General features: G+C 38.3%; 2 protein-coding genes across 3 annotated transcripts; one reads left to right on the top strand and one right to left on the bottom strand.

Moving 5' to 3' along the window:
- Positions 1-12,972: 12,972 nt before the first annotated feature.
- UBLCP1 (ubiquitin like domain containing CTD phosphatase 1) lies at positions 12,973-32,227 on the bottom strand. Of its 2 annotated transcripts, XM_077895683.1 has the most exons (11): positions 31,944-32,224; positions 28,551-28,748; positions 27,676-27,767; positions 27,186-27,271; positions 26,987-27,102; positions 25,623-25,721; positions 23,040-23,077; positions 22,441-22,539; positions 19,430-19,546; positions 15,428-15,555; positions 12,973-14,083 (listed from the first exon to the last, which is right to left on the bottom strand). In XM_077895683.1, exons 2-11 carry the CDS (start codon positions 28,702-28,704, stop codon positions 14,056-14,058), a joined length of 957 nt encoding a protein of 318 aa, XP_077751809.1. In that variant the 5' UTR covers positions 28,705-28,748; positions 31,944-32,224; the 3' UTR covers positions 12,973-14,055. The 2 variants fall into 2 exon arrangements, with proteins under 2 accessions (XP_077751809.1, XP_077751810.1); XM_077895684.1 differs by lacking the exon at positions 22,441-22,539 and having other exon boundaries at positions 31,944-32,227.
- Positions 28,998-53,100, top strand: LOC144311728 (uncharacterized). Its single transcript, XM_077894287.1, has 5 exons — positions 28,998-29,048; positions 31,431-32,056; positions 32,978-33,077; positions 38,555-38,715; positions 52,656-53,100. Exons 1-5 carry the CDS (start codon positions 28,998-29,000, stop codon positions 52,786-52,788), a joined length of 1,071 nt encoding a protein of 356 aa, XP_077750413.1. The 3' UTR covers positions 52,789-53,100.
- Positions 53,101-68,304: the final 15,204 nt, after the last annotated feature.

Here is a 68,304-nt window from a genome sequence, read left to right on the forward strand (position 1 = left end):
TTCTCAGCACTTAAAAACAAAATTGCTTTTCTTCAAACAGAGAAATCCTGACTCTTGTCTTTTATGAAAACCATGTAGCACTAACGGTAGGGCCTGCAGCTTCTCTTTCTCCTGGCCACCAAGAGTGCTCCTAACCAAGCGGGCACTCATTCCACAACTGCATAGAGACCCTGCTGTGCACCAGCCTCTTGTCTAAGTGCTGGGGCCAACTGCCAGGAGCAAAACAGCTCCCCACCCCCCCCGCCGCCCCCGCCGCCCCCGCCCCAAAGCCCTGACCTATGGAGCTTCCAGAGTCATAGAGGCAGATACACTGCAAACAAAATAACAAATCCCAGAAGCGGGTAGCTTCACAAAGAAACATGAAACAACCAAGAGAGGAGGAGAATAAGGGGACAGGGAAGCTCTATTCATGAAGATAGTGCAGATGGGAGGACCCCTCGAAGAAGAGCTTGGAGGTAAAACCTGATGGAGAACCGAAAGACCTGAGAGAGGAGCCCTAGAGCTGGCATAAGGGGTGGGGCTGGAGCCTGGGCAGAGAACATTCCAGGAAAAGGATCAGCAAGGGCCGAGTTCTATTTCAGGGGCAATGATTGGGCCATATTTGCTAGTGGGAGGGGTTGTTGTGTGTCCTGCTCCAATCTAGTGCACTTTTGCTATGCATACATAGCCTTGTTCGCTAAGTTGTACACTTTTAGTCTTCCAATTCACTTACCCCCTCCCTATTTAATTTTTTTAACATGTAGTTTTGAGTATCTTTTATCATCTGGACATATGGAAGAGTATGATACATATGATAGATATAGATAGATAAACATACATATACAAAGAGAGTCCAATTCCTTTTTTTTTTTTTATGATTGACAGTCGATGGCCTTTGAAGCCTCACCCCTCGTTCTTACCTCCTGCCCTACACCCACATTTGGGCAAGCTCATAAGAAAGCCTGGGTGCTCCTTCCTTTGGTATAGTATCAGAACCAAATTTTGAGTAAAGGTTCACAACACTACACACACACACACACACACACACACACACAACCTGCACTGTTCAGTACTGGCACCAGTCATATGTTGCTCAGTAGCACTTGAAATGTGGTGAGGTGTACGATCTGTGTAAAATACACACTGGGCTTCAAAGATACTATGAAGGAATGTCAAATATCCCAATAATAATTTTTATGTTGATTATATGTTGAAATGATATTTTGTGTATATTAAGTTAAAGCATTCTTAAAATTCATTTCACTTGTTTCTTTTAAACTTTTTATTTTTAGTTTTTTAAAAGATTTTACTCCTTTATTCATGAGAGACACAGCGAGAGAGGCATAGACACAGGTAGAAGGAGAAGCAGGCTCCCCACATGGAGCCCGGTGTGGGATTTGATCTGCAGACCCCAGGGTCACACCCTGAGCCAAAGGCAGATACTCAACTGCTAAGCCACCCAGGCATCCCTCTCTTAAACTTTTTAAATGTGGGTACTAGAAATTTCTAAACTACATGTATAGTTCATATTTGTGGTTCCTTTTCTCTTCCTGTTGGAAAGCACTTATATACCAAGGTATTAACAATGGGTATATCCTAAGGTTTTTAAAAAATATCCTTCTTTCATCTTCTCTGTGTTTTTTGAAAATGTATTTAAAAGTAAAAAGCTACTTCCATGCAGTCATTGTCAGTGGAGATTAGGGGAGCTATTTCAGGGCTCAGAGGAGGAGAGATTGCCCTGCTCAAGAATTCCAGACAGTGAAAATATTGTCCAATCTAAAACTGAGGTCCATCCCCTGTCTGCACATGCTCTGTGACGGACAAGCAGCCTCCCGTAAGCTTTGGAGGAAATGACTTTCTAATGGTGCTGGTAGAGCTTGCGAATGCATTGATGTGCCCAGGCCTTCAAGCCCTGGGTCCTTAGATATAGGACCTGCTAAATCTGCTGTGCTGTCATCTGAAACAAGGTGTGGCTGGCTCCATTTTTTTATATGCATCCCTGGGGTGGCCATTTGCACTTGACCCAATCCATGGTGTATACAAGCTTTTAGTGTTTAGATTCTTCTTATTCACAAAGCAAGAAGACCAAGCTCAGAATGGTGATCCAGGCACAGACTAGCCTGCTTTCCTCTGTAATGTTTTGGAACAGACTGTATATACTTAATCATGCAAAAATGCTATTGTTTTGAAGAGGTCAGAATTCAGAATATGCTTGGCTGGTCCAGCAACTAAGATTTTTATTGCCACTGACTCTCAACCCAGCCGTTTGCACATAGGTAGCCAGCTCTTCCTACCAGAAGAAGAATGGATAGCAAGAGAAGAAGGAGCAGAAGGAAAATAACCAAATGGATTTAACTGGATCGTCACACAAAAACTGCCAATGTCGTATCACTTTTCAGAAAAATTCACTGTCTGCTTTCAAATGATTTTGCAATTTGTCTCTTCTTTACATAAATGAATTTAGAAAATTCAATCTGAGTAATTTCAATTCTGTAAGTTTTAAAACTTCACTGGGTAAGAGAAATACTGAGTACTGAATCTCAAAAGGCAAGTGTATACAAATAAGCAATTTGTGAGTTTACATTTGGCCCTAGATCCAAAAAAGGGAAGAATTCCACTTTGAAATAATAACAAAGTTACTCAAATATATACAAACAAATTCTCATTTTTGGCTTCACTCTTTTAACTCTGAAAAGAAGACTGAAGCCATCATTAGCTACTAGAATTCGAATGCCAACTTTTTTTCTAATAGCTATAATGAGTATAATTCACATATTACACAATTAACCATTTTTTTCACAATTAACCATTTAAAGTACACAACTCAATGGCTTTTAGTGTATTCACCAAGCTGTGCACCCATTACCACAATTTACTTTAGAATATTTTCAATACTCCAAAAAGAAACCCAGCACTCCTTAGCCATCAGGCTTCAATCCCAGCATCCCAAAACTCTCCAGCAGCCCTAGGCAACCACTATCTACTTTCTGTACATTTCATATACATAGAATTACACAATATGCAGTCCTTTAGGACTTCCTTCTTAGCATAATGTTTTTGAGGTTCAAACCTGTGATAACATATATCAGGACTTCATTCCTTTTATTGCTGAACAATATTCCATTGCATCGATATGCCATATTTTATTTATCCATTCATTGGTTGATGGACATTTGGGTTGTTTCCAGTTTTCAGCTATTATGAATAATGCTGCTATGAATATTCATGTACCTAAGAATAATTTTAAACTAAAGTAGTTCTTGCTTTAAGGCATAAATGCATCCAAGGAAAGTGGGTATAAAGCAAACTTTGCTTATCAGAGCTTGCCAATCATAAATCAACTTTCCCAGGGAAACATCTCACAGCCTGATTTGGAAACATCAAGAAAGCCCCTCCTGGGCAGCCTCAGTGGCTCAGGGGTTTAGTGCCGCCTTCAGCCCAGGGCGTGATCTGGAGACCTGGGTTCGAGTCCCACGTCGGGCTCCCTGCATGGAGCCTGCTTCTCCCTCTGCCTGTGTCTCTGCCTCTCTCTCTGTGTCTCTCATGAATAAATAATTCTTTAAGAAAAAAAAAAGTCCTTCCTAAAATTGTTTAGTCCTTTAACAGATTCAAACACACACCTGTTTATTGCATGCTTACTAAGTGCAACATGCTGTTTGTGCTGAATAGTTTTGAAATGTTAAACAATCTTTTTCTTTGTATTTCTTTGCACCCCCTGTCCCCCTTCCCAGTCATTGTCTCAGGGAATGGATAATTCAGAAGAGAAGCGAAGCAAAGCGAAGGAAGTGAAGAGGAGGAGAGGGGAGGGGAAGGGAGGAGAGAGAGGAGGGGAGAGAGGAAAGGGGGAGGAGAGGAGAAAAGAAAGGAACAAAGTAATTGGCTTTTGGCTTTTGAATCTCAAAGCCAGCTAATAAATTTGGGAACACAGATGTTGAGTCATATCAAAGCTTCCTGTCTCTCTGCACTCTAACTATGTTAAGTTCTTCCAAAATTGAAGAAAAAGGAGCATAGGAGGAAAAATGAGTCCAGGAGTGGACTATGAAAGAACTCCATGAAGGTGTGTGAGGTCAGAAAACACAGTGAAAGCATGCCTCTCTTCTCAGGTGGGGCCATGAGAGGCACCAAGATCTCAGAGAAGATGGGGCTGTAGGGTCTGCCTGGGGAGAGAACCTAGAGAGCTTCACAGTCTTCTATTGGCTCAGCTTCACCTTCTGAGAAGGCAAGAGTGACCTGCTGCTGCTGAGAGAGGCTCTGAGGTAAGCACAGGGTTTTAGTGCTACTGAGTGTCTCAAGGCTGAGGGAAGCACAGGGATTCTGTACATTTAGCACAAGTACAGACACGAGGTGCATCCTTCAGACCTGACTTGGAATGAAGGATGATGTAGCAGAAACCTATGTGGACCAGTGATTAGGTCCAGTGTCTCAATCTCCTGCCCCCAGTGTCGTGGCACACAGTAAGACCACAGCGCTAAGACTCAACACTGGGGAAGGATGGAGAACTTCAAATTGACCAGCTTATGTTTACATTTCTACCACTCAGAAGAATAGGGGCTCCTAAGAGAAATTTAAGAAAAGTATATTTCTGAGTTAGTGGTCTAAGATTTGTACTTCTGGGCTTTTTTTTTTTTTTTTTTTTTTTTTTTTAAGAGTACTACTTCAATGACACCAGGAACATAGCTCTAACATTGTTAAAGTTCTTATTCCCTGGATCACAAGATTTTACCTCTTTTCTAGAGGTGACCTACCTGTTCTCCATGTCCCCCAGAACTTTGCTACTTTCCTGTCCTTAGATCTGACCTCACCCATCCTCCTCATTATATCAGTTTCCCCTTATAATTTACATCCCATACTTGGAGTTATTTAATCCCTATAATCTTTAATGGACTGTAAGTTCCATGAGGGAAGGGACCATATATCTGTCTTACCCACCCAGCACTTAACATAATGTTTGATACACAATAGATGGTCAAGTAACTTTTTCCTACAGAACACACAAGCACACACAGCAGCCAAGAGAAAATTTTTTATTGCAGGATTGCTGGTAATAATACTAAATGATTCAAACTAAATGACCATCAATGGGGAAAGAGTTAAGTGAAATTAGAGTAGGATGAGCACTGGCTGTTATATATATAGAATACTATATGTTGGCAAATTGAATTTAAATAAAATACTAAAAAAAATTTAGAGTAACTAGTATACCTCTGTAAAATGGAATAATGTACCTAAGCAAAAACAATCAGAGAAAGAAAATAAATCTTAGAATTTATTTCACAATCAAGTTAGATATTATTCCTGAATTATGTCCTGCCTTAGATAACCATTGCCTTTGCCTTTCTCTCTGTATCACATAGATAACTGGTTTTGATGCCACCCTTTGAAAGACTCAAGTTCAAAACTGGAAATTCTCTATACTCTAAGAAGTTCTTACAAGGGCCAAGATTTAGGAAGACTGAAAGTAATTATCAGGATATTCATTGGTTATTACCAACAATTATGACACCATCATCACTGACATTTATTGAATGCTCACTATTTGCCAGGCACCATGCAAACTTCCTAAGTGTCATTCACTTTAAATCTAATCACCTTGTGAAGTATTTTGATACCATCTCTACAGATTAAGGTCAGGAGTTGTGGCAAAGAAACCATTAAATAACCCTCAACGATTCTACCTCCTGGTGTTCACACCTTTGTGCAATCCCCTCCCCTAGGTGGGGGGGGATCTGTCACTTGATTCTAACAGAATATGGCAAATGTGACAGGATGTCACTCCCAGGATTTTTTTTTTTTCAAGATTTTAGTTATTTATTTATAGAGATGCAGAGACACAGGCAGAGGGAGAAGCAGGCTCCATGCAGGGAGCCCAACATGGGACTCGATCCAGACTCGATCCAGGGTCTCCAGGATCACGCCCTGGGCTGCAGGCGGCGCTAAACCGCCGCGCCACCGGGGCTGCCCGACTTCCAGGGTTACTTCATATTATATAAGGCAATTCTGTTCTGGCAGATTGGAGTCAGACTCTCCTTGAGGGTTTGATGAGGTAAGTAGCCCTATTGGAGAAGCTCGTGTGGGAAAGAATTAAGGGAAACCTCTAGAACCTGCGGGCAGCTAACAGCCACTAAAAAGTAGGGGGATTTCAGTCATACATCCAGCCACACAGCCCCAAGGAAATGAATTCTGCCAACAACCGTAATGAGCAGATTCTTGGGAAGCACATTCTTCCCCCGGCGAGCTTCCACATGCAGCCTATGAGACTCTGAACAGAGGATCCAACTAAGCTGTGCTCAGACTCCTAACCATGGGAACTGATGAGATAATAAATGCATGCTGTTTTAAGCCACTAAGCTTGTGGTAATTTGTTATGCAGCAACAGAAAACAAATACAGGAAGGTTAAGTTTTTAATCATAGATCCTCCAGAAGTTGTGGGACTGGCTGTCCAATCCAGACCCGTTGACTCCCAAGCCCATGTTTATGGGGGCCATACACTGCCCTGTCGCCAAGTGGTGCCTTCAAGGTTGTGTGAGATCCCAACTGGCACTTCAAAACATGACTTAGCGGAGTTCCTCTAATCACTCAAACCACAGGATCATCCCTGACCTGGATCCCCTATGGGATCGAACTATCTTTTCAAGTACGCTGAAGCTGCCTGATGCAGTAACAATAATGTGGGTCCACCCACTTGGGCCCTATTCGAGAAGCAGCAGAGCTCAGTGGTCCTGGAAGGGCCTTCCTTGGCATGTGGGCTCCCATGCACATTCACTGCTCTGCACAGTGGGGCGGGATGCATGGACGCTTGGTTAGTTACTCAGTGAACCGGATGGCAGCTGGCAAACTGCAGCACTTTGCTTTCAATGATTTGCTGTTTGGTGGCATCAGTATAATACATACCAGTCTCCTATTAATCAGAAAGGACAATCATCTAGTCTTGAGCTCCCAGAATTCCCTGAGAATATCAATGTATGAGAAATAATTACAGCATTAGATATGGTGCTCTGCACTTCTATTACTGTCTAGTGAAGGCATTTGTAAACCACATGAATCCATTTAGTACACTAAAGGCAAAATGTTATCTAAGAGACAGATGAAAATACGTCTCGTATATCATGGAGACATACAAGAGTGGTCCACCCATCCAACGTCATCATACCGGTAACCAAAGCTTACAAATTTCTTCTTTAAAATAAGCTTTCAAAAAAATAAAATAAAATAAAATAAGCTTTCATGAAAATATTTTCCTTATTTCACTATACCCTCCTATTAAGGTGGATGGAAAAAAATCAATACAGGGATTGATTCTTTTGCAGGGATACAAAAAGAAAAGGGAAATAAATACGTGTATTATATTCTATCAGAGTCTTGTTATAGTTGGAAGCATTTAAAGAAGCAAAGGTAAAAATAATGACATTAAATACATGAATATTTTATGGCTTTATTTACACATTTGTTAGCTTAACTCTTATTTGTTACAGATCTACCAGATTCAGAAGCTTACTATGTACCTGGAAAGAATACAAAAGTAATAGAAATATGAGCTCTGCTTCCAGAGGCTTTCAATTATATGGATCTAAAAATAATCACACAAGCTAATTCAAGCAGAGAGCCACTGAGACATGTCTAGCAATTCTTATACAAATATTTCATCAGTACACATGGAGGATGAGAAAAGCCTGGAAGGAAGTGCATCACTATGTTAACTGGGTTACCCTTAGATGGTGAGATTATATGTAATTTTTAAAAATTATTTGTATTCCTCAAATAAATAAAAATAGTCTTTAAAAATTAAAACGAGGGGGCGCCTGGGTGCCTCAGGGGTTGAGCACCTGCCTTTGGCTCAGGTCATGATTCCAGGGTCCTGGGGTGGAGCCCTGCACTGGGCTCCCTGCTCAGCGGGGAGTCTGCTTCTCCCTCTTCCTGTCTGCCACTCTGCCTACTTGTGCTGTCAAATAAAATCTTTAAAAAAAAAAAAAAATGAGAACAAAAGTTCTTTTAAACTATTAGGTCTGGGATCCCTGGGTGGCGCAGCGGTTTGGCGCCTGCCTTTGGCCCAGGGCGGGAGCCTGGAGACCCAGGATCGAATCCCACGTCGGGCTCCCGGTGCACGGAGCCTGCTTCTCCCTCTGCCTATGTCTCTGCCTCTCTCTCTCTCTCTGTGTGACTATCATAAAAAAATAAATAAAAAATAAACGATTAGGTCTAACGTTGACTAAACAGATGCACCAGATCCACCAAAACAGTGATGTACACTCATTCTTCTTTGAGCAAAGAGCCATATAGGGAGAAATGAAGAATATTCATAGTCCCATATTCTATCTTTAAAAAAAGATTTTGTTTATTCATGAGAGACATAGATAGAGAGGCAGAGACATAGGCAGTGGGAGAAGCAGGTTTCCCACAGGAATCCCAATTGGGGACTCAAACCCAGGACCCCAGGATCATGACCTGAGCTGAAGGCAGATGCTCAGGCACTGAGTCACCCAAGTGACCTTCTACTTATGTCTTCTTATAACTGAGTAATATCAACAATAGGGCTTAAGTGTTCCTTCATTATTTCCCCTCAGTAGAAGCTCAGGCTTAGTTTATTATTTTATGCTCTGACTAAAATTTCAAAAATTTTATAGCAGTGTATGCTCTGAAAGATCTGGTTGTAACACAGCACCTTTGAACCAGTTTGCATGGCAGGTTGTAACACAGCACCTTTGAACCAGTTTGCTGGAAGAAGGGTTTCCTGGGATTGAGGGTTGAGAAAATACATGGCAGCAGAATTCAGCCACAGATTTACGGCACACACTATAGCCTCATCAGATATTGGGGAGGAAGTGGTTATATTGAGCAGAAATGCAAAGTACTCTGTAAATGACTTTCTCTGCTGACCATGTATGAAACAGCTAGAAGATGTTCTATACTCCCTGCAACACTCTCCAGAGAAATGGAAAAGGTCTTTGATCTTGCTGCCTGACTGCTCCCCTCTGCACCACAGGCCATGCATGTTCATGCTGGACACTTCACCAGAGGTCTAGCCTCTGGACAAGGGGGTTGGCTGAAATCTCAGAGGGCTTTTTCACAGTTGTAGGTGGAATAAGAAGGTTCTTTATATGTTGACTTCTGATATGTTGAGTTCTCCATTCTTCAAATTAAATACCTTAGCAAGTGGCAAAGCCCAGAGGGATGAGTTTGTCAGGCATGGTCCTACACAGCTGCATGCTCCATAGGGCAGGGATCATGTCTGTCTTATTCACCACTGGAGACTTAGCACCTCAAACAGTACCTAGCACATTATGGGGGCTCAACAAGCAGTTAGGAAGTGATGCAATGAAGGAGTGAAGGAATGCAAACTTTCCTTTGGTCACTGGAAACCTCTCACCTGAATAACTGTAACCCACTAGCTGATCTTGTCCTTTCTACTTTTGACCCGCTATAATCCCTTCTCCACACAAGAGCTGGAATTATCCTTTTTAAAACAAGGTTCTGGGGCATGTGGGTGGCTCAGTGGTTGGGCATCTGCCTTCGGCTAAGGGCATGATCCCGGGATCAAGACCCACATCGGGCTCCCTGCAAGGAGCCTGCTTTTCCCTCTTCCTATGTCTTTGTGTCTGTCTCTCAAGAATGAATAGATAAAAAAAAATCTTAAAAACAAAAATAAGGTTCTAAAATTAGATCATGGTCACAGCGGCACAACTCTGTAAATACACTAAAAATCACTGAATTACACACTTCAAATGGGCCAATTTGAGAGTCTGTAAATTTGATCTCAATAAGGCTACTAAAAAATTGTTGTTCCCCTACTTAAAATCCTCCACTGGTTCCCCCCGTTTCACTTAGAATTCACCAGGTTACTTACTGTGACCTGCAAAATCCTATCCCATGAGCTTTGCCTACCTCTCCATCCCCCACTCCCACCAGCCACCACTTACCTCCCACCAGTCCCTGAATCTGCCTATCTTGCTTCTGCCTTAAGGTCTTGCACGTGCTCCTAGCTCTGCCCACACTACTCTTCTCCATATTCTGAGTGATGCCTCTTAGCATTCAGGTCTTCCCACTCCAGCCCACGCTATTGCCAATCACCTTCAATTCCACTTTCTATCATACTACGTTTTTGTCTTTTTTTTAAAAGATTTTATTTATTTATTCATGAGAGACACTGAGAGAGAGGCAGTCATAGGAAAAGGGAGAAGCAGACTCCTCGCAGGGAGCCTGCTGTGGGACTCAATTCCAGGACCCCAGGACCACGACTTGAGCTGAAGGCAGACGCTCAACCGCTGAGCGACCCAGGCGTCCCCATACTGTTTTTATAGCACTTCTCACTCTTTGCAAATTATCCTATTTTACTGTTTCCTTTACTCAAACACAAATTCTGTGAGGGAAGAGAATCTTCTTGTGTTTACCTCTCTGGCGCCGGAGACACATAGTAGGTACTAACAAATGTGCGTTAATGTTGACTGCGTGGTTCCTGCACAGTTCATTCTGCCAAGCCTGTCAGGAAAAAACTAGTATCTACCTTAGTATGGCTTTATAAGAAAAACAAATGTTTAAAAAAAATTATTGCTATTGCTTTGGAGTAATTTTTTATTTTTTACATGCATGGCAAAGTTAGCTAGCTTCTATCCAGGACCAGCTGCATCCAAAATTAAAATTAAACGTGTTAATATACTGCTATACAAGATGTAATTATAATGCCCCTAAAGTTTTAAACACATCTACTTTGGGGGATTAGGAGTGGGGCTGGCAGGTCTTCTAGTCCAGACGATTACTAGAAGCAGTTGGACACTTACACAAACACGTAGACCATAGGAAGTCATCCTTATTCTACTTTCCTTGTTTAGAACTCTTAGGAAGTCATGGTTAACATTTGTAAAATATATACTTAATTACAAAAGGTTTTCCTCTTAATACTACATTCTTGGTAATTATAATTTCAAGAATGATCTAGCTCAGGGACATCTGGGTGGCTCAGTGGTTGAGCCTGCCTTGGGCTCAGGTCATGATCCCAGGGTCCAGGAATCGAGTCCCATGTTGGGAGGACTGCTTCTCCCTCTGCCTGTGTCTCTGCCTCTCTCATGAGTAAATAAATAAAATCTTTAAAAACAAAATCTGTATGTTCCTAAAAAGTCATCAGCTTGGCCTTTAGTGTCACAAATTACACACATATACAATGTTACTCATTTGTTGTAGCCATACTGACCTATGGAAATATCACTAATATTTAAACAATCTGTTTTTGATATTTTGTTTCCGATATTTTTAATGATTGTGTTTCCACTGTTAATAAATAGTTTTATAAACAATAGGTTGAACTTTTAAAGCTTTTCAGAAGGAAATCTGGTTTTAATAAGTAACACTTCATATAAGGAAATATCTTTATACCAGCATTTAAGAAGTGCTTGCTTACTTCCAGAGAGTTTTAAACCATTATCAGTGTCAGAGATTTTGTAAGATTTTACATTCTACAGAGAAACTCATTGGCATTAGGTGATTGATAGCCTTTCTTAAACCCACAGGATGCCTGATATTTCTGTTCTAGTTCTTATCATGCATTAATTTCTCATAAGTCTTTGGTAAATCTGTCAAATTAATCTTCAAGGATTTCTCCTTAAGCTCTAAATACTTAGTATTCCCATCAAGAATGACAGAGCTTCTCCAAAGCAATTCCAAAAACTAGTATATCCTTACATAAATATCTAAGTGTTTAATCTCTAGAGACACCTCTTGGGCTGCTATTCCAGTTAATAAGAATAAATTTTGATGTAGAAATACTTTAGGGGAAAGTGTAACAATTTCTTCCTCAACCAGTTTATTCACTATTCACGTTTTATTACTATCCTTGACAACCAACTGTCATTAAAAAACCAAGCAATAACCAAAATAATTTGTGTTTTCCTTTTGTGTGTATGTATCCTTCTTTCCCAGCCCCTCTCTCCCTGCACAGCTCCAACTACTCCACAAAACTGACAATCTTTACTTTCTGCGAATAAAGAATGTTTCAGTTGCTCACCGTTAATGATCCGTTTATCTATTCTTTGCCTTTAAAACTGAGTAACCTCTACAGGTATCATTCGTCCAATAACCGATTGTCATAAAGGACCCAAGGGGTTAGAGATCTCAAGGTGCCCTCTGAATCAAAGGTTTAATGATGGTCTGCAGTTTTTAGATTAAATATACTAAGAACCAATTGCTTAAAAGTTTGGAACACAGATATGACAGAACTAACTTGCTGTTTCATCAGCAAGGATATGTATCTCAATTAAGTCATCTCCTGGTTCTGTTGTGTGAACCACATACATAGAGATAGATAAGAGTGATCTAAATCATCAAATGCATTAGACAAAGTGAAACTCTAATACGCTATTACAAGCTGACACATGTGATCTCAGTAAGCTGCCAGTGACAATGTTCTCCCAGAATTGCTAAATGTTGCATACCAGCTAATAAACTTTGGTTTGGGCACCACCTAATGGCAGAAAATGTTTTTTTAAAAATCCTACTTTGCTTTCTGAAGCTTGCTCACTTTTATATTTTATATTGATTTAGAAAATGTTCTGCTCCTTATTGAACAGTTCTAAGTGTTCCATGCCTATCTTGGAATGATAAACTACTTTTTACAATGGGAAAATGCCCCAGTGAAATGAATATTCCAAAAAATTCTACTTCATCCTTACATATTTAAATTTAGCCTCTTAATTTAGAAACATGTTTTTAATTGAATCATTTTAGTTACTTAACGGTTCTCAAACTCTTCTGCACTGTGTAACTTTATAATAACCTGTCACAAAGAAAAATGGCTTATCTTCCTGAAAATGTGGTACTTATTAGAACTAAGTAATTTAATATATCTGAGTAGCTGCTAAAAACAATCCTGAATGAATAGTGATATACACACTTTTAAACCATGTACATTAGTTTTTTTCAAGAAGTCCTTGCCTCAGCCTAATGTTTATTTTACTTTATGATTCAACAAAGAGGCAAAATACTTGCGACAGGAGAAAGCAAACCAATGTTTTAAGAAAAAGTATTTATTATTTACACCACTGAAATAGTCCCGTAAGAACAATATACACCATGTTTATTTGAAAGGATCAGATTCCTTTCAAATACAATAACTGTATAAAGCAATACTGTCAACACAAAACAGTGGTCACATTACATATCTGCAGGCGTAAGCATTGCAAAACTTTTTTTTTTTATTCTTATGGCTAAATATTTTCACTGAAACACAGTGTTTGCACTTAGACAAGAGATAGCTGGAACAGAACAAAAACTTTTTGTTCATGCTTTTTAGGGCTGAACCAGTGATGTGTCCCACTTAAAATGTAATGCCTTTAATTGCTTTTATGACAATGGTTTTAGGCAGAAGTGCTTCTACTTAGCCACCAAAAAGAAATAACTTTTGTTCCTTAGTTTTTATTGTTCATATTCAGTCTTATGTTTTCTATTTCTCATACTATGAGACACACTTGTATCACAGCTGACGTTTTCCAGTTTTACTCAAAGAACATGGACCCACATATAGACCAAACTGAGACAGCAGAAAAATTTAGAGATGTAAATAGTGCACAGTAAGAAGAGAAACTGTGTCTATGACAAAGGAATAAAAAAAAATCTTGGTGATTTTAAGCATACCAAACTAGGTTCCTTATTCAAAAACTTCTTTTTGCGGGGTTTAAATGGGAAAAAGCAGTAGTTTCAAGATGGGTTTGGTCTTAGATTTAGTCAGACAATAACAGAATGAGACAAAAACACAAGATATAACTTGTTTCTAAAGCCACAAAATGACATTGCTGAGTATACATTTTTGTCCACTTTTGTGTGTTATATAGGGGGAAAAAACTCAGTACTCAATGCTGGAGAAAATATTTTTCAAGAGTAACAGTATTCATATAGGGGGAAAAAGGATTTTTTTTTAGCATATTGCTATGATCTTCAAAAAATATAAAATTAAATTTACAAAAAACTGGAAGACCAAGTATAAGCAGTCTGATATTCACTGCAGTGTCCAGCACTATCATAATGATTTCTAGCATAAAAGCAAGAAGTTCGTGATCTCAAGTATCCTCAGTAACTGCCAATATAACTTGTAACTACTGTCCTTGCTTCTTTGACAGATACCTGAAAGAAACAGAATAAAGATGTCTAAGCTATTTCATGATAAACTCACAATAACAATCTAATTCTCCTCCCAAAGGAAGCAGTTCATTCAAAACTTCTCCAGATGAGTAATAATTTTAATAGTTGTGAATACCTGATTGTTTAATGTACCAACCATTGTTTTAAGTATAGATATTAATTCACTCAGTCCTCACAACAGCTCTATGAAGAGCTTTCTTTTAGAACTTATTTTACAGGCATGAAGAGGTTAATTTTCCTATTTTTCTTGAGTAAAGACTGGAAACAAACTAAAGGACTCTGATCAAGAGTGTAAAAATACAAATAATTTACTAAGTAAACAATTTTTGCTTCAGGTTATTTTATAGGAATCTATCATTAAATTCAAATTTTTACATTTCTATTTCTTACATTTACAAATTACTATACTCAGTTGTATGGCGGTGGGGAAAGAGCTCTTAAAATCAGAAGATCTGGACACATTTTAATGGTGCAAAACTTGCTTGCTTTGTGGCATTTATTATCTCTATGCCTTGTTACATTATCTATAATTTGGAGATGAGGATAAAAATGCCTGCCTTTCCTTCCTAATAGGATTATGAGAATCATCTAATAAGAAGCTATATGTCAGAATGATCTAAAAAGCCAAACTGTCATTATTACATCAATAGTTTCTTTTGTTGCTGTATTAATGCAAGCAGATCTTTAAAGATCGAATTCCAAAAAATTAATTGCAGTACACTATAATCCCATCCACTTCCCCAGGGGTTTTCCCTGCTTCAGAATCTTAATGTTCATATGCAGTCTGTATGTAGATGTGTGCATATGTCTGCACTTTGAATAAAGACTAAAAACATACATCAAGATGGTAAAGGTGGTTCCCTTTGGAAAGGAAAATCCTTAAGTAATTGTTTCTCTATTGGATTACAGTTTTCTAATTTTTCTGCTATACAGAGGGGCTACTTGTAGAGTGATTTTTAACAGGAAATTTTTAGTGTATTTTACTTTATCCTGACCTTATTTTATAGTATGAAAAAACAGGGACTATCTTCCTATATGATTTATAAAAGAGTGAGCCACCCAGTATCACAAAATAATTTGTAAGCGGCATCACAAATATGTACCAGTCTCAAATCTTCTCTCCTACAAGTATTAAAGATCTCGAGAGATGCAGGTTTATGAACAACATAGAGGTTAAGATTAAAGGGAAAAATACTTAGGGGGGGGGGTGTCACTGCATTAGAAAATCGTTTTAGAATTTACCCATCTTAAATAAAAGTTCAGAATTATGTGTATACCAGGGTCACCAATGTTTTCATTCATTATGAATAAGCAATTAGCACTTACCTTTCCCAATATTTGTGATTTAGGTCCAAAAAGTCATCTAATTTTGCTATCTCCTTGAGGTACTGAGTTAGTTTTAAAAGTTCTTTGTCTTTATCTCGATTTAGGTGAGCTTTCATAAAAGGCCTTATCTGTTAGAAAATAAACATTCAACATTTCACATTGCAATAAGGAAACTAGCACAAATCTATACTGTCCTCTCAATCAAATTCAGTTAATGAGATTAAAATGTCACTTAGGGGGCAGCCCCGGTGGCGCAGCGGTTTGGCGCCGCCTGCAGCCTGGGGTGTGATCCCGGAGACCCAGGATCGAGTCCCACATCGGGCCCCCTGCATGGAGCCTGCGTCTCCCTCTCCCTCTGCCTGTGTCTCTGCCTCTCTCTCTGTGTCTATGAATAAATAAACAAAATCTTAAAAAAAATAAAAAATAAAAAATAAAATGTCAGGGATGTCAGTACTAAAAATGACTCTTGGACTATCTCAGTGTTATAAACTGGCAGTCAATGTATAACATTTACAGTGCGAGGTTAAGAGCTCTTCCACCTCATTTACCTTACGTTATCTTTTCAGTCTCAAACTAAGAACACAAGCCTTCTTACAGCACTTGAGCCCTACATGGCTTCTCTACTAGAGAAACTACTAGACTTTTTCCTCTTTGGTCAATCCTTAAATAACTTAATTCATGTCACTCAATTTGTAAAAAGCTAACCCAAATATAAGCTTGATCTAACAGGAGAGAGAGATAAATTTTAACAATGATGATTTTCATTTCAGTATTTTTATATAAAATTTTATATACCTAAGATATTATACATTTATATAACATGTACCCTCATTTTATCACAAGCATTTTTATCATTAAAGTCTCCATAAGGGATCCCTGGGTGGCGCAGCGGTTTGGCGCCTGCCTTTGGCCCAGGGCGCGATCCTGGAGACCCGGGATCAAATCCCACGTCGGGCTTCCGGTGCATGGAGCCTGCTTCTCTCTCTGCCTGTGTCTCTGCCCGCCCCCCTCTCTCTCTGTGACTATCATGAATAAATAAAATCTTTAAAAAAAAAAAAAAGTCTCCATAAGAATATTTTTTAATTATACAAGTTTCTCCATAAAAAGAAGTCATATTTTCCATATTTTTAAGGTTGTTATATTTTATGATGAAAAGCATTCATTTCAAAAGCATAAGAGTAAAAAAAAAAAAAAAAAAAAAAAAAAAGGCATAAGAGTCAGGATGGTAGAGAGGATAGAGAATTGTAATTAGTAAGGGATATTAATATCTTGACTTGGGTGGTAATTACATGTGCTATTTTTATAACAATTCATTAAATTAGAAGTTAAATTATAAATTTTATGTACTTTTCTATATGTCACAGTTCCAATAGACTTTTGCTTTTTTTCAGATATCAGCTCAAAAATCTTTATAAAACTCAAGACAACCTTCCAAAATTTTTTCATTAATTTTAGATGAAATGGTATGTCTGGGATTTGCTTCAAAGTATTACAGAGAGGGAAGTAGGTAGGGTACAGAGCAAGCATAATCATCTATGAATTAATAAGTTGTTTAAACTGAATAATGCATACATAGGAGTTTGTTACATAATTCTATGTAGTTCTATTTACATTTGGCTTTTTTCATTTTATAAAAAAATGTTTCTTAAAAATCATCCTTCTAAAACACACATGTAAGGACTAGATAAATTGTACTTAATAAAGTACTAATATATCCTTATTACAATTTAGAGAAAATGCAAACTGCTTATTAGTTATTAATTTTACATGGCAACACTGAAAAAAAGATGACATTAAATTCTGTCACTGGTTGAGAACAAAGAAGTCCATATTCTATCTATCAAGAACAGGAAAGATTTAAAATATGTCTTATACACTTTCTTCTCTGTTATCAGAAAAAAACACACCATAAGCCTGAAATGCATAGAAGAAAATTTTTCCATGTATTCTACTCGCATCAGAACAGGTGCCAGGGACCTCCACAGCTATTGGTCAGCTGAGCTCCCACAACCTGCACGGCACCGGAGTGAGTCTGTGCAGAAGCAAGTACTTGCAGGAGTTCCTGCTTCCAGACAGGTAGAGTGGGCAGTGCTGCTTCACAGCAGCAGCAATGAATGTGGGAGATCAAGATTCTCTTGAGGAATCAGACCTTGCTTAAGCCCTGGGGCTGAAAGTTAAGAGGCATGATATTGTGACATAGTGAAATGAGTTTCTAACTAATCTTGGGCAATACTGTAATGTTTCAAAATCAAATAAAAATTATAAAGACAACATGTTAACTTTTAAACTATTAATATATATAAAGTAAAATGTGATTCCTAGTTGCCCAAGGCCCTTGGCCATAAGCACTATTAAACAGCAAAACTAAAATACTCCTATGACTCTGAATTTAAAACTTAAACTAGTTAAGTGGGAAAAAAAAAAGTCTATTTATTCATCTTACTTCACTTGTTCCAGCATAATCACTTCTTATTGTACCATTCTTCAAAAATGATCTCACTAGCAGAGAAAACGACTATATAGGACCACTAAAGTCTCATATCAAAGAAACATTCTCAGAAACTTAAGATGGTCTGAATTATCTGCATTCTCATATCATTTCCTTGTATAAACAAAAAGGAAGTTTTCAGAGTATCTATTTACCCATGACCAAAACTCAAAATTCAGTCGTGTATTCATAATTCACAAGGTCTTCTATATTCTATGTCAAAGCTTAAGATCGGCAAGCTTATATTATTATAGGTTTACTGTTTTAAAAATAAGCAGTCATCTTTAAGATCTCTGAAATCTTTTTTGAGACTTCCTTCAAGAACATTATGAAACTATGACAACAAAACACAGTAGGAATATTTCTCAATTTCAAACCTGCTTGTATGTCAATATGGGTAAATCATTAATAACTATCTTCTTGAAAGAGGTTTCAAAAGGAGACATGTGAGAGATTAGTGGAATGTTTAAAAATACCTCTCTTGAATTAAAACTTGGGGGGGGGGGACTGTAGATACATATTTTTAGAAATTCCTTCAGTGATTCTACGGAATGACTAGTTAAAAAAAAAAAAATCCTGCTCTAAAGTAACATGAAGAACTAGAAATTTATACCATCTCTGCACCAGAGAGAAGTAGGACCCAAATATGGGCTGGGAAAATAAAAGTTTCTTCTAAACACACACAAAACCAGTTATTGTATTTTTTTTTTTTAAAGTTAAAGCTCTCTTCAAAAATCATTCCATGAATATTACCATTTCACCTCCTTTCCTGAAGAAGTATTAACCACTAATTTCATAAAGAATTTAGTGTAGAGAAACTGAATCTTTTCTCAAAAGTTTTCCTGTACCTTGCACCTGGTAAACACACAAGAAAAACACTTCTTCCAAAGCTACCAGGATTAGATGTTACTATCATGCCTACACATGATTGCATATGACTCAATGATAAGATCCATCGCTGGCCTAGGAATCAAGCCACCAAGATTTTAACTCAAATTCTGTCATTAATCAGTTGCATACATGATTTTGGGCAAGTTACAAATTTTCTTAACCTCAGATTGTTTATATAAAGAAGGCAGACAAGATGACTGAGATTCTTAGCTCTGGCATTTTATAACTTTAAGATCTTCAACTGCCCTGTGTGAATTTTCAAAACCCTTAGTTTCAGTTTTAAAAGGAAAAAAACAAATCCTTACTGCCAGCTTTCCAACTAACCAGAACATCAGAAATCCCAACATTTGTATCCCTAATAAAATGTCTGTTGCTTCAACTCACTAAGTCCATGTTGTTCCACAGAGCTAACTAAAAAGAAAACACCTGAATGAGTTGGCAAACCAAGAAGATATCAATGTGGGAGAGAGAATGTTCAACTGTGTATGAATTTTTCTAAACATGTTAGCTTTCTTGCCTGTGACCATATACAAAACTTCAGAAAATTTATGAAATTCAACAGTGCTAAGGTTCTACCACAAATTACAGATTACATAAACATAGCAAGTAAAATTATATCTTACCTTTAGTCCATTCTGTGGGTTCATTAGAAAATTTCTTCCTATGTCATCAAACATTATAGTGTTTTTTTTGCTGTAAAACTCTGAAAACTTTCCCCATATAACACCAAGAGGCTTTACCTTAGAATAAAAATTTAGATTTAATTGAAATTTTATCAGTAATTGTTCATCCTTCCTTAAAAGCAGAGATACCTCAAAAATGCCCAAAATACATCACAGCACTGCTGCAGGACAGTGACAGCTGGCTGTGTGAACAGACCATAGCTGAGATGCAACACACTTTAAAGCACAATGGATCTCACAATATTAACTTCTGAAAGGTCTGCTCATGTCTACCTAACTAAACCTACTATAAGACTTTCCATAATTTTAAAATGAAAATTTGGGGTCAAAGGAGGAGTAATTATTTAAAATGTAAGAATTTACAATAATTATTTGTTTGCTAAGCAGTCACTGACTTCCTGGGCTAAAACATGACCCTCAGAGGTTAACTGTCACATGGGGTCTGTTTTCAAAACCAGAAAACCATAATAACAATGTACCCAGTTCTATTAATACAGAATTTAAGTATTTTTGTAGAGAAAAACGAAAAACTGATTCTGTCTTGATTGGCACAGGTGCACAATTTCTAGGGCAACTAACTGGTTAACTTCAAAAGCACTATAATTTGTAAATTCTTAACTTTTCTTTCTGAGTTGTTAAAATGAGCCTTCAAAAAGATAACTCTTTACATATTCGTATCTGTTGGTACTTGCATAAAGTCTCCAAAAGACCACATGAGAATAGTAGGAAGAGAAGACTAAGTGCCTAAAGGGCCAGGAGGAGGAATACTTTTCATTATATACTTTATTTTTATTTTTGAATCATGTGTTTATTTTACAATTCAGAAACATTTTTTAGATAAGTTAATTTTTAGAAGTACTTTTTGCTGAAGACAGGAGTCTCGTTTATGGTAATATGCGATTACATGATAAAAATAATTATAGGAGATTAAAAGGTAGTAAATGATAATAAAGGTTGTCATTTGAAAATGTTTTATTCTCTTTCTAGAACTTATTTTAATAGAGAGAAAGCCTTTTTTTCTTAATCTCCTAGCTACTACAAAGAATGTTATTGAAATTATTTTATTATTTTAAATATTTTAATTTTATTTGCCTTAGTTATTAACTGTTTACTTTTGAAACAAATTCCCCAAATACTTCAAGACAAGTATAGAACTGATACAATAAGCCAGATTTTTAATTTTCTTAGCTAACAAAAGCCTCAAGAAATAGGACAAGAGCTTCAGTTTATGACACCCAGGGTTAGAAATCCTATATCCTCTTAAATAGTGCTGTCATTTTCTAATTATCTCAAGTGCCATCTGTTCCATAAAACATAGACTACTTTGTTCTCAAAGAATTAATACTGCTGATAGGGAAAAAAAAATGAACACACAGGAGAATTTTAAATTACCTATAATCCAGCCATTACCAACGATATATTTACTATTTACCTCGGCTTTTTTTTTTTTTTTTAAGACTTTATTTAGAGAGAAAGTGCACACGTGGGGAGACAAGGAGACAACCCCAAGTAAACTCCACACTAAGCTCGCCCCTATGCAGGGCTCAAGCCCAGGACCCTGAGACTATGACCTAAACCAAAACCAAGTCAGATGCTTAACCGACTGAGCCATCCAGACACCCCACCTCCTGTCTTTTTTTGTAAACATCAACAACTTTAGAGTTCACAGATCCTTTGTTAAGGGGAAACCTGAACCAAATAAGGGATAAAATTTCTTTCTAATGGTCTACAAATACTGCTAAATACTTCCTTAACTTTAATGATGTATCATGAAAAATTTTTAAATCACTAATATTCTGTTACATCAAATGATGGATGAACAAAAGTTTTTATATCCAATTCCCTACTATTGAATATTTACTTTTTTTTACTTGAAGTATAATTATAGTGTTTTATTACTTTCAAGTGTACAACACAGTGATTCAACAATTCTATACGCTACTCAGTGCTCACCACGATGAAGTATAGGCACCATTGGTCACCATACAACGTTATCACGTTACTGACTATATATTCCTTAGGCTGTATTTTTATTTCCATTACTTATTTCATAACTGGAAGTTTGTCTTTCTTAATCCCCTTTATCTATTTCATCCATCCCCTCACTTACCTCCTCTCTGGCAACCACCAGATTTTTATTTCTCAAATTTTTCATTATTATAAACACAACTATGTTTAACACTTCCCAAACTTTTTTTTACTGTTTAGATTTTATAAATGTACTACTTTAGTAGGTAATGTCTTTCCCTTGATGTATGAAGTATTACCTTTATTGAATACATCTCTATGCACTTAAAGGATTCTGTTTTTGATTTTGATGATTTCAACAGTCCCCCCTATGCTTTCCTAGTTTGCTAAGTTTTCCCCAATTAATCTTAGTTCATGTCCTTTCAAAAGGTATAGGCCATGTCTCCTCATCTCCAACAGTGACTATCACAACACATTCTAGTAGGAGTGCAATAAAAGGACTGGTTACTTGATGAGTAAACAAAGTAAAGAATCCTAATCTTTTTAGCTAAACCCTTTTCTTTGATGGTTCTTGTTGCTCTTCTCCAGCGCTACATGTACATCACACTGAAGTACATGCATCATGGTATCTGCTTTTACTTATCAGTTTTATATAAGGCAGGGCGAATATGCTTTGGCTTGCTTCTAGTATCTTCCTTGCTGATATTCGGTATTTTTCCTCACCTACTCTTTTTTGAGCAACAGTGTGCTGCCATCATCATGGGACAATTATCCATGACTTTTCTTGACAGTCTTGCTCAAGAACTATCATTAAAATTCCAATTTATTAAGCTTATATACATCTTCCTATGTCAAACTCAACTGATACTTCACTATCCAGTCAAACGTCCTTCTCAACTTTCTGTACTTTATTCCATCAACATAAATACAAAAAGTATCAGAAAATAAACAAGTCTTCAAACAGAAATGAAATGATTTCTTACGTCTATTAATCCTCTCCTTGGAGTGTGCACTGTTATCATAGCAGCACTGTCCAACATGAAGGTAATCTTATAATTTGCATTTGTGCTCACTCCTAGCTCCTATAAATAGATATTCATGTGGTTAAAATACAATAATATGAAAAATTCCAGGCTTTCTGAATATTCCAGCTACAATTTTCCACAATTTCCCAACTTTCTACTCTAGTGGCTACCACACCTTGCTCAACAACTACCATGTTTTTTAGTCTCCTTTTGTTAAGCCAACAAATGGTAGTCCAAAGAAAATAAACTAGAAACAGATTATATCCCTTCTTCAATACAGGTATTACACACCAAAGCAAAAGAAGGGGGAAGAAAGCATTATTGTAAAATGAGGGGAAAAAGGAGGGGGAGCTCTACTGCACTTTTTCTTGAAAAAGACTTAATTACTCAATACAATCCACCACTAAACAGACTTTAAACACATCTCTACTCCTGATAAACACATTTGTTTACCTACTAAATGCCCTCCATTGAGAATGAAATTAATTCAACTTGGAACTTCCATAAAGACAAATGGCAATTTCAAAACATTCTTAAATGGATTTTCTAACACTTACTTTCATTTTAGCTTCAATCCACTTCATATTTGTTGCAGCTAAAATATGAAGAATGATAATATGATACAAACGAAAAGCTTCAACTTCATTTACAAAATTTTTCTTCTGTATAAATAAGTTTTCTAAGCAAGATTAAAAGTTCGAATTAATCACAAATAATAATTCCTAACATATTTATGATAATTTTAAGTATTTATAAAAATAAACTTTAACAAAAATTTTTTAAAGATTTATTTATTCACAAGAGACAAAGAGAGAGAGAGGCAGAGACACAGGCAGAGGGAGAAGCAGGCTCCACGCAGGGACTCCAGGATCACCCCCTGGGCTGAAGGCGGTGCTAAACCGCTGAGCCACCCGGGCTGCCCGATAAACTTATCTTTAGTGTATCAATACGGAATAGAAATTTAACAACTTTTATCTAAAAGATACAGGTAACCGATGTTCAAAAGAATTTTGAATCTAGGAAATTTATAAATCAAGACCAAAACTCCTGTTTAAAAACAGCCCTGACACTATTCTCTATCAATCCAAACTTAAATATAGGGCACCTGGATCTCCAATTTATCTCCATGTTCCCACTGCCATACAATGCACTGGCATATATGTCAATATAAGTAGATTAATGTTACATGCCAAAAGATGATGTTAGAGATCACTAGGGCCAATGAAAATCAGCATTTTGCCTGGCTCAGGAAATTTAGCGCTCATTGAGCCTAGGAGCTTTTAACAATGAGTCTGAGACAACTGAATTCATAAATTCTGTCATGTATTTGCTCATTGTCAGACATCAACCAGTTTTGAAATCACTGATATTAAAATTCAGTCCTCAAAAAATAAATAAATAAATAAATAAATAAATAAATAAATAAATAAATAAATAAATAAAATAAAATAAAATAAAATAAAATTCAGTCCTCAATTTTATATGCCCTTCTGGTCCCAAGTTATTGGACTAAAACTACATTGCTATTACCAAGTAAAATGTTTAAAAAGGGAAAAGGAGTTTAATTGTTAAAGCATGTATATGCGTGTTTATGTATTTTTTAAAGGCAAAAGAGGTATCTGAGTTCTCAAAATAAAAATCTTTAGCACACATACACAAAAACTGAATCACCTAATGCACAAAACTGATCAGTTAATAAAATTTTAGAGACTGATATATCTATAATGACAACAATCATGAAAAAGGGAAAAATTTCTTAAATTCAGTATCTATTTTGGGTCTACAATCCCCAGATGAAAAACAAAAAAATATTCATAGCTAATAAAAGGGTTTCCAATTAAGTAATTATGTCAGACATGGTACTAGTTGCTATACTAATATTTTTATTCTCATAGCTACTCTATAAAGTAGGTTTATTTATCTTCATTTCTCAGATGAGGAACTTAAGGCTCAGAAAGATTAACTGACCTGCCCGGTGTCACAAAGTAAGGACAAAGTTGGATTTTAAAAATTTCACTTATTTAGAACAAAGTAAAGGGCCCCTTTCAACATACTACCATAAAATATCATACTTTACAAAAATAAGTTATTTTAAACATATGACTGTAAAAAAAAAATCTCTAAATTTCTAAAGCTACGTTAATAACATTTAGAGGGAAAAAAATAACATTTAGAGGAAAAACTTTTTTCTCAAATGTCATCTCAGGTGTCAGTTGCTAAACAAAAATTTGTTCCCAGGAAGCTTTCCTCCTTGTATCTCATAAACCAGAAAACTGTATTTAACTCTATATTTAATCTTAATGGCTGTAAACTCATATTAATACTGAACAATGGAGATACTCTAACTAAAAGGAAAAGTACAAAGGAAATTTAAAGACTGAAGTACCAACTATGTAGTCACTCATCAAAAATGCAGCATTTTTAACCGATAAGATTTCATTTAATTCACAGTCAGCTCTTTTCTGCCTATGGCTTGCCAAGAAGCCACTTTAAATGTTTGTAGTGAGGTCAGATATAAATTAATACACTGTTTCCCTTCTCAATAAAGTCTTGCCACAAAAAAATGTCTATTGAACTAAAAAGTGTGCTCAGTAATGTAGTAAATTTACTTTGTGGAGCAAACTCATGATCTTATCACAGACCTGTAAGTTCCTGGAATGGTCCACAGACCACAATTTGAGTAATACTGCTTTAGTCCATTTAATTTTCCTTAAGTAAATTCATATTCCTTTATTTCTGAAGAACAACATCACTGTGATTTTTTTTATACGTCTTTCTCCAAGTGTTTTGAAACTAGAGTGATAAAGAAAGGAGAAAGCAACAATATCCTGAAGCATCAAAGATTCTATAGTAAAGATCAGAAAGAAAAGTTCCTAATCATGGTAGGGTCTTATGAAAAATAAGATCATTTTTATTCTGACACCATAATCTACATTCTTTCTGTATTTGACTACTTCAGTGGTATTGCTAAATATACATATAAGTTTATACTGTAATGCAAGAATGTCAAACATGTTTCATCAGAAATTTGCTTAAAAAAATGAAAAATGTATCATATTTAACTACAGGCCATTTTATGTCATATTTTATAAAATAGCAACATTATTCCCATGGAAATCTAAACAAAAAATATAGCTTACACCAAATAACAATGTCATAATCCTCATATGCAGATGTTAGGAATTCGTGAAGATATGGCCGCATTAATTCTACTCCAGTCTCTGCACAAGACCTATGGTCTAAAAGAAAATCAGTTATAGATGTTTACTAGTTTCTTACCATGGACAAGTACCTGACATCAGTGCAAATTATGAAATGTAATACAAACATTCAAATGTAAACTACTTGAGACTGAATTACACTGGCTGAAAACAAGTGTCTTTCAAAGCACGCAATTTAATATCTTTGTGATCCAGTTTTAATGAATATATTTTGGTTAATTTGTGAGGAGCAATGTCCAGAATTCAGGCTCATATAGTAACTGTAAATTTAGTTTTCAAGTAGTCTTTAAAATACAGACGTTATTTTGTGACATGAAAAACAAACTAGAGGCACCTATACTCACTTTTAGCCACTCACCTTCCAGACATAATCACATTTTACTAAAATGACAGGCCCAACTAACTTAATAATCAAATTTTTAAATAAGTATACATTAATTTATGATCTGTACTTAAAGTTTAGGGTTAGAAGTAAATAAATTCATGCTAATATCAAGAGTTAACTAATCACTTATTAGCAATATTACAGTATGAGATTAACATCTTTCCTTTTTGCTATTATGAGAAACTTTAAATTTAAAAATCTGCCCTCAATATAATTAAATGGAAAACCAGGAAAAAAAAAAAAAAAAAAAAAAGAAAACCAGGAATATCAAAAATGATTTTTTAAATTTCTTTTTTAATTTTTATTTATTTATGATAGAGAGAGAGAGAGGGGGGGGGGGGCAGAGACATAGGGAGAGGGAGAAGCAGGCTCCATGCACCGGGAGCCTGATGTGGGATTCGATCCCGGGTCTCCAGGGTCACGCCCTGGGCCAAAGGCAGGCGCCAAACCGCTGCGCCACCCAGGGATCCCCTCAAAAATGATTTTTAAATAATCCTCAAAAAATTTAAATGTTAATCAATAGAGAATGACTTAAATTAAGATACATCCACAAACTAGAGTAGCGATAACCAAAAACTGTATTTAATTCACAAAGAATAATATTAAATGACTGAAATATTCAAAATATCATTAAGCAAAAGTAGAAAGGATATACATACAAACACACTCTGGAAGATACACATCAAAATATAAGAATAATTATTTTGGGGGTTTGGAATTACAGATAATTTTAGTATTTTCTACAATAAATGATATACTTTTTATAATAAGAAGAAAAACTTTAAAAAAAAAAGAAGAAGAAAAACTTTTAAATATTTCATATTGGAAGAAAAAAATAAAAGGAAAAAAAGAGTTGTTATGGGTAACCGAAGGTAAAGTGCAATTTTAGCTGACTTACCAAATAATGTATAATCAACATCTAGTACCAAAAGCTTTTTCCCTTCCCTGGGAGGATTCAAAATTTCCACTTTATACTCTTTCACTCTACGAGAAATTTTCAGTAGGTTTTCTTCCCTAATGGAAAAATAAAATAAGGTGAAACATTCACTTTTTTCACACACTACAACCCATTTCCTTTGATAGTATAAAGTACTTACCTATTTTCTACTTCAACTACTTCATCTTCAATATCAAAGTCGTTGACAACATCATCATTGTCAGGAGGTGGACCTAAGACATCTTCCTATTAAGATGAAAAAGAGTTCTGTTTTACCAGATTATCTTTAACATAACAAATACATGCATAACATAAAAAGCAAATAAAAGATACAGTCCAAGATCAAGAATCTTTCAAGCACACACTGTGAGGAAATTTCCACATTTTATAATTCATAACATACATTCACTGAGTAGATTTACCGTGTTAAGTTTGACCATTTGCACGACTACTATGCTTATGCTAACTATATACTAAAAGTTCCCTAGTATTTGTTTTCTGCTGAGTTAATACCACATATACTGTGAAGCTTTTATTTTTCACGGACTGCAAAACTGACAATTTTACCACAATTAAAACCATGATACAACAGTGTAATATAAATCATAATACCTTCAAAGGGACAAATGGTAACAAAAGTAAACATTTACCAAGCTCTCCTCACGAGTTCCCATCATCATGATTTTAGTATTTGGTTTCAGTTTGAGAGCTCCAAGCTTAACATCATTTTCTGCAGGTTTGCCTACAATACAAGCAAATGACTGTTTTCTCACTAAAGTTCAGGTGCTGATTTCACTATCCCATTATACAAAACCCTAATATTAAAAGGTTTGGTACAGATTCCACAGCAGTTTTTTTCTTAAATTAACAAACTTTCACTGCTGAATTAGCAATGTCTAACACACTAACAAGTAGCAACTAATAAATTTGTTTTTTTCCCCAACTCCATCTCAGAGGAACATCTTTATTCAACTAGCTAAAGAAAATAAATTATTTTAGTTTGTTGTTCAAGATGAAGATGTTTTCCAGAAAGTCTTGAACACTGAGCACCTAAGACAAAACTCGAGATTTTTTGCTACCCAAAATTCACTCTTCAATGATATGCCAAACACAAACACCAGGAAAGTTCCTTTCGAACTGGATATAAACACTGCTTATAATTTTTAAATCATCATTTTAAAACATTACTTTTGAAGCAGAAAAGATAACTTAGGGAGAGTATAAGAACCCAGCTGTAATGAAAAAGCTGTGCTAGAACACAGATGTCAGAAACTACACTGTTTTACCTGAGACTTCTGCACCACAGGTTTAACAAGCAAACACCAACTGTCAGAGGAATCAAAAGTAATCTTAATAGCGGTGGTATTTTCAAGAAATTTTTAATATTATTTTTATCATACAGCAATTTTAGGGATATCCCTAACAAAGAAATCTAAAGGAGAAAGAGTTATTAAAGAGAAAAAAATAACATATGAAAATTCATAAGTGTTTCGATGCAAAAAGTTTAAAGTGAGGAGAGAATTACCTTTAACTTTGAGTCCAAGTAACTTTTGGCGTTCTGGTAGCACTCCTGTAAGAGTCTTAAGAAACTGTTTGAGATCTAGCACGGTATCATCTTCTGAAAGTGTGGTCACTGAATATTCCTGTCCACCCCATTTTACAATGATAGGAAGAGCCATCCTTGAAACATACGATCAAGCAGCTTTCACTCAGAAAAAGATACCTAAAAAGAAAGGGATATACCAGTAAATAAGTTAAAACAGATACATCAAAGACGCAGCTAAATTTGTAACTAAGTTTTAGAAGCAATGCAGTTTGAGTCCTACTTTACAACTGGATGGTGGAGAAACAAGATTTTCTCCTTACAGAATCTGTGTTACCAGAACACCAAAAGTTATTAGGCCTCAAAGTTAAAATTCCCCTACCCTCCCAATTTTTGGCTTAAAGTTACTACTTCCTAATATACTCTGCAATGATCAGCTACCTATCCCTCCCTCTCTGTTTGACCAGGTTTATGTTACAGGTAAGTTCCTCCATCATGGACCATTCATAGTAACACTTGAGAAGTGGCACAGTGAGTTGTTAAAAGTGCAAACCCTAGAGCCATAGTACCTGGGTTTAGATCCCAGCTCTCTCACTTATTGGCTATTTTACTTTGGGAAGTTACCAGACTCCTAGTGCCTAAGTTTCCTTCTCTGTAAACTAAGGATGAGAATATTTCTACTTTGGGGTTCTTATGAGGCTTAAATTAGCTAATATTTGTAAGTCATATAGACCTGGCACATAGTAAGCACTACAAAAATAAGCATTATCTAAATAAATTTTCTTAAAAATCTGAGCTGACAGTCAGCCCCGGTGGCTCAGCGGTTTGGCGCCGCCTTCAGTGTGTGATCCTGGAGTCCTGGGATTGAGTCCCACATCGGGCTTCCTGCACAGAGCCTGCTTTTCCCTCTGCCCGTGTGTCTGCCTGTCTCTCTCTCTCTCTCTCTCTCTCTGTGTGTCTCTCTCATTAATAAATAAATAAAATCTTAAAAAAAAAAATCTGAGCTGATGTGTTCCAGGCACTGTGCTAAATAAAAAGCATCGCCATTATTTGTTTAGTATTTAATAAATTGGAAAGTTTTTATGCAATGTCATTTAACAGGGTTGATAAGAATCATCCCTCTTTTGCAATTAAAAAAATGGGACTTCAGAGAGGCTAAGTAATCTGCTAATGGGCACACAGGCGGTAACAGAACAGGTCTTCTGACTAAATCTCATGTTTCTTCCTCTACATCACAACTGCCTCTCTTGAATTGGGACCTACAGGAGGCAAAGCATCAAAGATCAGTAAATAAAAACCCACAGGCACAGATAAAAGTGCACAAGATCAAATAGTGGTTGTTAGTCTCATCAACAATGGCATGTAGGGCTTTTCTCTCTTAATACTTTTTATCAATTTTCCTAAGTCCGTTTCCCCCCAGGTCAGAGAATTGAATTTCCTAATCTCCATTTCCAGATGCTATCACTTGTTTAAGGAAACATTTGATTGCATTCTCCCTGGATAATAACCAATGCAAGAAGACAAACTGTGAATCATTACATACAAAAATAACGTAGGAACTTAAGAGGTCTTCAACATGCCCACTAGAGGAAGCACTAGAAAATCAATCATACTTAACGCTCTTATGTTTGTACCTGCTCTACTGAAATTTAAAGTAGTAATTTAGGGCAATGCATTCTGTTGAGATAACTTGCTCTAGGAAATGTTATGATTCTCAATAAAGTGCCAAAAAGACCTTTCGAGCCAAACTAAAATATGATTTAAACATTATTCCTCTGTGAAGGTGGCAATAAAAATGAAAATTTACAAGAGCTAAGAATGGGACCACCACCAACTAACAGAGTTTACATTGTGCTGGGGGTGGGGCGAGAGCAGAGAGTTTGGAGCAACATCCTCTGAGCTCCAGGTGAGCCTGGGCAAGTCATTTCACCTCTAGACCAGTATTTTCGAAGCGTCGTCTAAGACCAAGCAACAGCATGACTGTACTTGGTAACTTGCTATAAACATAACGGGGGCTGGAGAGAAAAGAACCCAGCAATTTGTGTTTTAGCAATCCCTGTCCCAGCCTCCCCCTCACCCCGTCTCTGAGGCATACGAAAAGTCTGAGAGCCAGTGCTCTAAACTCTTCAATTTTCTCAGCTAAAAAAGAAAACCTACCAGATGGCATTGGGCTCTGCACGCTTAGTAGAGTAGTATACAAATGTTATACACTGTACACCTACACCCTGGTGGGAATCCCAAGTTGGCAATTGCTCTGAACGACCAAGCGTAACAAAACAAACACCCTCGAAATCTTAAACGCAGAGTCCTTAAAACTGCTTTTGAACCTCATTTCTCCAACATTCAGATCACTCCCAAGGGAACACACAGTGCAAATGCAGGAGTCATTTTATGTTTTCCCATTTAACCTCCTCTCTCACGCCATTCTAATGCTTTGTGTCATTCTAGGTCCTATCAGATCAATACACCGAAAAATGATTTGGGGTAGGGTTGACGGCAATTAAAACTACTACCCAAGTAAGGACCGCAACCTCTAGGACAGCCGTTTGGGTTAGTTCTGCCTAACATACTGAACTGACCCGTCCGGTCAATTCCAAAACTCCTGCCTCAAAATGAGGCGATCCTGAGTTCACGAGAACAGCGTTAATGGACGAAGCAACACCTGTGACAGCACTTTGTGAACTGTAAAGCGCAAGGCGGACGGTGGCGATGACCACACGGCCACCTGCTCAAACAGCTTATCTCACTTGATCTTTGCATTCCTGAACTGACGACTATTGTCTTCACGTATCCACGTTAGAAAACTGAAAAAGAAAACCATTTTGTCCAAGGCCGCAAGTTGCGGAAACCTGAAACTAACAGCAAAAGCGACCGCCTGGGGCGCTGAGCGGAGGTGAAGCCCTCAACCAGCCTCCGGCACGGCGGCAGCCGCGGGAGGCGACCGCCCTAGGGCTGCAGGCAGGCAGGCAGGCAGGCGTCGCAGGCACCCCAAGAACCCGAGGCCCCGGCCTTCACCTGGAGGGGGAGGGGGAGGGGGAGGGGGAGGGGGAGGCGGAGCCGTGGACAAACCCCGAAGGGCGCAGGAATGGAGTCTGGGGACGCAAAACCCACTGGGGCTTGGGGAGCCCCCGGCAGCAGCGCGGAGGCCCGGCGGGAGGGCGGAGGCCCGGCGAGGAGCTGCAGGGGCCACGGCCTGGGCCGCACACCGGGGCAGACGCGGCCCGGGGCGCCCGCAGGCAGCGTCCGGCCCGGCCCGGCCCGGCCCGCGGGCCGCCGTGGAGGCCGCGTCGCGCGAACTGCAGCGCCGCGCGGCGGCCCCCCGGCCCCGACCGCCTCCCTGGGGGCAGCGCCCCGGGGCGCCCCGCGTCCCCTCACCTGGAGAGCCGCGGGGCCCGCAGCAGTGGACGCAGGAACCGGCCACAGCGGAACCGACGGCGGCCGGAAGTGAGGAACGGGGACCGGAACCGGCGAACGAGCCGGAAGTTCAGGTTTGAAACGGAAACGCGCTGGAGACTGCGCGGCGGCCTCCCGCGTCCGTCTCCGGCAGGGTAATCCTGGACAGCGGCTGCCAGGGATCTCCTGACCCGGCGCGGGAGCTGGGCCTTTCCGAGACTGTGGCCCGTGACCGCGGGGCGGACAGGGGGGTCCTTGGACACGGGCCAGCCCTCGCCCGCCTGCGCATGCGCCCGCTCGTGGGCGCGGAGCCGGGCGGGGCTCCGCGGGGGGCGTCTCCCGTATTGTTGCGCTGCCCGCGGCGGTGGGTCGGTGGCGTGGCCCCGGCTGCAGGGGTGTGCGGAGACCTTCGTAGGACTCGAGCCTAGGACTCGTGTGGCGTTGCCGTGTTCCGGATGAGGGCTGAAAGGGGCCCTTTAAGGCTGAAGACTTGAGCCCCCTCCGCTCCCCGCCCCGGCACCAGGGGCCTCCAACTTGAGTAATTTTAGGAGCTTGGACTTCCACCCGTTTTATGCAACGGTAAACTGAGGACCCGCAGAAAAGGGAAGGGGTGAGCCTAAGTCACTCCGAGAACCAAAGAAGCAGATCTCAGTACGAGAGCTGCCATCGAGGTCACTAAAGTCGGGCATCGAATTTTACCTCCCCTTGCCCGTCCCCACCTCCGCTCCACCTTCCCTCTGAATGCGAGGAAAGCCAGTTACAAACCCAGACAAAAGAATTGTAGACTTTGGTGGAAATTCAGAGCAGTCCCTATCTGATTCATACAACAAGCTCTCAACGGGCATCGCTTGCTGTCAGGCAAAAAACAAAACAAAACAAAATATTGCCGCTAGATTGTTGCATATGGCGCCAAATAAAACTTAGATTTTGATGTGGAAGGGAAAATGCTGACATGATACTGGTCTGAGCTATGCACCAGTCTTTGAATTACATATATTTTTACTTCTACTTCACAGTGATGTAAATAATTCACGTTCCCGTTTTGGCCACGATGGAAGGAAAGCAAAAAGCCAAGTTTCGTGTCTTCCCAGCTTTTTAGACAAGACAAACGCTATTGTATGTTCTTACCTCTTTTCTTTTGGTAATTTCTATTGCATATTGCATTAGTAGTGTATGAAAAGCTGCTTTTTTAAAAAATGAAACATTTTCAGTGAAATAAAAGTATACCCTCCTTACTTAAAAAAAAAAAGGAAGTGGGGTGCCTGGGGGGCTCAGTTGATTAAGCATCCCACTCTTGGTTTCTGCTCAGGTCATGATCTCAGGGTGATGAGATAGAGACCCCCTCCACTAGTGCTGGCTGTGGAGCCTGCTTAAAACTCTCCCTCTCCGTCTGCCCCTCCACCCCAGCTCCCATATGCCACACACACACTCACTCTCTCTCTCTCAAAAAAAAAAAAAAAAAAAAAAAAAAGGCAAGGAAAACCCCAAGTTAAAAATTTTTGTACAAAAATCACACAATAGCAGTCCAGCCAAAAAAAGATGGTCGAAACACAAGGGACTGAACTCCAGAATGAATTATTTTCTTTCAACTCAGTCTGTTCTTTATTCATGTGCTAACCAGCTGCTTGGCCACTGTATATTTTTTCCTGTTACTAGAAAAGCTTGTTTTTGTTAGTCATAAATGTCAACTAAGACATTTTAGATTTTAATTCTAAGCAAAAGGATGCATAAAGAGATTCTTCTTTTTAATGATAAAATAGCCATTGTACAAAAGGTTGATAAGTTTGATGTTACTCAAATGTAGATAATTTTAAAATTGCAAGTGTTGAACAGTGAGTGGTATTTCTTAGAAAATAATGGTAGCAGAGTATTTTTTTTTAAAGATTTTATTTTATTATTTATTCATGAGAGACACAGAGAGAGAGAGAGAGAGAAAGAGAGGCAGAGACACAGGCAGAGGGAGAAGCAGGCTCCATGCAGGGAGCCCGATGTGGGACTCGATCCCAGGACTCCAGGATCATGTCCTGAGCTGAAGGCAGACACTAAACCACTGAGCCACCCAGGGATCCCCGGTAGCAGAGTATTTTGGACAAATAGTCCAGTTAACAGATGATTTGCCCGTATCTCAGTTCTTCCATGTCCTTTTCTTTTTTTTTTTTTTTAATATTTTTTTTTCAATTTTTATTTATTTATGATAGTCACAGAGAGAGAGAGGCAGAGACACAGGCCGAGGGAGAAGCAGGCTCCATGCACTGGGAGCCCGATGTGGGATTCGATCCCGGGTCCCCAGGATCGCGCCCTGGGCCAAAGGCAGGCGCCAAACCGCTGCGCCACCCAGGGATCCCTCCATGTCCTTTTCTAGTTAGCTATATATTCATGAAATAAAAAATTATGTTAGGAATAAAGGACTTCTGGTAACTAGAAATAAATACAAAGTGGACTTTAAAAAAAGTGCTCAGAGCAACCCACAAGTGCCATTAGGAAGAGAATAATTAAATTTCTATTGCTCACTAGATCCTCCTTTTTAATGTGTGGAAAGTAATATACTTGTGCCTTACTCATAATTCTTTGCAGCAACTAAAGATGCCTGGAATTCCTCCCTAGGGTTTTGATAGGTTGTTAGGTCTAAGAGACTAAAACATGGAACCAATTTCATAAAATCAGATGATAAACTGCTGACATCACTGTGATCATGTTTGGATTAGAAGGCTAAAGGACATTCCTGCACCCAAGCCAGAAATCCTGCCACGTTCACCTGACCTGTTTACCTCCTTCCCCTTGTCTCTAGGGCATTTTGTTTCCTCCCAAGCAAAAAACAATCCTTTCTTCCTCCCTCCCTACCTCCCTCTTGCTTCCTTTCTTCCTTCCTTCCCTTCTTTCTTTCAAGTTAATGCTACTGTTTCTCCTAATGCCTGTTCCCTTGCCTTTTCCCTGGCTGCAGTCAGTGTGCTGAAATGATTAGAATCTGTCCCATAGGGCAGACTCCACAGCCTCTTAATTCAGCCTGGCAAGTTTACTGTCTTTCTCTATTTAGCTTGCTTTCCCAAATGACAACTTAAAACCACAACTCTTTTTAAACCTCAGATCTTCCAGTTTACGTGCTTGTTCTTGGCAAATGACATCGCCTTATATTTTTGATAAGAAAATAAGTCTCAGGGTGTCTGGGTGGCTCACTCATTTAAGCATCTGACTTGATTTTGGCTCAGGTCATGATCTGAGGGTCATGTGATTAAGCCCCGTGTCAGATTCTGGGCTCAGCAGGGAGCCTACTTGAAGTTCTTTTCTTCTCCCTCTGCCCCTCACTCCCTGGAAAAACAAACAAAAAAAGGAATATAGAAGATCTCACAGAGGAATTGCCTCAACTTAAGATCTCTGAATCTATGAACTAAGTTATATCTGCACCTGTCTTTGCTTCTTTTGCTTCTGTTTTTATTTGGCAATTTCCTTCTACCTGAAGCCAACCCTTATACTTGTGCTCTGGCTCCTTCCTTCTCAGCCTTCTTTAAATCTAATATCTTTTCTAGCACTTGTATTTTTAATCTTTCTCTCTACTGGTTTATTTCCATCAATGATAAACATGCCATGGTATCTTGCCATCAAGATACCTTTCCTTTCACAGTTGGGCATTTCAAAACACTGTTTACATTTGTTTAAACTTGATACAATCTATAACTGTGTATTTCAGATTTTTTTTTAATGACAGTCTCTCACTGTACTGTAAACTTTGTAAAGAACCAGCCCCTGTCTGATTAATTCACCATTATATTCTTGGAGTCTAACATGATATTGGCTAAAGCTGGTAATCAAATATTTGCTGAATGGATGAATATTAATAAATAGAACATCAAGTAATGAGAGCTTATTATATAATATATATTATGTGTATAATAATCATATCCATGAATGACTATAATCTGTGTATGGCTCTTGATGCACAGGAAAGTTCTGAAATATACACCAAAGTGTTAACAGTTCATGGTGCCATGGGATACACTCAGTTGTTAAATGAGTGTATTGAAATTATCTCTTGATAGCATCATAGAGCAAGTGATTTTCATCTTATTTATGTTTTTCTGTGTTTGGATATTTTACAATAATTTTGCATTCTTTTTAATGTAAGAATTCATGAAGGCATTCTTTTTTTAAAAAAATTCAAATAATACAGATATATCTTTACTACATAATTTTTATGCCTATCCTTGCAAGTCTTTTCTATGCTTTAGATGTATATACATTTGTATATATAGTTTATATTAATGTTTAAAAATAATTATGGATTTACAGGAGGTTGCAAAGAGAGAGATCATGTGCATCCTTCACTGAGTTTTTTCCTAATGATTATGTTTTTCATAGCCTTAGTATGGTCAAAAAGTTGACATTGGTACAATGTGTGTGCATGTATGTCATGTGCTATCACATATAGATTCATATAACCACTACAGTCAAGATACAGAACTCTTCCATCACTACAAGGATACCTTGTGCTACCCATTTATGCCCACCTTTATTCCTCCTCTTACCACTCCTAACCCTTGGTGATTAATCCGTATTTACCCATGTCTTCACTCTTTCCATGGTTCTTTCTTCCTAATGTCCCTTTATTATTCACTTGTTATTTAGAGAACTTCTTTTAGCCATTCTATCAGGATAGGTCTGCTGGCGACAAATGCCTTGAGACTTCCTTCATTTGAGAATGTCTTGACTTCCCCTTCATTACTAAAGAATGTTTTCTTTGGATATAGAATCTGGATTGATAGTTCTTTTGGCACTTGAAAAATGTGCTACTTCTTTTTGGCCTTCATAGTTTCAGAAGAGAAATTTCATTTGAATTGTTCTTTCCTACTCCTTATAAGTTGTTTCTTTTTTGCACCTTTCAGGATTTTTTTTCTTTTTCGGAAGTTTGACTATGATACGTCTTGGTGGAGATGTATTTAAGTTTATTCTGTTTGAGGTTCACTTAGCTTCTTTACTATGTTGGTTTATGTCTTTTGCCAAGTTTGGGAAGTTTTTCAAAAATTATTTAAGTACTTTTTCAAGTCCACCTTCTTTCTACTGGCACAAATCTTAGATCTTTTGGTATAGCCCACAGGTCCCCAGAACTGTTTTTTGTTTTTTTTTTTTTTAACTATTTTCTTTATTGTTCAGATTGGATCATTTCTATTATCTGTATTCAGGTTCACTGATTTTTCTGTAACCCTCTATTCTTCAGTTGAGCCCATCCACTAATTTTTTTTAAATTTTATTTTAGGATATGGTGATTTTTCAGTTCTAAAATTTCCAACCTGTCTTTTCTTATATCTTCCATTTATTTGCTGAAACTTTTTTGTTTCAAGAATGTTCATAATTGTTTATTGAAACATTTTTATAAAAAAAAGAAATACTTTTATGCTGTTTTAAAATCCTTGTCCAATAATTCCAACATCTATCCTACCTCTGTGTTGACATTTGTTGTCTTCTCATTCAAATTGAGATTCTCCTTAGTCTGACAAGTATCTTCTTATTGTAGCCTGAACATTTTTGGTATTATGATACTCTGGATCTTATTTAAATCTTCTGTTGTAATAGGCTTTCTCTGATACTGCAGGGTGGGGTTAGGGAGATGCCACCTTATAACTTCTTGGTTGTGGTACTAGTACCTATCCCCATTAGCCCTTCCTGTCAACCCATGTGGGCAGGAAAGGGAACCTCATTACTGTTGCATAGTAGTTGGAGTTCAAGTTCTCTACCAGGTTTCCATTTCCACTGATACCTTCCTAGTTGGGAGGTAGAAGGATGTCTGGTCACTACTCCCCACATGGCCTCCACTGACATTATGGGTGGTGTAGGGGAGGATCTCATTACCACTGGAAGATGGTAAAAGTTCTAGCTTTCTACTCAGCTTTCTCTGACACCATCCTGGTAGAGGGGCTGGGGTACCTCATTATAGTCTGGCATGATATTGCTGACAAAGGTGGGGGTGGGACCATCACTTTTTGTGTGGTACTTGGTTGGAGTATGGCAGTGTGCTGGGGTCTCCACAAACATTCTCGTGTTCAGTGATCACTAGGAGTACTCACAGGACTCAATGTACAGTTGTATTCTCTGATGATATTTTCAGCAAAAGATTACAAAGCATAATCAGCAAAGGGAAAAGTTTTATGGAGTGAAGTCTAAAGAAAACCAGGCACGCTATTCTAAGAGTTCTTTCCCAATAGAATTGCCCAGGATGCACTAAATGTTTCCATCAGTGAATTATGATAATAGGTATAAAGTATTGTCTTCCAGGAAAGTTTATTAGAGACTCAGTGCCCAAGGTTTTTTGGGGGCTAATCATATAGATATTCATTGCCTAGTACCAATTCCAGACTCCCAGAAGGAAAGTAAGTGTATAACATAAACCATTATCATTTGCATGAACAGTCTAGGTGCAGTGAGACATCTGTATAATTTAGGGAAAGTTTAATATCAATGTAGGGAACTGTTTTATCAGTGAAGATTCCAGATGATTAGCCAAAGGCCAACCTTACAAGCAAGACTTTCTATGGCTCAGGCCTCCCACGTTAACTTTTTTCTGTATGAGTGGTTATTAACTGAATGATTTTTTTCCTTGCTAGGCTATGCCTTTCCTGGTCCTTTGTCTAGAGAGAGCAGACTTTTGGGGGCAGTTTTTGTCTGAGCCTGCTGGCGTTTCTAGGTTGCTTGCATTTCCAGCACCCAGTCTGAGAAATATGAAGCAAAAGGAAAACCCAGGGAACTCCCTGCCATGTCTTTTGAGGTAACTATCCAGTCTTCCTTTTTTCTATCTTTTAGAGTCTTCATGTATTTGTTTCATAATGCCATCCAGTGTTTTTAGTTGTACTTAGCAGAAGGAATGGGGAGGAGTGCAACAACTCCTTCTTGTCCTAGACCTGGAAGTCTATTACTTTTATCATTGGGAAAAGAGATTTAAATTTTTTTCATTGTTTTCATTAAAAACAAAACATGTATATGACATAGACTTAATTTTTTATTGAATTAAGAACACTTAATATGAGATCTATCCTCTTAAAAAATGTTTGAGTGTACCATATATTCTTGTTAACTATAGGCACAAAGTTGCACAGTACATCCCTAGAACTTAATTTTAAGCCTAAAATTGGTAGGTATAACCTAATATGGGATCTAAAAATACCAACTGTAGGAAAAAAAATTGTGATTCGCTTCCACTTATTCTAGTAATAAAGTTTATTTCTCCCAATTATGAAAATAATATGTATTCATTATAGAAAGTTGATTTTAGGGATGCCTGGGTGGCTCAGCGGTTGAGCATCTGCCTTTGGCTCAGGGCGTGATTCTGGGATCTGGAATCGACTCCTGCATCGGGCTCCCTGCACGGAGCCTGCCTCTCCCTCTGCCTGTGTCTCGGCCTCTCTCTGTGTCTCTCAGGAATAAATAAATAAATAATCTTTTAAAAAAAAAAAGAAAGTTGATTTTATTTTTCATTATTTGATAAGTGGAGTGAGAATTTTAAAGTCAATATAGAGAGCAGCCCCAGGTGGCTCAGCGGTTTAGTGCCGCCTGAAGCCCAGGGTGTGATCCTGGAGACCCGGGATGGAGTAGCATGTCACGCTCCCTGCATGGAACCTGCTTCTCCCTCTGCCTGTGTCTCTCTACCTCTCTCTCTCTCTGTGTCTCTCATGAATAAATAAATAAAATCTTTAAAAAAAAAAAAGTCCATAAAGACTACAGAGTGGCAGAAGATCCAGATTCATTTAACTTTGCCATCATTTTATAGGGTAAATATCAAGAAGAGAAATTTTCCTGTAAATGAAACTTAAACAGGCCCCTGTAGTTGGTCCTGCAGGCAGTTTCCCATGCCCAGTGTTAATGACAAAGCTTGTGCTTCTTGTTTATATCCAAAGTTCGTGCATAAGAGATGGTATCTTTTCAATCATGGGAGAAATAATTACGAATGTCCCTATCCACAAATTCTAGACTAATGGACTATTTCTTGAAATGAAAATGTTAGTATAATATATTGCTAACTAATCAACATTCAATTTGAAATCTTAAACAAGAACATCAAATTGTTATTATGTTGCAGCATTTCACATTATGAGGGCAATTTCATTTATTTGTCTTTTTACATCCATGGTGACTCATAAATGGATAAATTAGTATCTCCCATTCTTCAAGAAATATTAATGAAATGTCTAGACTTTTACAATCTAAACATTTACAGCATGACAAAGCAAGTTTTGATTACCATTAAGCTATCTGTAATGAATAGACTACTGTTATTTTATTCATCATATTTCCAATTGTCAGGAAACATTTCTTTAGCAATGTGTTTATGTCCAAAGAGCATTATACAGGGTTCTAGGAGCAGTCTTGCCTAAAATTATCCTCCTGACCTTGAGGTAATCAATTTCCCCTAACCACAATCCCTGTTTATAAAAATGAGCTTATTGAATAACCAAAATATTTTTTTGAATTCTATATTTCAGAATCTCTAGCATTTAATTCAATAGTTCCCAAACAACAAAGTATAGACCTGTACTAGATTGTTACATAGTTTCCATCATTCTTCCACTTGCAAAATAAGAAATAAAAAGATCATATAGTGTATTAGTCATAAAGCCAAATGGAAAAACCATGTTCTTTCTTTTTATTAACTATTATTACCTCTCTGTTGTCCACATTTCTCTTCTCTGGAATTTCCAGAGCTTCATTATTCACATTGAAATAGACTTTACAGAGAATTTACACTTACTATTTAGATTTTCATTGATAATGTAAAAGTGGTACATTTTTTGATGCTGCATAAATATTACCTCAGATGATTTGTTTTGAAATATCTTTTCTGATTTTAAATAATGGAAACTTAATCGGGCTAGCCTGAGCCAAAAATATGGGGCTCAGAGGGCACAATATCTGGCATGGGGAATTAGTTGGATGTTATTGAACCAGGAGTCAAGGCAAGTTTAAGGTCCTCCGTAGTAAATCTACAGACCTTACTTATCCTGCAAGTACCACTATTAATATGACTCTGACTCCCAATCTCTCTCTCATTCACCTCTAAATCCCCAAATCCTGAGAGGCTCTTAGTGCCTAACTTAGGTCACATTATCTCTGTGCTTTGGGTTCTCCCTGAGCCTGCCCTGTGTGTGCTGTGGAGGGTTCTTAGTGAAGAGGCCTCTCTGTGGGCCAGACACTCCCAAAGTGTCCTCTCCCCTGACAGTTAGTGGTGTCAATTCTCTTCAATATTATTCTTTTTCTCAACTAATTCTAGCTCATTTGGTATCAGTATTCATTTATCCACTATCTTGCTTAATGATAGTCACATTGTATCAATAAGCAAATCATTTTCTTTCTCTCCATATCACAGCTCTTTGGATTTACATTAATTTAAAATTTTGCCATCTGCAAATGTATTTTATGCTGTTGCTGTTACTAGCATTTGTAAGAGGACCATTCCAAATTACTCCATAGGTCTCAAATATTGACATGTTTCATATTTTAAATTAACATGAGTCTCTCCATTAAACTGTTTCTTAGAATTGTACCCTCTGAATTTGATTACATTTTAATAACCCCAATTTTGACATGAGTCACAATTATTATTCTCTTTTGGTATGAATTTAACCTGTAGCTTTTTTTCTCTTCATTACTTTCCCATTATAATATTTCTTTTTTTTTTTTCCCATTATAATATTTCTAATAATGGTAGCAGCTCTTATTTATTCCTGCGAGCACCATAGATGTGTTATTTTATTTAATTCTCACAACAATGTTATGGAAGTCAGATTAAAATTTTTTTGTCCTAAAAGAAAAAAATGGCAAAGTATGTTCTAGCATTTGACTCATGGTTTGAGAAAAATCATTGGCAGCAGTCTGTTTAAAACTAGAATTCATTGCTTGTGCTCTACCTCTGACCTCAGTTTCTGCTGGGGAATGCAACCTTGGGACAGTTAACATCCACAGACATCTCACTGGCATTGCTTTTTACATGTATCAACTTTTGTTTCAAATCAACAGTTAGTACATCTGCCTGATACCATTTTCTCCAGATTTCTTCTGTAACAACTAATATGGACATGATGGTTTTATGACCATACTATTGGGAAGTTTAAGTTAAACAATTGAAATACTATCTTCAGACTATCTAGAGACAGAGAAAATGACATTCACTTTTAAATAAATTTAAAACACTATCTTAAAAATTACAGTTTTGTTGTGCTTCCATTTGAGCAATTGTGTAATCACATAATGACAACAGACTAAAGAAGAGAAAATTGAAAAATACTTTAGGAGACAAAATTATTGTGTTTTTCTGGATCAGTAGAAGAGACTTGTTTAATAGCAACATCAAAAATAATATATTTTATGTAGAAATTGAATAAAATGCAAGTAATTTACTAATGAAACTCCTATTTATGTAATGTATATTTATGAAACACTGTCCTAGGAATTGTGATTCTATCATGTTTCCATTTGAGTACTTGTATTATCACTTAACTAACAGCAATAAGACTAAAAGAGAAAATACTCAAAATTATTTCATAAGGCAAAATTCTTGCTGTGTTCCTGGATTATTTTAGTGGATTTGTCAACAATAACAAAAATACCGTAATAACTATATCTACAAATAGAATAAAGTGGAAGCAATTTCCTCTTAAGATTCATGTTTAAATAATCTACAGTAATAAAACAGTATCTTAAGAATGATAATTTTCTCCATCTTCCACTTGAGGTATGGAATGATCACTTAATAGCAGTGAACCTCAGAAAAAATATCAAAATTACTTTAGGAGAAAGCAAAAATGCATTTTTCCTATGATTCTGATCTTTGGAAATAGGCTCATTAGACGGCTAGGTCAATTATGAATGTGCCTCGCTTCTGTTTTCATGTGTGGACAAAAAAACAAAATCCGGCATTTGTTTAGAGATGTTTCTTGTTGCCAGTGGAGAATGTGCTGGGCCATGGGCAATCCCTCTGTGGAAGAGATTCTTGAGGAGGCCCACACTGGCTTCCCAGAAAAAAGAACGTGATGGGAGGTCTCTTGTCAGGAACTATTTCTTGGGACCCACCTGTGATATCTGACCTTTGATAGGAGGGTGACTTAGAAGAACAGAGCCTGGGTCAGCTGCCTTCCATTCAGGTGAGAGGATTGAATCTTGTATTATTAAATGACCAAGATCATCTGTGGCATCATTCTATTGGCCTATATTTCTGAAAATGTATATGTCTCAGAGTTGTCCAAGGAAGGTCTTGAGCATCTGCCAGCATGCGGAGCACCAGGACAAGTTCTGTCTTGCTGTTGTAGAGGAAATGCTGTGTCAGGATGGAGTTGGCCTGATTGAGGAATGTGGTCCACACAGGCACAAGATCCTCAATCTTTGAGCCACCCCAACTTAATGGACCTCCTTCCTTATACCAGGGAATTCCAGCACCTCTTGAGCCTCTGCCAAATGCCCCCTTTAGAATATCAGGGACATAAATATACTTTTTTTGCAAAGTTGAGATTTAATTCTTCCTATATCATTATTTCTCTGAAGTATGGATTTTTGTTGGCTGTTTTTTTTTTTTTTCAGCTATCTCACCAAATATCATGAGCATTTTTTCTTCTTCATTATAATTGATATTCAAAGATCCAATGGTTCTCTCTGATTTGCTAAAAGTACTTGGCTTGTATTCTGTAGGTGTCCATCTCTTCACATGCATAAAGGATCTTTTCATCTGCTTTGGACAGATTCTTCCTTTCCATAGTAAATCACTTTAGGTGGAGTTCTCCATAGTCATTTTATTTTATTGATGCAGTTTAGAACTAAGTTTCTGCTGAAGCTCCGGAATCTTGCTTTAAAACTGGATTATTCTGACTGCAATGAAGCTTGTGAGTTTTTATGACCATTTAATATGATCTCTAAGTACACTTATTGTTTTTACTTCTACAGATAATTTAGTGTATATTTGGTTGCCTCTTTAATAGTCTTTAAAGACACATTTACTTTAGTCGCATAAATCCAGTTTCTTCAAAACTCCATTTAGTTAACACAAGTAAATCTTCATGACCTTGGTTTAGGCAATGATTTCTCAAGATACCAAAACCTCAAGCAACAAAAGAAAAAAATTGGTAAGTTGCATTTTACCAAAAGTAAAAACCTTATGAATCAAGGACACTATCAAGAAAGTGGAAAGATGATTCACAAAATAGGAGAAAATATTTGCAAATCCTTTATTACATTACAGTCTGGTATCCAGAATATACAAGGAACTCTTACAACTCAACAACATAAAGACAAATAATTCAATTGCAAATGGGCAAAGGATCTAAATATTTCTCCAAAGAAGATATATAGAGGACCAATAAACTTGTAAAAAGATGCTCAACATCATTAGTTGTTAGGGAAATGCATGCAAATCAAAACTACAATGAGACTTCATGCCCATTATGATAGCCCTTAAAAAAAAAATTAAGTGTTGGCAAGGATGTGGAGGAAATGGACCCTTATAAACTATTGGTCTGAATGAAAAATGGTGCAGCTAGGAAAACAATTTGGCACTTCCTGAAAATGGTAAATATAGAGTTACCGTATGATCCAGCAATTACATTCTGAAACATACCCAAGAGAAGTAAAAATATGTCGGAAAATAAAACCTTGTATGCAAATGTTCATAGCATTATTCATTACAGGCAAAAAGCGGGAACAACCCAAAATGTCCATCAGTGGATGAATGAATAAACTGTGGTAGATTCTTAAAATGGAATAGGGGCAGCCCAGGTGGCTCAGCTGTTTAGCACCACCTTCAACTCAGGGTGTGATCCTGGAGGCTGGGGATCGAGTCCCACGTTGGGCTCTCCCTGCATGGAGGGAGCTTCTCCCTCTTCCTGTGTCTCTGCTTCTCTCTCTCTCTCTCTCTCTCTCTGTGTGTATGTCTCTTATGAATAAATAAATAAAATCTTTAAAAAATATAAAATAAAATGGAATAGTATTTGGTCATTAAAAAAAAATGGAACAGATACACAGATTAACTTTGAAAACATTATTTTAGCTGAAAGAGGCCAGATAAAAAAGGTTACATATTGTATGATTTCATTTATATGAAATATCCAGAATAGGCAAATCCGTAGAGATAGAAAGAAGAACAGTTGCTGCCAGGTGGGGGGAGGCAAGACTTGGGAAAGCAGTTGATTGCTTATTGGGTATGGGGTTGCTTTTTGAGATGATGAAATGTTCTGAAACTAGAGAGTGGGGATGGTTACACACATTGTGAACGTAGTAAAAGACACTGAATTGTAAACTTTATTTTTTTTAAAAGCTTTTATTTGTTTATTCATGAGAGACACAGAGAGAGGCAGAGACACAGGCAGAGGGAGAAGCAGGCTCCCTGCAGGGAGCCTGATGCAGGACTCAATCCCAGGACCTTAGGATCAGAACCTGAGCCAAAAGCAGACACTCAACCCCTGAGGCAGCCAGGTGCCCAATTCGTAAATTTTAAAGTGGTGAATTTTATGTGACTTTTACCTCAATTTAAAAACTCTGTTAATATTCTGTGAAATCTCCATTGTCTGATGCATTCATTATGTCCAGTTCCAAGATCTCATCAATGCTCTTTTGTTTAAGAACTGCAGCCCTATCTCCTATCTTTGGGAAGTTTTTCTTTTTATTAAGTTTTTTGCTCTTTCTTTCCATCTAGCTTATTTTATTTTATTTTATTTATTTATTTTATTTATTTATTTTATTTATTTATTTTATTTTATTTTATTTTATTTTATTTTATTTTATTTATTTTATTTTTTTGGAGGAAACCCCTTTATTGCGTGTGGGGCCCCAGGAACCATCTAGCTTCTTTTAGAAGCAGATTTATGCTTTCCTGCAGGTAGGCATTTTCTTCCAATCCATGCTTTATTGCCACCTTGAGTTGTTCATTAGCTGTTGTACTTTTAAGATTGTTTTGGTGGCAGCTACTTGAAACTGAATTTGTTCTGATACATTTTTTTAAGTAGGCTCCACACTCAGCATGGAGCCCTAGGTGGGGAGGGGGCTGAGCTCACAATGGTGAGATCAAGACTTGAGCTGAGATCAAGAGTCAGAGGCTTAACTAATAGAGCCACCCAGGTGGTCCCTTGTTCTGATGCATTTTTTAAAGACTAAGTCTCTCTTATTTTTTTAAAAAAAGATTTTATTTATTTATTCATGAGAGACAGGGAGAGAGAGAGAGAGGCAGAGACACAGGCAGAGGGAGAAGCAGGCTCCATGCAGGGAGCCCGATGTGGGACTCGATCCCGGGACTCCAGGATTACACCCTGAGCTGAAGGCAGGTGCTCAACCGCTGAGCCACCCAGGTGTCCCCTAAGTCTCTTATAATATCAGTCATCAGCTCAACTTGTTCTAAATGCTTGGATATCTCTTCATAGTCTCTCTTTGAGCCCCAAGTAAAGAGTTGGATATTTCTGGGTATTTATTAATGGTCACCAGTTTTCATATTGATGATCATGTTTTGCATTAAAAAAGATTGAAACCTCCAAATTCTCTCTGAATAGGCTAAGCTTCTAAAAATATTGTCTTTTCTCCGTAAGGGCAGAAACTCCAATGGGCAGTCTTTTGTTTTTATTTGCTTAAAATTGTATTTTTAATAGAAATCTATGACTGGAAATACCATTATATCTCACAGTTATTGGTGGGGATCTGTGAGAAGCATTGTTCTAATTAACTTTTATTCTTCAGCTATCAGCTCAAATGTGCTTTTGTAAACTCATAGACTACTTGAGGCCCTTAATTATGAATTCCAGAGAAACACAATCCTTTCCTTCAGAAACTTATCATAGTTCATATTCACAGGTCCCATCTCCACCCAGAGAGAGCCATCATCCTGAATTTGGTGTTAAGCATGCCTTTCTTTGCTCACCACAAATGTATATATACCTCTGAAGTATTCAGTTTTGTCTATTAAACTACATGAATTAAATCATATATGGCATGTTGTAATTACTTTTACTCTTGAGGTTCAGCCATTTTATGTGTGTGCTTCTTTTTCACTGCTGTATAAAAAAATCCATGACATAGATAGATCACAATTTTATTATTCATTTTATTGTCAATAGAAATTTGAATCTTCCCAAAGTCTTTGTCTATGGGGAGCTATTATGAGCTATTATACATCAGAGTTTCTTATAGGTATCTTTCGCTTCACACGTGAACAGATATTTTAATTTTATACTTGGGAATAGAATCACTTGTATATGATCTGTGCTTATTTGACTCTACTGGGTGATGTGATGCCCAATTGCTTTCTAAAATTGTACCAAACTGGGATGCCTGGGTGGCTCAGCGGTTGAGCATCTGCCTTTGCCTCCGGAGTTGCTGGATTGAATCCTACATCAGGCTCTTGCATGGAAGCCTCCCTCTGCCTGTGTCTCTGCCTCTCTATGTGTCTCTCATGAATAAATAAATAAAATCTTAAAAAAAATTGTACCAAACTATATCTCCATGAAGAGAATATCAGTTACCCTGTTCTACATTCTTGTCAAAACCTTGGTAGTATCTCATTTTACATTTTTACCAGTCTAATGAGTTAAAATGGTTTCTCATTATGGCTGTAATTTGCACTTTCCTGATTAGTTATGAGATTAAGATTTTTTTCCCATTTCTGGACATTTGGATTTCTGTTTCTATGAAGAATCTTTTTGCCTATTTTTTATATGGTTTGTCTTTTTCTTATTGTCTTTTTCATATTATAGATACTAATTTTTTGTGCATTATATGTGTTGTGAACTATCTTCTTCCAGTTATGTTTTTCCTTTTCATTCTCTTTATCATGCCTTGTTGAACAAAAGTTCTTAATTCTAATGTTTTACCTTTTCCACTATGGGTGGTTCTCTTTGTATCTTGTATAAGAAATTTTTCCCTAGCACAGGTCATAAAAATATTCTATATTTTCTTTTAAAGCTTTCAAGTTTATCTTTTATATTTGATCCATGGAAATTAAATTTTGACTATGGTATTAGGTAGGAATCCATTTTCATATGGGTTTGTTTCTCTCTTGTGTAAAACACAAGGTAGGCAATCTAGCAATGCTACTCCAAGGTATATACCCTGGAAAATGACTATTGGGCAAATTCTCCATTAGACATATGAACAAGCTTCTTATAACATTGTTCATAAGAGCAAAAAAAAAAAAAACCTGGAAGCAACAGAAGGAATTTAATGTAAAGAACTAGTTATAGAGCATTGGCAGAGCTGAAAATGAGAAGGTGAGGCATATCAGAAATCAACAATTGCCGGGAGCTGCAGCCATCCCTGGGGAAGAAGACAAAAGGAAGATAATGTCATTAGAACCTAGGAACCAGGGTATATGGTAGGATCTAGAAGTTAGAGGAAGAGCCTTCTGCACCACTGGATGGACTGTGCAACCGGAGTTGCCAAAAAGCTGGAGCCATGGTAGAGTGTGAGCAGCAAGAGCTCAACCATGAAGAAGACACAGTCACTGCCAGGAATGCTGCCCAAAGCAGAGAGAGAAGAAATACAATCTCCTCTTCGTCCTGCCCTCTAGTCTACCATCTGTGCCTCTATTAGCCAAACCTAACCAAAGCCAGCGGACAAGGCAGCCTGAGAAATGTGGGCTACCAAGGTCAGCGCCCTGTGACACAGAGGTAAGCAAGCAGGAAAGGGCAGGGAATGGATCTGCACACTAACAGGCACAAGACACCGCTCATGTCTGGCCCTAATGTATCTTCCTTCTCATTTTCTCCACTCCCTGCCCCCTTATACTGCTGTCTCAGCCACATCAGATTATTGAATACTTCTAGGCTGTGCTGTGCACATTCCCACTTTCTAGCCCTTTGATCAAACCATCCCCTCAGCACGAAATGCTCCTTTGTCTCCCTTGAGGTTTACTCATCCTTCAAGTATTAGTTTATGTCCTCATCCTTGAAACCTTTCTTCCCAGTCACATAAGTTTCTCACCCTCCAAACATCCTTTAAGTATTGGGGTGCCAAGAATTCTGTCGTTTCCTCTTTTAGCTCATGTTACTGGATGACCTTAGTGGGTGATTTCATCCATCCCCATGACTTTCAACTTCCACTGAAGTAGTGATGATTCACAAATTGGGTCTTTTCTAAACACCAGACCCACATATATAGCTAGTTATTAGACATTTTCGCTTGCCTTTTTTATAATGTCTCAGACTCAGTATGTCTAAAACTTAACTACTAAACCCCCTCTTCCAGTATACTTCTACTATATTTTACTCAGTTGCCCATGGCCAATATTTGGACATCACCCAGTGCTACTCCTTTCCTCTGACCACTTCCCCAGTTATAATCAATCATACCAAGTTCTGTCAGTAGCTACCTCATTTACATCCCTCAAAGATGCACCCTAAAAATTAGGTGACACATATTAAAAGTCTTTTTTTTTTTAAGATTTTATTTATTTATTCACGAGAGAGAGGGAGAGAGAGAGAGAGAGAGAGAGAGGCAGAGACACAGGCGGAGGGAGAAGCAGGCTCCATGCAGGGAGCTCGACGTGGGACTCGATCCCGGGTCTCCTGGATTGGGCCCTGGACTGAAGGCAGCGCTAAACCACTGAGCCACCGGGCTGCCCGACACATATTAAAAGTCTTAAAAGACATGTCCAAATTTCTTATGTTGGAGTTCTAACATTTAACACATAAGAATATCATTTAGAGATAGGGTTATGGTAAATGAGATCATACTGGAATAGGGTGACACCCCCCAATACAATATGGCTGTGTCTTTATAAAAACGGAAATTTTGGACGCAGACAAGCAAATAGGGAGAATGCCATGTGAAAATAAAGAGAGATTGGGGTAATGTAGCAGAAGCCAAGGATGGCCAAAGATTGCCAGAGAACCACCACAAGCCAGTAGAGAGTCATGGAACAGATTCTTATGCACAGCCTGCAGGAGAAATCAACCTTCTGACAGCTTGATTGTCAATTTCTAGCCTCCAGAACGGTGAGACAGTAAAATTCTATTGTTTAAGCCTCTTGGCTTGTGACACTTTGTTCTAGCAGCCTTGAAAACTAATATAAAATATGCATACTTTTTGACCAGAATGATCACACCTAGTAATTAATCCTTTGAAGATAACTGCACAAATGGACAAAGGACAAGAGTGTTCATAATTGTATAACAGGAAATAACCTAAGTGTCTTAACAGTGGGACACAAAGTCCATGCTTGAGAGAAAAAGACATTCACCATATAATGAAAGGAGGCTACAAGAGTTATTATGAAGCTACTTTTTGGAGCTTAAATGTACATATGTTATAAATGCATAGGAAAAAGTCTGAAAGTGTAGTAGACATATTTACAATAGTACAATTTCAGGTAATACACATTTTCATCTTTTTGTTTATCCACCTTCTAAGAGATGTGGTTTAAAAATTAACCAGTGTTTCTAGTCTTTTTCCCCCACTAGCCTCTTATAAAAAGGATACTATCTTCGCCTGGTTAGTCACAATCTCTCCCTATCTCAACAAGGAGGAAGGAAGAAAGAGTAGGAGGGAGAGGGGAAGAGGAAGAAGGAAAGGGAAATTGAATTGATTAAAGAACTAGAATACAAAGATTAAGGAATTTAGAAAGCAAAATATCAACATGAACTGTTTCCCCAGAAGGAAAGTTTTGGGGGGAATCCCTGGGTGGCTTGGTGGTTTAGCGTCTTTCTGCCTTCAGCCCAGGGTGTGATCCTGGAACCCAGGATCGAGTCCCATGTGGGGTCCCTGCACGGAGCCTGCTTCTCCCTCTGCCTGTGTCTCTGCCTCCCTCTCTCCTCAGTGTCTTTCATGAATAAATAAATAAAGAATCTTTTTTTTTTTTTTTTAAAGAAAAGTTTTGGGGAGGTAGAGTTGTGAATGACAGAATCCAAACCAATATGGTTTGTGGGAGAAATGTGGAAGACAGCAAAAGGACACAGGAAAAATGTACCTGGGGGTTAGAAATGAGATCCTCTGGGGTTGCCTGCTTGGCTCAGTTGGTACAGCATGTGACTCCTGATTCTGGGGTCATCGTGAGTTCAAAACATTGGGCCTAGAGCTTACTTAAAAATAAAAACCCTAGAAGAATAACAACAATAAAACACTTGTTTAAAAAAAAAAAAGAAATGGGATCCTCTGTAAAGATGTTTAAGTAATGCAAGTTAAAGTTCAGGATTTCATTTCATTTTTAAATCATTCTTAGCTGTTTAGACTGTACTTTTTTGAATGCAGTGTCCATACAGAGAAAAGACCCAGTGAGTGGAGGATTTAGTTTATTATCTTTTTGTGATAAAATACAGACTCCACGAAATAAAATATGCAAGAAATAGAACTTTATTTTTCTATCTTTGAACTTAATTTTAATTTTTTGTAATTATTCTACCAGTGGTAGAAACTTAGCTTCTGATAATGCAAGTTTTCTGAGGTAGTATTTCTGAGGTGGGGGTAAACACAGGCTTAGCTAGAGTGAGTCACATGGGAGGCCCACCCCACATGGGCTTCAGTTCTTAGGACAATGATATCTTTCGATATGTGCATTATCCCATCTGTCTTTGGTCATCTGTCCACCCATGTTTCTGTCTTTTCTGGTCTGGTGAGTCTCTTTGCTAGGGCCATGCTGTTTTTGAGGCAAGGAAGGACACTCACTGGTTCTACTTTACTCCCTGAATCACACTGAGGCCATATCTACTTTACTCCCTACCACACTGGGCTGTGGATAAACTCTGAGGTCTTGTCCCCTTCAGAACTTATTATGGGACTAGAATAAGGGCCCATAAACCCATTTAAGCTACCAGATGAGAGTGTCACTCTCAATTCTTTCTAGGGTTTCTGCAATTGCATTTTTAACCCCCTAGCTACCTCCCAACACATACCATGAGTTCTTCCAACTTCTTTCTCAAAGACACTTACCAAAAAAAAAAAAAAAAAAAAAAAAAAAGACACTTACCAATATTTATCTCTTTTGCATTATCTCCAATTCTCTCTCTCCTCCTTGGCCCTGGGAAGTCTGGTCACAATTTTGTGCTGTCTAGAGTCTTCTTAGGTTTCTGAGCATCCCTTCATTGTCTCTTTCTTAGACTTTCTGTCTTCTGTCCATGAAATATTCAGCTTCCTGGCATTCTATCTTTAGACCATTATTTCTCTATTTTTCCAGGTTCCTCTTCTACCCCCAGTGAGTTAACTACCACTTCTATGCTGACTCCTGAATGTATATAGTTCCAGTCCAGATCAATGTGTGTTTGCTATATATCTCTTCTTGATCTCCCACAAGCCAATAAAAAGTCAACTTATCCCAAATTCTATGTATCTTCTACAAACCTATTATTTCCCTCTTTCTCCTGCATATTCTCTCGCTCTCTCTCTCTTTCTCTCTCTCTCTCTTTCTCTGTCTCTGGCTTTGGCTCTCTCACTTGGTAGATATGATTATAAACTGATGAGATTATTAAGGAAAAGTGCTCAGTGCTCTGAGGATGTTCAGTGGAAGAGCTCTCCATTTGTTTGAGATGGGGAATGGGGATGTAAAGAAAGAATTTCTTAGATATAACTGAAGCTGGCATTTCTGTACCTGCACAGCTCAGGAACTTGACCATGTCACTTCTTTGCTCCACATTTTGAGGACGAACATAAAGTGTTCTACCCAGGGGAGTGGCCACTTGACAGAAGGGAGTATTTTCTCATTATTTAGAATTGTTGGCAATGTAGTCATTCTTATTATTGTTTTCAAATACTCCACAGAAAATGCACTCCCTTTTTGTCTACACCCAGAGTGGACCATTCCAATTGCCTCCTCTTTGGTATGCTACTGAGAATTTGGAGGTCTCCAGCCTCCTCTCCTTATTTCCTTCTGCCTTTTCAGGTAAGGATCTAAAGATTGTTTTGCTATTTCTCACTTCTGTGTTTTTTTGTCATGCTCTCCCCTCTACCTGAAATTCCCCCATTCATACATATACTTCATCTAGCTTTTCCCTACTCTTTAAGATTCAGCTAAGTGTCATCTCCTCCAGAAAGCTGCCTATGTTCAATCAACTCCAAGTTATGTGCCCCTTCTTAGGCTTCCATATCTTCTAAATACTGAACTGCATTGTCCTCATGGTGTTCTAATCTGTTCATGACCATGTCTTCCTCAGTTATTATGCACAAACCTAAGGTAGTCTTTTTTTTTTTTTTTAAGATTTTATTTATTTATTCATGAGAGAGAGAGAGAGAGAGAGAGAGAGAGAGAGAGGAAGAGACACAGGCAGAGGGAGGAGCAGGCTCCATGCAGGGAGCCCGATGTGGGACTCTAGGACTTTAGGATCATGCCCTGGGCTGAAGGCAGATGCTAAACTGCTGAGCCACCCAGGGATCCCCCAAACCTAAGGTAGTCTTATTCATTTTTATATCTCTAGGATTTAGGGAAATACTTGTTACTAAGTATGCCTTCAACAGAAGTTTACTTAAAGATGAAAAGATAAAACTATTTTTTGTATTTCACCTTTTTATATTAAGATTAACATATTTAGTGTTTCTGAACTGTTAAGGATGTACAAGTTGATGATAAAAGGTGTTTAGTATTATTCTTAAGACAGAAGTTATAAATTCTACAGAACACTTATTTTCATGGAAAAAAATGTTTAAAGCAATCTCTTATATCTTAATATCTTCCACTTCCTTTCCTAATACCTTTTAGAAACCCTCATATGAACTTTCCAACATATCCATTTAAGGCCTGGGTCAGGGATCCCTGGGTGGCTCAGCGGTTTAACACCTGCCTTTGGCCCAGGGCACGATCCTGGAGTCCCGGGATCGAGTCCCGCATCAGACTCCCTGTGTGGAGCCTGCTTCTCCCTCTGCCTGTGTCTCTGCTTCTCTCTCTCTGTGTGTCTCTCATGAATAAATAAATAAAATCTTTAAAAAAAAAAAAAAAGGCCTGGGTCAGTCTTCACACATGCTGCCTTGATTCTGCAACATTCACAAATTGGAAAGCATTTTTGAGTTTTAAAAAGTGTTGTTCTCTAGATCTCTACAGTGTTTTTGTGTTAGCAAGACAGTTACACTCAGTGACTGAGAGTTTGGGATTCAATTATTATTCCATTCAGTTAACTATACCAGTAAATGATGATAAAATTCAGATTCTATGCTACAATAAGGTGGAATTTTAAAGAGACACTTGAAATCCTTGACAGCTGAAGCAGGGACGTTTAAAATACACATGACAGGGAACCAAATTGTGAAATGTTCTCTTTAAATCTTCTCCAAAGAGATGTGCTTGGAAATGATTCCTTTCTCCAGGGGAGAAATACAATCTGCTCCTCTCTTCCAATTGCTGCCATTAATAAACCACCAAGTCTTACAGAATTTTTCCTCCCAGTGTCTCGTATAACCATCCTGTGTATTTTAACTGCAGCAGCTTTATGCATGTTCCACCACTTCTTACCATGTCTTATGTAGTGATTCTTTAGTGTTGAAATATTTTTAAAAATCTAGAGCATTGGGTGTTATGCTATATGTTGGCAAAGTGAATTTGAATAAAATATTAAAAAATAATTATAAAAAATAAACTACTGTTAGATATGAAAAAAAAAGCTGGAAGCAGTGGTGTGCTAATAAATGTATCACAACCAGCTCTTTGGGGGGAAAGAAGCTCTGTTTGTAGCACTTTCCAATTTCCATGGTGTAAATACCCCCACCAAGGTAGATTTCAAACTATCAACTTGGTGTCACTGAATGAAGAATTGGAGAGAGATGCGTATATTCAGCTTTCATGAGCCAGTACAAGCTGCTACAGGTCCGCCCCAGTACACCACTGTCTGGAAGACTAATTTTTCTCAAGCACCATTTAAATCAGGCTACTCTCTCAAATTTGGGAATCTACCTGGACCTCAGATGTTGATTGTGGAAACCACAGATATGGTCTGTTCACTTTTCTCTATCACAAGTTCTATGCTAGATCACTTGATTGAAGACTGCATTAACCATTTAAATGATCACGTTGCTTCCACTCTGGCCCTGGAATTATTCTCCACACAGCACCCAGAGTGATCTTTTAAAAATCCTAATTTGGGCAGCCCAGGTGGCTCAGGGGTTAAGCACCTGCCTTCGGCCCAGGGTGTGATCCTGGAGACCTGGGATCGAGTCCCACATCGGGCTCCCTGCATGGAGCCTGCTTCTCCCTCTGCCTGTATTTCTGCCTCTCTCTCTGTGTCTAATGAATAAATAAAATCTTTAAAAATAATAATAAATAAATAAATAAATAAATAAATAAATAAATAAATATCCTAATTTGAGGGCAGCCTGGGTGACTCAGCGGCTTAATGCTACCTTCAGCCCAGGGGGTGATCCTGGAGTCTTGGGATTGAGTCCCACGTCCGGCTCTCTGCATTGAACCTGCTTCTCCCTCTGCCTGTGTCTCTGCCTCTCTCTCTGTGTCTCTCATGAATAAATAAATAAAATCTTTAAAAAAATTCTAATTTGATTATGTCACCTGCAGGGAGGCAGGCAGGCAATGTTGTACCATACCAGGGACAATGCCAGCTGTGTTCCATGGAGTTATACAGTACCCAGGCTGTAGAGTCACCTTAATTAGCACCTCTGGCCTCTGCTTAAAATGCTTGGTGGTTTTTCAGTACCCTTTGGGATTTGTGTAATATTAGTATTTGTGTAATAGATGGTGTGACATGGCCTCTGAGGGTCTATCTGATCTGACCTAAGTCCCCCTCTCGATACAGCTCCAATTATTCTGTTCTCTTCCCAGGGCCCCATCTGGAACTCTCCTCTCTTTGATTTTCCCATGTTAATCCCTTTTTCCTTTTTTTTTTTTTTTTTTTTAAGATTTTATTTATTTATTCATGAGAGACACACACAGAGAGAGGCAGAGACACAGGCAGAGGGAGAAGCAGGCTCCATGCAGGGAGCCCGACATGGGACTCGATCCCAGGACTCCAGGATCAGGCCCTGGGCTGAAGGCGGCGCTAAACTGCTGAGCCACTTGGGCTGCCCCCCTTTTTATGACAACTCTGCTCACAAGACAGTTTCTCAGAGAGGTCTTCCTTGAGCACCTAATCTAAAGTCCCCTCAATCTCTTTTTTCTTCTAGAGAAAAACTATTAAAAATATAAATAATATATTTTTTTATTTCCATAAGAGAAGGCTTTGTAGTTTACTGTCGTCAATTCTCACATTTAAGTTAAAATAAATACAGGGGCGCCTGGCTGGCTCAGTCAGAGGAACCTGTGACTCTTGATCTTAGGGTTGTGAGTTCAAGCTTCATGTTGGGTGTAGAGATTATTTAAAAATAAAATCTTTAAAAATAAAATAAAATACAACTAGGAGTTATTTTCTAATAGCCTCTTTCATGACACCATATTCTTTCCCTTAAAGGCACTATTGTGGGAACTGTCAGTATGCACTTTTTGGTGTCATTGATGGCAGTTTTATGCCCAGAAAAGATTACATATAATTAGTTTGGTTTTAAAAATTAAGACTCCCCTTAAGGTTATAAGATCAAAAATCTATTCAGCCATAAGATTCTAAACTCAAACTAAAAATAATATTCTATTTATAAGTAGACAAGACTTTTAACATTCCCTTTTTTAAAAAAATTTTTTTATAGGTAACGCACAATATTACATTAGTTTCAGGTGTACAACTTAGTGATTTGGCAAGTTTATACATTACTAACATTTGCTTTTAATGGGGCCTTGATTAATGCATGAGCCCATTTACAAACTTAATGTAGTTTCTCAAACATTTAAATTACATTTATAAATTTAATGTAATTTTTTAAGACATTCAATTGCCTAACAAAAATACCTTAAGTAACTGTAATATATCAAACACATAGATATGGTGAATATTAGGTTCTCTTAAACATTTCAGTGCTGTCTTCAAATTTAATAAAATTTTCTTACTGATCGAACTTAAATCACAAGTCTAATCAATTGCTCAATTATATAGTATAAGTTGAAACCACAAGGCAATTTTGTTTAATTCATTAAGATGCTAAATTCTCTAAAACATAACAAGTATTCCAAATAGTAAGCATACCCCTATTATTCTTCTAACCACAAATATATAAATAGATTTGAATTAATCAGTTATCATCATTTACTCCATTATCTTTAGTCTCAATTCTAAATCTTCCTGGAATTAAAATGGACAGACGAAGCAGACAATTATATTAAACCAAACAATTTAGGGTTATTTTTCGAGGAGGAGGGCACTGAAGATACAAGTTGACCCATGGTTTGGCTGGAACTCAGGATTTTGTGTTCTCCCAACACACTACGGGCTATCTGTGTTCATGGTAACCAGGATTCCATAGCCAACAAGGGCCCCATGCCCACTTCCTGAATGCTAGTCAAATTTGAATCTATAGCCTCTCAGGTTGTTTGCATTATGTATTGGATCCATTTAATTTATGATTGGATGCATTTAATCTCTTAAATTGTCTGCTAAATTAAATCACTCCTAAATTCTTATTTTTCCTAGCTGGCCAGGCTCCACTGTTTTGATATTTCAATAGTGTCTGATTGGATTTCACCTGTCTCCTCTAGTTTGTACACCTTTATTTAGCAACAGGGATGGATCTCAATCTACACACTCAGTATGTAAAAACTCTAAACTTGTTTTTATATAACTCACCTTCATTGATGATTTGACTCTCCATTCAACCAGGAATTGAAAACAATATTCGGGTCAGTATGCACTGCTTTTCTTCCTGGGGTTTTATCTAGGTGCTAGGGAGCTTAAGTGCCGTGACATTAGGGGAGAGGAATCTGGTCTCTGACAGCCATCCATTCAAGCTAACCTCTGCTGTGAAGTCCCTCATCCCCTCAGTTTCACAGGAACAGTCTACTCTGGCCTCTGTTATCTCCTGGCTCCAGTACAGAGGGCCCTCCTGGCACTGCTCTGCCTTGCTCCTTCCATATACCCAGTAGGGCTGAGACAATCCATTCTGCTCCTCCTGCGCCATACTGAGCTATGGAAAATTCTTTGAAGCCATCTAACATGTAATGTGTGATATGATAAATAAAAAATATATATATATATACATATATATTTGGTTTTTATTTCTGATTCCTGGCACAGTGCTCCTAGAACTCTACAAATTTCCTGATAGTAGTTAGTGTCTTTTGTCATTCATGACAAGCCCCTTTCCACCACATCTGAATTTATTCTAATGAGATGATTCTTGGCCTTTGGATAGCTTCAGAAGGGGCTGGTCACCAGAGGAACCAACCACATGATTAGAAGATTAGAACTTTCTGCCCCAGTCCCAACCCTGGTCAGAGGAGAGGAGCTGGAGATTGAGTTCAATCACTAATAGCCAATGATTTAATCAACATGCCTCATCATTAAGCTTCAGTAAAATCTCTAGAACAAGGTTTGGGAATCTTCCATTTTAGTAAGCACATTGTTGTGTTGGAAGGTGGTGTGCCTAGAGAGGACATAGAAGCTCTCTGTGTGGGCAGCCTGGATGGCTCAGTGGTTTAGCACTGCCTTTAGCCCAGGGCCTGATCCTGGAGACCTGGGATCAAGTCCCACATTGGGCTCCCTGCCTGGAACCAGCTTCTCCCTCTGCTGTGTTGTGTCTCTGCCTCTCTCTCTCTGTGTGTGTGTGTGTCTCTCATGAATAAATAAATAAAACCTTAAAAAAAAAAAAAAAGCTCTCTGTGCCACTCCCTACATCTTGCCCTATGCATCTCTTTCATTAGCTGTTTCTGAGTTATAGCCTTTATAATAAAACTATAATGGTTAAGTGTACAGTAGTTCTTCCCTTATCTGTGGGCTTTTTTTTTTTTTTTTTTTTTGTGGCTTTGGTGACCCATAGTCCACTGTGGTGGTGACCACAGTCTGAAAAAAGATGGTCCTCCTCCTGATGCATCATCAAAAGGTTGATAGTAGCTTAAGGCTGTATCACAATGCCTTTGTCATTCATCTCACTTCATCTCTTCACATAGGCATGTTATCATCTCATGTGATCACAAGAAGAATGGTACAGTACAATAAGATATTTTGAGAGAGAAACCACATTTACATAACTTTTTATAGCATATTATTATAATCGTTCTATTTTATTGTTGCTAATTTCTTACTGTGCCTAACTTATAAATCAAATTTTATCATAGGTATGTATGTATAAGAAAAATACAGTATACAAGGGGTTCAGTATTATCTGTTCTTGGAATGAAAACTTTGTGGATGAGAGGGACTACTGTAGTACTTTCCTGAGTTCCTTGAGTCACTCAAGTGAATTATCAAACCTGGGTGGGGAGGGGTCATGGGAATTCCCAAATGTGTAGTCAACTGAGCAGGTGCAAGTAGCTTGGGGACCCAATTTGTGGCTGGCATGTGAAGTAGGGGCATTTTTGTGGGGGTGAGCTCTCCACTTGTGTGTCTGGCTAATTCTAGGTAGTTTGTATTGAAGCTGAATTGGATTGTTGGGGGATTCCTGGGTGGCTCAGTGGTTTAGTGCCTGCCTTTGGCCCAGGGCGTGATCCTGGAGTCCCGGGGTCGAGTCCCACGTGGGGCTCCCAGCATGGAGCCTGCTTCTCCCTCCTCCTGTGTCTCTGCCTCTCTCTCTCTCTATCATAAATAAATAAATAAATAAATAAATAAATAAATAAATAAATAAATAAATAAATCTTTGAATTGGATTGTTTGATGCCCAGTGAGTATCAAAAAATTAGAGAATTGGTTGTTCTTAGAAAATGACAGAATTACTGTTAACAAAACAATGCTATGCTTCTTTGGAATATTATTGCTCTTTAGATCACTTTGCTTTTCTGCACCAAAGGGAGGCACGGGTAATTCTTTGAGGCTTTGCAGGTCAAGTGCCTAGACCTATCACAAAGCCATTTCTTCTCTGAGGTGGTCAACTTGCTGAGAAGGGGAGGACCGTTCTCCTCTGCTCTCCTGTGCCAAAAACCCATCTTGTATTTATGTCACTCACAGGAGCATGGTGTGGGCAATGAGATAGGATAGAGTCTCCCTTCTCCAGAGATCCAACAGCACCTAAGCTCCAATCACTTGGCTTCTGACCCTCCTCTCCTCCAACCTTTGGAAATGGTAATCTAGTAGACCCAGAAGCCTTTCTGACTCATCAGGTATTATGCTAAATCACTATTCATGCCAGAGTTATATTCTGTGCCTTCTGGAGCCTAGATTTTGAAACTCAAGAGCTAGGATAAGATTCCTGTTAGTTATCTTTGGATTTCACTGTCTCATACCTGAGTTTTTATATACAGAATATTGAGCTGAATGAATGGGTAACGGCCAAAGGGAAACAGATTGTACGAGAGATAAAAGCCACATTGATTAACATCACCAAAATATTAACCCAGCACATACTTTGGCAGTTTGTTTGGCAATTCCAAATGTTTACGGAATATTAATATTTGATGTCAGTCTTCCACTAGATTGTAAACACTGAGGGCAGAGATATGTCTCTGTTGTTTATTATTATATTAAGAAGTACCTAGAATAGTACCTAGCACACAGTAGAAACTCAATAAATATTTGTTGGAAGCATAAACTTAAATCCCTTAGGTTGATATTCAATGTTAAATGAGATGATAAGCTTGCTTTGATAAGCTAATTTTACTTCTGCACCGACCAACTTTCCGTGTCACCTGAAGTAGTATATTTACAGCCTCTGCCACTTATTCAAGACTACCATCAATTTTTTGAATATTTTGTTTTCCTTGCTAAAATGTTTTCTCTCCTCTCTAGTAATCATCTTTTCTCCTTTCAAACTATGCCTTCAAAACAAAACAAAACCCAAAACCTATGCCTTAAAACTGACCTCCAAAGAATCTTCTATGATTAGCCTTACTTGTCTATTCCCTCAGTTTTATTCAGTCCTCCTTTTAAAAATATATATTAAACAGCTGAGTGAAATAAGTCAATTGGAGAAGGACAAACATTATATGCTCTCATTCATTTGGGGAATATAATAGTGAAAGGGAATAGAGGGGAAGGGAGAAGAAATGGGTAGGAAATATCAGAAAGGGAGACAGAACATGGAAGACTCCTAACTCTGGGAAACGAACTAGGGGTGGTGGAAGGGGAGGAGGGCAGGGGGTGGGGGTGACTGGGTGGCGGGAACTGAGGGGGGCACTTAACGGGATGAGCACTGGGTGTTATTCTGTATGTTGGCAAATTGAACACCAATAAAAAATAAATTTATTATTACTATATATATATATATTAAACACTTACTGTGTATTAGATACCACTTGAGGCATTGGAGACATAAATTAGAGAAAGTCTTTGTTCAAATAACCAAATACATAATTAAGGCATTTCTAAATAGTAGTGAATGCTTTTACTTTTATTTTTTTTATTTTTTAAAAGATTTTATTTATTTATTCATGAGAGATATGGAGAGGCAGAGACACAGGCAGAGAAAGAGGCAGAGAGAGAGAAGGAGGCTCCATGCAGGCAGCCCAACGTGGGACTTGATCCTGGGTCTCCAGGATCATGCCCTGGGCCGAAGTAGGTATCAAACCGCTGAGCCACCCAGGAGTCCCTAGTGAATGCTTTTAAAACACAAATACAGGATGGTGTGTTAGAAAGTGATTGGGGCACAACATTAGGTCAGGATTTAGGAAAGGACTTTTTGAGGAGGTGATGTTTGAGCTGATGGGAGGAAGATGTGAGGTTGAAGCATTTCCAACAGCATTTTTGGCATGAAGATGAACAGGTACAAAGTACCTGGTACAGGCATAAATTATTCCTGGAAAAGCAGGGGTGAGATCATAACTGGAGCTGCATGAGCAAGAAAGTGGTAGGAGTCAAGGTAGAGAGGCAGGCAGTGCCAGATCAAGCAGGGACCTGTAGGCTAAGAACAGGAGTGTGCATTTTATTCTAACTGTAAGCGGGTATTTTGGAGGCTTTGAATCTTGGACATGTCATGGTCTGATTTATATTTAAAAAAATTCATTTGGTTGTTGGGTTGGCTATACAGACTACAAAAGCAAAAGTAGAAGGACCAGGTAGAAAGTAATTACAGTAATTCAAGAGATGGAACAAGGGTGGTAGTGAAAACGGAGCAGACAGATTGGGGATCTATTCTAGAGGCAAAGCTAATAGGTTTCCTTGGATTTGTTGCAGTGGGAGTGGAGTCTGGGATGGATGTGGAAAGAGCAAAATAAAATTTGATTTCTAGATTTCTTTTTTTATTTGAGCAACTGGGTGTTGGTTGTATCATATACTAAGATGTGGAAGCAGGGAAAGAAAGATTAAGGTGGGAAGGCAGGGGGAGTCAAACTTTCTATTTAGTTCATATCAAAGATGCCTATTAGACATGTAAGCACAGATGTGAAGTTGAAGTTGAATGTATGAACCTGGAGCCCAGCGGAAAGCCAAAGTACATATAGTAGTCAAGAGGAGAGGCTGTGAGCTCAGCTTACCCAGTTTCAAATCCTGGCTCCCTCTCTCTATGTGGGCTTGAACAATTTACTTAACCTCCTTGTGCTTTACTTTCTTCGTCTATACATTGGGGATAAAAATAATATCCCACAAATTTGTTGTGAGGATTAAATTAATACACATAAAGAGCTTACAGTTGGGTCTGGCACGTAGTAAATATCCTATTGGATAATGGTGTTAACTATTATTATTAATATGGGTACAGGTGAGGGCTGGAACATAAATTTGGGAGTCATCAATGGAATCTTAAAACTGTGAGATTAAATGATTTCTCCTCAGGAGACAGTGTATTTAGAGAAGTGAAGGGGCACTGGGGCAAGCTTTGGGTCCCTGCAATGTTTAGAGTTGAGGTAGTGGAAGGAAAGTAGCCCCAGAAGAGGAGAAAGAGGAGGAGCAGCCAGTTGGTAGGAAGAAAACCAGCAGTGTTAAATAGGGTCCCCCCAAATTCATGTCCATCTGAAATCTCAGAATGTGACCATCTTTGGAAATATGGTTTCTGCACATGCAGTTAGTTAATTCAGATAAGGTCATACTGGATAACAGAGGGCACTGAATCAAATGACTGCTATTCTTATAAGAAGGCCATGTGATGGTAGAGGCAGAGATTGGAGTGATATGTCATCAGTAAGTCGAGGAATGCCAGGGTATCTGGGAGCCACCAGAAGCTGGAAGAGGTGAGTAGTAGTTTTTCCCTTGAACCTTCAGAGGGAACATGGCCCTGCTGATACCTTGATTTGGGACTTCTAGTTTCCAGAACTGTGAGAGAATACATTTCTGTGGTTTTTAGCTTCCCAATTTGTGGTACTTTGTTACAGCAGCCCTACGAATCCAGTGCAGAAATTAAAAACTGGAAGTGTTTCTAGAAAGAAGGTGACAGGCTCTCTGAATGCTACTGGTAGTAGGAGTAGAATAAGATGAGGACTGGCCAGGGACTATTGGAACTGCCTATGAGGAAGTCTTTGATGCTCTTGTTGGGAATGGCTTCAGTGAGGCATTTAGGGGGGACTTCCAAGTGGAGTAGATTAAGGGACAAATGGAGGGTGAAGAAGTTGAGACAGCGGCTATGGACAACTTCTCAGAAAATCTTCAAACTGAAATGGGGGTGATGGTTGCAGGGCATGAAGTTAAGGGATTTTTTTTTTTAAGATTGCCATCCTAAGCATGTTTGTATGCTAGTGGCAGTTATCCATGAGACAAGGAAGAGAAGATGATGGTACAGGGAAAAGGAGAATTATTGCAGGTTCTAAGCCCTTGAGACAGCAAGAAAGGCTGCGATCCAGATCGCTAGTGGAGGATGTGACCTTTGACAGGAGCAGGGAACTTTCTCCCACTGGAGGGAAAGAAGGCCCAGAATATTACCACAAAGACTGGTGGATCATAGCGGAAAGATGAGAAATTTGGTTGACTGTGTCCATCTTCTTAGTTACTCACTCAGGTGAAAGTGAGTGTAGGACAGAATGGGTGGTATTAGAGGTTTGAGAAGAAAGCAGAATGAGTCATTCTAGGGAGTTGAGAACAGTCTTACCAGGACAATGCAGTGGGTTTGTGCAACAGTGCTGAAGGCTAAGCTTTGAGATTCATTGCTTATGGAGTTTATCCAGCAGTATCAGCCTCTCAGATGCAGGTGCCAAGCAGATGGTTAAGAAAGTTAAGAACATTTATAAATGAGAAATTTAAATGATACACTATAGAATCTATGCTGGGTAAAGAGAGATGTAGGGGCCTCAGAAGGGTATGTAAAGAGTTTATAGGGTCAGTGGATTGGAAGTTTGAGGCTGAGAAGAATGCGTGAGTATATATATATAAAAGTAAAAAATCAGAATATTTGTAGGAGTAATCAGAGAGAAAGATGCTCAAAATTGAGGTTTTGGAAGTTGATGTAATGACAGTTTAAGATGTAACTCTGAGAGAGTATGGGAAGGAGGCAAAGATCATTTAAGAGAGGGAGTTAAACGAAGAAATGAAGAAGGGTAGAATGAGAAACAGCTGCTTAACAGGCATGGGGTTCTGTTCTGGGGCAATGAAAATGTTTTAGAACTAGGTAGAGGTGGTGTTTGTACAACACTGTGAATATACTAAATGCCACTCAGTCGTTCAGTTTAAAATGGTTAATTTGATGTTATGTGAATTTCACCACAATTTAAAAAAAGAAAAAGAGGGATGCCTGGATGGCTCAGTGGTTGAGCATCTGCCTTTGGCTCAGGCCATGATCCCAGGGTTCTGGGATCAAGTCCTGCATTGGGTTCCCTGCAAGGAGGCTACTTCTCCCTCTGCCTATGTCTCTGCCTCTATCTGTGTATCTCTCATGAATAAATAAATGAAATCTTAAAAAAAAAAATAAAAAGAAAACCCCACATGGATTATCTGTTGTTGAAGTCACCAAGAATGAGGACACATTTAATCCTACAAAGAATATATGAAGTGCTTTGGGTAATTATCTTTATCCTAAAAATAAAGGAACTGAGGTATAGAGAGGTTAAGTAACTTGCCCAGTGTCACCTAACTAGTCAAGAGTAAGGCTTAGATTTTTTTTTTTTAAGATTTTATTTATTTATTCATGATAGTCACACACAGAGAGAGAGGCAGAGACACAGGCAAAGGGAGAAGCAGGCTCTACGCAGGGAGCCCGACGTGGGACTCGATCCCGGGTCTCCAGGATGGCGCCCTGGGCCAAAGATAGGCACCAAACCGCTGCGCCACCCAGGGATCCCAGTAAGGCTTAGATTTAACTGGAGTTTGAGTTCTAGACTCAGAGATGTGGAGGCTCGTGGGTGGCTCAGTCAGTTAAGTGTCCCACTCTTGGTTTTGGCTTAGGTCATGATCTCAGGGTCCTGGGATCGAGCTTGGCATCGTGCTCTGTGGTCAGCAAGGAGTCTGCTTGTCCCTCTCCCTACCCTCTGCTCCTCCCCGTTTGTGCTCTCTCTTTCAAATAAATACAAATCTTAAAAAAAAATTAAAAATAGACTCAGAAATGTGACTCTGTGTTACTTTTTCTGGCATGGCTAGTCTGACATGAAGCAGGGTACAATGTGATAATTCATGTGAACCACTGACAGAGCCTAGAACACAGTAAATAACCAATAACTATTAAACTCTCTTGCACAAACTCCTCAGTATTGCTTCATTTCCTTTGAAGTCCAGAGTCCTAGCATGGCATAGAAAGTCTTTGCTGAGCTCCTGAACAGAGCCCAGTTTACTTCATCAATCCTTGTATTCCCTCTGTAAATCTTAGATCCAGTCATAATTGTATTGCTTTTCATTTCTTACATGTACTTTACACTCTGGGGGGGTATCTGCTTTTGTTACATACTAGCCCTTAATATTTTTATTCAGAAAATTTATTTTATTTTTCCTGCCCTCCAATGCAAACTTGGACAGATCCCAAGACTTCTTAATGAGCAGTCCTACTCACTCTAAGTTACAGATCTAATTTGGTAATTAGAATGTGTCCACTCAAGAGATTAATTAAATGCTTCAATCTCCCTTCAAACAGTGAGAGTTCTCTCCATATGTGAAGTGGTAGACTTCTGCTCTGTCCCCACTTCCTTCCTTCCTGTGTACCAGCAGCTGCATCAGACCCCACCTGGGTGAAAGCTGCCCAAAGCAGGACAAGTCAAGAATGGGGAAGTTCATACTTGTTAGTAGCCTTCAAACTCTCTGAATCTGGCAGGTGGCTAAACTTGAATCTTTCTCTCCTGGTGCCTAGTGCACATGTCTCTCTCTCTCTCTCTCTCTCTCTCTCTTTTTAATAGAGGCTGATTGAGAAAGATATATGGACAATACAACTGAAAAATATCACTGACTTGCTAATGGCTCAGGATGCTAGTCATGAAGTGACTTAGATGGAGGACCTGGTTCCAAGAGTGCTTAGGCTATTTCCATACTGGTTACTAGTTACTTTGTATAATCTGAACAATTAGTACCAGATTGCTACTGGTATATAAACTAGGAGAAGCTAGCTCACTTTTTATAACAGATCAGCTAAAGCATGAAGCTGGTGACCCTCCGTGAGTTGTTTGAAGATTTCTTAATTATGGTATCAATGACCTGGATGGATGTATCTTTATTCTAGGCAGTCACATGTGACTCTCAAAATTGGATTTTTATCTCTATCCAATTTCTTATTGTCAGGGCCCTCTGCCCTTCTATTTAGTCCTACTGTAAAAGGCCCCAGACAATTGGGGTCAGCCTGCCCTGTTTCCCATGTGGTGCACATTTGCTCCATGGGAAACACCCACATACCTCTTACTTCCTTTGACAAACTCTAGCAATGATCATCCATCCCAAGACAGCCACAGGTTGCTTTCACTCTCTCAGGTGGACATCAAGCACCAGCCCTTTGCAGGGAACACATTTCAAACTCTGTGAATGGTCTCATGGAAGATCTCATCACTATTAGACCAGAGGAGAAGGAGGCAGTATCCCCCATGATGTCTCATTTGCTTGGCAGTACTGACAGCAATAGCTGTCTCCAAAGAAACTTTTCTCAAATCCTTTCTTTACTCACACTTTTACAGCATTTAATAACCTTATCTGGCTAAATGGGTCCAGGAGTCTTAGAACTAGTTTGCTCACATTCCTTTTGTAAATTATGCCCATAGGAGAATTTGCTTCACACCCATGCTGACATCTGATTCTATTGTTTTGGCACCTCATTTAACACTGAGGCAAGAAGTGTTCCACGTAAACATCCTTTCTGAAATGTGTATATAAAATGTGTGCTCTTACCCTCTTTGCCTCACTCTGTAGTCACACCAGCTGATTCCTACCTATTTTTAACACTTAGAATGCCTTTCCCTTTCTTCCAGCCCATGACCCCACAGAATGGGTGAATCCATCCCATTTGTGTTTCCATGGTAACTTCTGCCCACCTTAGCATAACTATTCCATTTCACTTTACATTAAAACATTTAATATGTCTGTCTGCAAACCCAAGGGATTGGAAGTTCTTGGGGACAGGGATTCTCTTGAGATTTACCGTTACATATTCAAAGACTAACACAAAATGTAAATTACCATTAGCAGTAGCGTCAAAAACATAAAATATCTAAGAATTAATGTAACAAAAGATAATGTAAGACCTCCATGTTGAAAACTAGAAATCTCAACTAGATCTTAGGTAATTTAACAAGCACAAATTCCAAATTTGATTCCAAAATTGATAAAGAAATGCAAAGAGCCAAGATTCTCTTGAAGAAAACAAAATAAAACGAAGCTCAGGGGAGAGGACTTGCTCTACCACCTATCAAGACTTCTTATTTAGATTCAGTAATTGAAACAGTTTGGTATCTACCAAAGACAGACGAATCAGTGGGATGGAATAGTTCAGAAACAGACCTACTCAAATACACATATCTGACTTGGGATGGCACTGTGGAGCAGGCGGGAAATAGGCTTAAAAGAAGCACTAAACATTTAAAAAATATTAAATTAAGGATTTATGTTCATTAAAAACACCATTTAAAGAATGAAAGGGAAGTTATGGAACAAGAGAAGATTTTTTCAGTTTAGATAATTGACAAAGAGCTTGCATTCAGAATATAAAGGATTATAAAACAACTTTTATATAAAACAATATAAAGGAAGACAAACAACCCAGGAGAAAATTGGGCAAGAGCCTTGAACAATTATACAAGAGGAAGTCTGAAAGGCTAGTAAACATATGAAAAGGTACTCACCCTCATCAGCAATTGGGGAAATGCAAGTTAAAAACCCCAGGAGAATGGTTAAAATTTAAAAGCTGACAATGTCAATTGTAGGCTGAAATATAGAGCAATAGGACTCTGAGGGATTGGTGTTGGGAGTGTAAATTGGTGCAAACACCTCTGAAGACAATTTGGAGTTACCTAAGAATGTTGAATACCTGCAGACTATGGCCCAGCAATGCACTTCTAAGAAAATGTGTGCCTGTGTGCACTGGGAGACAAGTGTAAAAATGTTGATGGCATAATTTGTAGTAGCCCCAAACTGGG

This window comes from Canis aureus, chromosome 4 (genome assembly GCF_053574225.1).
Source record: "Canis aureus isolate CA01 chromosome 4, VMU_Caureus_v.1.0, whole genome shotgun sequence".
In the NCBI taxonomy this organism is placed as follows: Eukaryota; Metazoa; Chordata; class Mammalia; order Carnivora; family Canidae; genus Canis; species Canis aureus.

Coding starts and splice junctions, on each gene's coding strand:
- UBLCP1 (XM_077895683.1), bottom strand. CDS start 28,704: ATGGCTCTTCCTATCATTGTAAAATGGGGTGGACAGGAATATTCAGTG. Junction 27,768..28,550: donor ACTTGGACTCAAAGTTAAAG/GTAATTCTCTCC, acceptor CTTGTATTGTAG/GCAAACCTGCAGAAAATGAT. Junction 22,540..23,039: donor GGATTGAAGCTAAAATGAAA/GTAAGTGTTAGA, acceptor ATCTATTTATAG/GAGCTAGGAGTGAGCACAAA.
- LOC144311728 (XM_077894287.1), top strand. CDS start 28,998: ATGATCAGCTACCTATCCCTCCCTCTCTGTTTGACCAGGTTTATGTTA. Junction 29,049..31,430: donor TGACCAGGTTTATGTTACAG/GTAAGTTCCTCC, acceptor TGAAACTAACAG/CAAAAGCGACCGCCTGGGGC. Junction 38,716..52,655: donor TCCCTGCCATGTCTTTTGAG/GTAACTATCCAG, acceptor AATACTCCACAG/AAAATGCACTCCCTTTTTGT.